Genomic DNA, 72089 nt, shown 5'->3' with positions numbered 1-72089 from the left:
GTACTTATTGTATTTATTGTATTATTGTTATAAATTTATTTTTAGTAATTATGTATTGTTTTTATAATTTATTGATTAATATTTATTAGAGATTAATTATTGATATTACACTATTTATTGACTAATTTAATATATTTTTAATATTTATTGTATTTTTATAATTATTTTATTTTCATTATAAATTTATTTTCAATAACTGTGTATTTTCGCTATAAATTTTCAATAATTATTGGATATTAAACTATTGTTATTTATTAGAGATTAGAGTATTAACTTAACTAAAATTAGGAGTGTTCACGAGTCAGTTTAGTTCAATTGTAGACTGTTTGGTCAACCAAATCAACCTGGTCAGGTTGGGGAGTTGGTCACATGAAACCGACTTACCATTAGTGGAAACCGGCCAAATCAGGTTGTATCTGTTTTGGTCAATTTTTGGATTGATCAGATGGTTTAGAAGATTTAAACTTAACTAATGAAATTTAAATTTAAAAGTTGTAGTGGTATTATTATAAAAATTAAATTTACAACATAAAATATTTTGGAATTTTCTCACTTTCCCAATCGGGTCGAGTTGTTCAGTTTCATCGGTTTGATGAACAAACCTAGCTGGAATTTATTATTTTTGTATTGTAAAAAAATTATTAAAAATAGTATATAAAATATAAATAATTATTAATTATTTAAAAAGTTAAAATATAAAACAATTGTATACTCTTATATATTTCTATTTTTTAGCTTTCCCGTAACAAAGTCCATGCATTACACGGATCTAGACCAGTAAGGAAATAAACTTGCTTTCACCATCACCAATTGATTTTGTCGTAGACCTAAGCTCTTGATCCTAATGATTAATAAGTGGGTCTGTAAGAAATTGCACTTTGCTACTGGAAGTGGTTTCCATATAGGGACCATTGTGATTCTTCCATAGATCTTTCTCCATAACCCTTGGAAAATCCTCTCTTTCCTTAACACGCAATGTTTTAGGAATCAATAACAAAATGTCCTTTTCTTTTAGCATCTCCCTAAAACCCCCTCATCTTCCTCGATAGAGGAGAGTTCCATTTATAGATCAATCTTTATGGGGCACATGATTTTGACTCTAATAACTTTCTTCTCCTCAGATCCGACATACCCACAACATCATTGACAATACAAGAAAACTTGCTTCTTGTGGGATGACTTTGAACAAAAAAAAATGTTGAAATAAGCTTAGTTGGACCTCTTGCAATCTTTTGGAATGTCAGGCAAGCAATGGTTTCAAGTGAAACCTTGGGATAGGGCCGATAGGCGGAAAATGATGAGCAAGGCTTTCTTTTTGATAGGAATGAAAGAGTAAAATGGTAAAAGTACAAGGGAGGTAGCATAGGTAAAAGGCTTTCATTTACGACCCTTCCACCTAGGTTTTGTCTATATCATTAATAAAAATATGTTCGACTCCTCCACTAAGAGTTAAATTTAAGGACAAAGGACCTAGAGACCAAGCAAAATAGGTTTCTTGAAAATCTTGTAACTTTTGGTATCTACTATCAGATCATAGCTCTGATATAAGTTACAAACTCACAATTCCCTAAATTCCTATTTATTAGACATGTAGTACACCTCTTTAAACCAAAACTAGACTATGATACGAAATACCCAAATCCAATAATAAAAATAAGTCAGCATTTCAATCTTCCAATTTGATCAATCATTCTCATTGAAGATTTTATTAATTCTTAAATAATTGAATTTGATCCATCCATGTAGCAATAGAACTAGGTAGTATGCAAGTGTATTGCTAGGGATGTCAATGTGTGTTTATGTGTATGCTCAAATACATTGTGTGTGTGTGTGTGTTTTGAGGATGAATGTTGCAAGGCACTACCTAATCTGCTGCCTAAAGATAAGTAAATGAATGAAAGACTGTCCTTGAGAGAATTGCTTAATTAGTGAGTTTTATCAAATTAGGTGAATAAATCAAGTTCTTAATAGCAACTCGATAGGAAAAGATGGCATGCCTAACTTATCGTAACAGCTAATAGAGTTGTACATCGTTTTTCTGTTTCTTCTTCTAGAATTTGTACCTGCTCAGATAGCCTGAGTTTGTATCCAATGTACGTAGTTAATTGAAAGACTCAGAGAGCCTGAGCTTCAACAGCTATAGTGTACATTGTGTTTTAGCACTTCAAAAAAAAGATCCAGTTAATTGAAAGGCTCAGCTTTCAACCAAAAGAAAAAAAATTAAGTATATAGATACACAGTTAAATTTTTTTCCTAGTATATATTTCTGATGAACAGAGAGCTTTTAATAGCAGAAGTATACATAAAAGTATTTCTCCATCTCACTAGCTAAGATGGGAATATGAATAGGCAAGATAGTTCGAGTTATTCCACCATCCTCAAATTGGACATGGTGATTTTGATTAAAGCTCTCAAAGTTTAATCTAGCTCGATCCACTCAGATATTTGGTATCTCTTTGACGATATCTTGCTGGAAGCATCCTCTTCTGACTCAGTTGATTCGAGTTTTATCAAGAGAGATGCAAATGTGGGTTAGCTCACTTGTTAGCTAGTATGTAGAAGTCCTGTTGGTCGTTGGCTTCGGAATCCTCCGAGTTGGTTTCTTAATGCTTTCGAATCCGTTTCTGCCCCTTCGATCCAGAAGCTTGTATATGAACTTCAGTTTTTCTAATGAATGATTCAGTTTTACCAAAAAAAGAAAAAAAAGAAAAAAATGGGTATATGGATTATAAGAAAATAGGGGAAAATAATAAAATAAACACTAAACACAAGAACAGAATAAATAACAAACTGCTTACGTCTATGAGAATAAAACAAATTCGATGATACGTGACTTAGGATAACTCACCCCTAAAAGATAGCTGTTAGAGGGAGGGAACCCAAGCTCATATATTACCCCACAACAGCATCCCATTCTAAGGATGTGGAATACCTTACATTAGCATTCCATATTACCAACATGGAACAAATGGATCATGACATCCCACCACACTTCCGTAGTTCCGGCGCTCACACAAGCTGGTTTTGCACTAGTCCACCTAGTCCCGACCAAACACTACAATACCGGCATTACCACCTGCTCTGCAGGATTGCAACTGGAGGCCTAGTGTAGCTCTGATACCATTTGATATGTGCCTTAGGAGAATTCACCCCTAAAAGCTAGTTGTTAGAGGGAGGGAACCCAAGCTCATATATACCCCACAACAGCATCCCATTCTACCGATGTGGAATACCTCACATTAGCATCCCATACTACCAATATGGGACAAATGGATCATAACATCCGATCAGAAGTTAAGCATGAGAAATCCTTATTTTCCGGAATCACCCTTCTGTATCTATTAAAAAAGAAGAGAAAATCACCTTTCTGACCTCTAAATAAAGAACCTTACACGAAATCTCAAATAAAAAAAACTTACCCCAAAAGTACAAAAAAAAAGGGTGTTCCTGTATAAAACACCCCAAAATCCTTAACCCAATTCACAAGAAAACCAAAGAGGAAATGAAGTTGGTTTACGAAAGTCTTATACACCTACATACCACTTACCTTTCTCCTCTTTTTATAAACACAAATACATGTTTTCCAAGAAAACCCATAAAACAGAACTGTTTTCGGAAAGAAAACTGAAAACCGTTCCTAAAAGGCAACTATATTTTCCTTTCTCTGGCCTCCTATTCAAGTCATGTCACAAAACTTTCCTTCTCAAGGTCCTCTCTCAAAGTGTAGCTTTCTTGACAACTTTATAAACATTTCGAACCAATGCATCTCTAACTGCTGGTGTTTTAATTTGTTGTTCCCAGAATGAACTCCAAATGATCATCAAAGAGGTGGAGATAAGGAAACCCACGCTATCCCCTAGTCTTTTAATATCCTAGTAGAAGAAGCTCTTAATAGAGTGTTAGAAAAACAGTTCCTTCTTTCCTTCCACAAGACTAAGGAATTAGAGCCTAGAAGAATTAATTGGTAGTCTGTCTTAGGATGAAGAAGGTAAGGAGTCTAATAACAAAAGAGTAGTCTTTGGTTGATTCAATTAGCCGACCCCATATTGCTGGGATAAGACTTAAGATGATGATGATGATGATGATGATAAGGATAATGTACCATGACTGTTTTGATCAGCAAAATCTAGTAGTAATTGATGCTATTTTAGGTGCCATTTGGCAAGTCTTATTATAAAGGTCTTCCAACAGCCTAAATGGCCAAAAGATGTAATGAGCTTTTGGGTCTTGACTTTAAAGATCTAAATTATTTGATAAATATTCTAATCTACCATGGTCTACAGAGCTGTTAAATAAAAGTATCTTAGGTGCAAAGACATGAGATTTTTAGCCATTTAGGATTTCCTGTGATATTTTTATGGTATGGATTTTTTTAACTCCTTATCTTTCATTTCATTGCTTAATGGAGAAAGACCAAATTTTAATCTTTCAAATTTTAAAAATCCTAAAAAAAACATACAAAAAGAATTTCCAAACGCCCCCTAATTAATACCACATATAATGACTTTCAGCTGAACATCTTTTTGTTGATGGTTTTACCTCCACTTCAAAAATCTGCTCCTGGAATTCGGACTCCCACTCAATGAATACCAGGATTTACGTGTGGGAACCAAAAGCTGATGGATGTTTTCTCTATAAAGTCAGCCCGAGAACTCATTACGAGAAGGATAAAGCAGACCACGAATGGTGGAAATGGATATGGCATGGGAGAAATCCTCCTAAAATCTCCAACCTTGAGTGGAAGCGTAAATTGCCTATTGGATAATAATATGAAGAGATGTGACATAAAAGCTTCACATATTTATCTGTAGCAAAAAAGCAAAGCAGATTGAAACGAGCGAACCATCTTCTAGGAGAAAAGATTGACATGGCAGAAAATGCCTGACTTTCTCCATACCAAATCAAAACCTCGAAGAAAGGACTAGGGAATTGTTTGCCAATTAGGCCATGAAGGGAAGCTAACTGATGACGCAACTTGATTGACCGGTCTTTCATTTTCTATAATGTAAGTAGTGGGTATCCGTGACATTCACGATATTGAAGTAGAGAGCCTTTGTGACATTTCTAATTGAAACAAGTCATTCAAAGCAAATTCAAGTATTATGTTTCAAGTTATGTTTAGTTGTCTTGACTACTATTCAAATTGAGACCTTTGTAAAAGTGGCTAATCTTTGTATAAGTAGGGATGTCAATAGGTCAAGTTATTTTACTAACTTCTACTTGGTCAGGTTTATTAGGTGATGTAAAGCGATTTGGTCATTCCTATCTGGAAGGAGTTTTACTCCTAATTGGCAATGGACAATACTTGAGAAGGAGAAGATGAAGGATTCTCAGGGAGCTCGTCCAACGGGAACACTCCGATGCTTAAATTAGAACTCTGAGAGAGAAGTTTAGAGAGTAATGACGAGCTAAGAGTGGGGATGCGCACTACTCAATTACCAAAAATTCAATTATCTTTTTCTTGGGGGTTGGAGCCCTTATATATTAATGTGCTGCAAATCGGGTGTAACCGCCTCTGGCTCTCTGCTACAACCGTTATTCATTAGACTGATTTGATTGGCGCAGGTATCCGTCGAAGGGTACGGTCCTGTCACCTGAGAGACGTTATGTAGAGCTGGCGTCTACGCCGCCTAACGTGAGACGTGGGCACAGTCCTCTGGACTGGCAGGTGCTGCACCGCCGGACAAGAGACGTGGGAGCAGACTGAAAAGCACGGTCTTGTCGGATAAGACGTTACCCAAAGACTCCGGGTTACTCAATAGCGAGCTCCTTTGTAGCGAGCTCCTGTGTAGCGAACTCCTCTATAGCGAGCTGCCTTGCAGCAAGTCGTTCTGTAGCGGGCTGTAGCAAGCTGTTCTACCAGGGTTTCAGCAAACTCATTACGTCGAGTTGTGGCTAGACTGTCATGCCAAGCTGTCACTTACGTCAAGTCATATCCATGTATCCCTTAGTTAGGAGGTCAGGTCAAATCACCCTCCATCAATTGCCCCCCACTCCCTAAGCTATGAGTCTCACTCTGGCGTAGGGAGTTCATGAAGTGATGGGTGGATTTGACCCATATTCAAAACTAGGTTGACTAATTGCATGATGTATACGCACGGATTTCAGGTGACTTCTGGATTTTTGGGCGCCAAAAAATGCGCCAAACCGCATTCAATTTGGGAAGACGTGCAACCATCTTTACTTCAGTTTTGGAGGGTGTGCAGCCGTCGGATCTGCTTTGATCGGGACCGTTGGTTTTTCTGGCACAGCGTCTATAAATAGGAGGGCCCCATGCCTCATTTTCCTTACGCCAACTTGCCTTGCATTCAGTTTTGAGGACGCGCCTTCGCCTTGTTTGCTCGAGCTCTCCTTGTTCTTTGTCACTTTCTCAGCCCACTTTTCTGGTGAGTCCTCTGCTCTGTCCAAACAATGTCTGGGTATCCATACTATGGTGGTTTTTCCTGAGACGGTAACCAGGGTGAGGTCCCCTCGAGCTCGGGGGGAGCTTGGGGATTCCCTGAAGGGCAAGCTCTGGAAGCCCGTGAGGCCTCCGGAAACGCGGCTTCCACTTCTCGGGGTCAGAAGCCTGATAGCTTCGGCCCTTCCTCCATGTCAGAGGAGAGGCTTCATACCCTAGTCTCTTACTATAATCTCCCCAGGGATCTCATCTATAGCCTCCCATCCGGTAATTATCCCTAGGAGCACGGCCACGATGAGATTGTGGTCTTTGAAGAGCAGCTCATGGTTGGTGAGATACTTCATGTCGGCGGCAGGCTGATGGTCAATGTTGGCGTGCTTCTGACACTTGTCACACTTTCTGACGAGCTCGATCGCATCTGCCTTCAACGTTGGCTAGTAGTATCCCTGTCGTAGCGCTTTCTGGGTGAGAGCCCTGCCCCCCAAGTGTCCACCGCACAGGCCCTCATGAGTGTCGTGGAGCACGAGCTCGGCTTCGGAAGGACGCAAGCGGCTCAGATAGGGGAGCGTGTAAGATCTTCGGTATAGTCATTCGTCTATCATGACGTATTTGGCCGCATGCCGCTCTACCCTTCTAGCGGCATTGCGTTCTACGGGGAGGGTCCCGTATAGCAAAAAGCTCGCGAGCAGATCGATCCAGCTCAGCTCTGCTTGAACGACAGGAGCGACCTCCTTTGCCCCCCCGAGAATGCTAGGCCGAGCCAAGTTCTCTATGTACACGGTCCTCATGGTATTATCACTGGTGCTAGCTAACCGGAACAGGGCGTCGGCCTGAGCGTTCTCTGATCTCGGGATTTGCTTGATGAAGTGTGACTGGAAGTTGAGCAGAGCCTCTCTTACTTTGGCTAAGTAGGCGATCATGGTTGGCTCGCGGACTTCTTATTCCCCTATAACTTGGTTGACCATGAGTTGAGAATGACTGTAGACGACGATGTGTTTGGCTTTCACTTTGCTTGCTAGAGCTAGCCCGGCTAGTAACGCTTCGTACTCTACTTCATTGTTGGATGCCGCGAACTCAAAGCGTAGCGCATACTCCAGTTTTACCCCACTCGGCCAATACAGGACGATTCCAGCTCCGTTGCCCTATTGGTTGGACGAGTCATCTACGTGAAAGATCTAGGGCTCCTCATCCCAGCTCGGGTTCGATCTAACTTCGAGAGAAGCCGCACTGGTTGCTACTTCATGGTGCTCGAGCTCATCCGGCTTGGGAACCTCGGGCTCAATCGACCTAGGGACTTCGGTGCTGAAAGTACATTCCGTGACAAAATCGGCTAAGGCTTGGGCCTTGATAGAAGTTCACGGCTTGTACTGGAGGTCGTACTCGCTGAGTTCGATGGCCCACTTCGTCAACCTACCAGAGACCTCGGGCTTGAGTAAGACTTGCCTCAGAGGCTTGTTAGTGAGGATGATAATAGTGTGAGCTTGAAAATACGGGCAAAGCTTCCGAGCTGCAATAACTAGAGCATATGCCAACTTTTCAATCTCTGGATATCTCGTCTCTACTCCCTGCAACACTTTGCTAACATAGTAGATGGGTCGTTGGACCCTATCTACCTCTCTTATTAGTACCGAGCTGACCACCTCGTCACTTGCGAGGTACTTTTTGAGCTCGTCAACCGTGGGGCACATTTTGTAACCAAACCAGTAGTACTAGTTTTTGGAAAACCAGTAATCGAAACCGAACCGAAACCTATCAATTAACTGGTTGACCGGTTCGGTTAACCGTCAGTTTGGTTCATCGGTTTTTCGGTTTTTTAATTTTTACAATATATATTATAAAAATATATATAAATATATAATAAAAATTTATAAATATATATAAAATATTATATTTTAAATAATAAATAATATATCATATATTATAAATATACATATATATTTATATATATAATGCATATATATTAATTTATAATATATAAAAAATATATGTAAAATATATATAATATACGTAAATATATATAAAATATATAGAAATATATGTATACCGGTCGATTCGATTAACCACCAGTTTTTTATATTGATTAACCAAAACCGAACCGGTACCTTCAGTTTTTTAAAAACACTGAACCAACCGATTCGGTTTCAATCAATAGTTTTGACCGGTTCGGTTTTTCGGTTTTTTGGCTCACCCCTAGTTGCTCATGTACTTTTGTCGAATCATTCTCATTGAAATATTATTTCCATCATTTGAATCTAAAAATTCTGGGTACATGTTTGTTTAAACATCAAAAATCCTTTTAATTTAAATAGGCCAAAGCATTATAATAGCATCTAAGTTTCATACTTTGATTGAGTTGTATGCATTGCATACCTTTAAATTTGTCTTTTTCTTTAGTTACAAAAGCCATTCATTTGAAGCAATCATATCTTTCGATGATTCAGATTTGTTTTTTGTAAGTTACTAAATAGGTATTTATGAGATTAATTTTAGAGGCTGTTGTGTTTTTCTTTTATTTTAGTAAAATTACTTTCAAAGAAAAAGTAGCGTGTGATCATCTAAACATTTAAATTTGGACTGTTCTTGAGTAACCTCTAAAATGGTTACGTTCAAAAGAACGATTTGGTTAACTGGTTCTCTAACTACTAGCCGCCATTTGATCTCCTATGGTGTCTTCTACACAAAAGTCTTAAAGGTTTTCTTTTCTTTTTTTTTGTTTCTTTCCAAAGTAATATAACTAATTAGATTTTGATTGGGAATTAAAAAAAAAAAATTCTTGAGTCGATCAAAACTTTGTGAGAATTTATTTCTTCTTCCACTAAGTTGTTATCTATTTGGTTCACATTGAAATTTATAACATTCTTTCGGCTACAAAAATTTGTTACATCTTAATCCTATTTTTTTTAGTGATTGAGAATAGGTTTTTGGTAAGCCATTAAAGAATTCATTAGAGTGATTTAGTGGCTATTTATTTCCTTTGATTTTAAAAAAACCACTATCTCAAATAAATTGGCATTTGATTCTCTTTGGACTATTCTTTTTGGAATAAAATTTAAAGTTCTACATTTCTTTTGAGTGATTCAGTTGAATAGGCTACTAATTAGTAATTACTTGCCTACCTAAATACCCCATTCAATCTCATATTTTGTCTCCTGCAAAAAGGACAAGGATTTCAGTCTATTTTTAACTTTTTTTTTTTGTGCTAATAGATAAAATTTAATTTGGTTTACGGAAACACCTCTTGATTCGTTGAAAAATATAACTTTCTTTATATCACTAAAATTTATTGCAAATGAACCCTACCTTTTAGTGATTTAATTGTTGATAAGATACAAATAGCTATTTATAAAAGTGTTTTAGTGAATTATTTAATCTCCTCTTATTTTGGGAAATTACTCTCCCAATTATAGTGGAACATTTCCTTTTAAATATTGGGCTGCTCTTGGTAACTTTTAGTATTGTTACAGTCATTTTAACGATTGGGTTCCTAATTCTTGCTATCGAATCTCCTCCTTATTATTGTTATTTAGATATTGTTGGCTGAATAATTACAAGAACTAATATCATACTTCAAGTCCAAAAAAGAAAAAACAAAAGAAATTGATATTACTCAAAGTTCTAAATGAGAAAATTCAGGATTTGCATATAAGAATTCATATCTCTCTTTCATTGAGCCATTACATTGGTAGTTGATTCACATTGGCATGATTATACTTAGTTTCCAATCACCAACTTGTTCTCATAATACTCCTAGATTTTAGTGGGTAAAAAAAGGAGGTTATCTCGTCGAGTGACTAATTTGACCTTTTATTGCTCTCCTAAAAGCTCTTGGGGTCATTTTATTTTTAACTGAATTATTTTTGTAAGATATTTTCTGAAATAGTTGCATCTATTTGAATGTTTGGGTAGTCAACGACTACTCCACTACTTACTCTCCTATTTAACCTCCTAGGAAAGAGCCTTAAATTTTTTTAGACTCTCTTATTTACTCTCCTAATTAATAGTTATGTTGGCTGCTTAAAAGAGTGGGTGTACATTTGGATTTGTCTTTTAGTGGAGTCTAACATATCTTTTGCCCTTTTTTCCCCTCAACATAGCATCTTATCTCTATTTAATTGTATACGAATTTAAAGAGTGAATATTCAATTACCATCTAATATGTATATGATCTATCTGTTAGATAACTTTTGTGAATTACATATTAGTGCCTTTGTTAAATTGCTGAAAGGTCATGTATTCTTGTGAAACTTTTTAATTACTACATAATATTTAAACAATTATTAAGTGATCCTCAATTCTAATTGCAATATAGTCCTTGAATTGTTGAAACCTTTTCTGTTTAGTCCTTTCTAGAATATCACTCTGCAATCCTTAAGTTATACATACACATTATACTCTCATAGAATTGTAAAATTGGGAATGGAAAATATACCCCTAAAACTTAGAATAATAAAAATTAAGAGAGAAATTAGTATCTACATTAATTAATAAAGAACAAAGATAGTGAGAGTGAAATAATATTAAAATAAAGAGGATAAATACAAATAAAAGGAAGAAGGAATGGGAATCATGGGAGGATCATCGGCTGTAGCTTGCTAATTAAGCAAAAGTGAGAAATTAAGTGGAACTAACTTTCATATTAGGAAAGGAGAATTAGGAGAATTTTTGGAAAGAGAATAAGTAGAATACATATTAGACAAGGAAATACCTTCACCTCGAAAAGATGAAACATCTCTAGAGACAAATAAAGAATATGAAAAGTTTATGAGAGATAATCGAAGGGAAAGTTCGGCCATGTTAACTTTTATGGGACCCAATATAGAATTAAATTTTTAGGATTATGAAAATGCAAAAGAAATGTTTGGAGTTATCAATGATACATATGGTAAAGTCACTAAAACCTATTTATAATTTTTAATTGAAAAATATTATGCATGTAAGATGGCTGAAGATGATTCAGTAGTTGAACACACATTAATAATATGAATGTAATAGCCAAGGAATTAGCTACTGCTAAAAATCCTGTCTAAGAAAATGCAAGTATCCACCATATTACATAGCCTACTAGAATTGTGGAAATCCATAGTAATAGCATTAAACGTATCAAGGACAACACTAAATATGCAAAATCTCCCTATTCTTTTGGCCGTAGAAGTTGAGAATAAAAAAAACAAAAGAAAATGTCACAAGAAATGATGGTAAAAACAAACAAGAATAAGGTTGAAAATGAAATTGAAGATATCTCTCAACAAAATCAAACATTCAAAGAAAAAATACGAGGGAAAGAATAAATAGAACAAGAATCCAAATAAAAACTTCAAGAAAAGGGTTCAATGTTACCATTGTGGAAAGTTGGGCCATACTAAATACAATTGTAGAGAGATGAAAAATAAGGGAAAAAATAAAGGAGAAAATGAAATAGAGGTTTTCATTTATTAAATCACTCCTTCGTTGGAAATGCATTTAGAGGAAGTCCTAAGTATTGAAATTTACATAATAAATAAAATACCTGCAACTTTATATTGAATGGTAGTAAGTAAAACCTATCACATATAAAATATAGGGTTCAAAGTGTTTATATGTTAAACTCTATTTATAGAAAAAAATGGAGCTAACTAATAAAAGGGTAATGTGTACCCAAAAGATTCCAAGGGTTACAATATGGATAAATTAAGATAAGCATTGTATAGATTAAATTGAGCCTCTAGGAAGTGATCTTGCACTTTTTTACAATATGGATATAAAGATTTATACTAAGAATAGTGGGAGTTCTCATATGATTTTATAAATATATATTAAGAATAGTGGGAATTCTTACATAATAAAAACTAAAGTGTGGTTATCTTCTATATTTGAAAGGAAATATATTATATGTAATGTCAAATTTCTTTTACTAGTCATTATAGGAAAAGGGAAGAATCCTCTCTTTACAATAATCCTACTTGAATAAAATTATTTTGATTAGAACTATGTAATATAATAAGAACTCTATTTAAGAAGGGGACAAAATTATGCAACTCCCAAAGAGGAAAAAGAAATTAAAAAAAAAATAAACAAATACATGTGCTCAAATACATTATATATATTGAAGCAAAAACAAATATGCATTATATATATGATATGTTGATATAATTGAGCATATGCAAAAGATATTTATCAAATTAACTTTGGGAATTGCATTGGAAAGTGATTAAAGGGATACTAAGAATTATTCAATGAGCAAAAAAAAATAGTATAAATTAACTTACCAATGCAATGATTTGAAATTTATAGAATATTGTGATGCAAGTTTTTGCAAGAGACAACCTACTATTAATTATTTTTTCCTCTTGGGAGGAGGAACAATCTCCTGGAAATGAAGTGTGTGTGAAACACAAGAACGGTTTGAGGAGAGTAATTCACCTTAATTAGTTTATTAAGCAGCTTGTATATTTATAGTTACAATAAAAGAGACATGTGAGAAAGAAGGTTACAAGGATAAGTACAATATTGTTACACCATGATAAGGATAAGGATGTTTAAGAGATATCCTTATCATACTGATTTTTAGGAGGTCTATTACCCCCCCTCCGCAAGTTGATGGTGGGGGGACACCACTTGAAGCTTGTCACAGAGATAACTGAAGCAGGAGAATCCAAGGGGTTTGGTTAAGATGTCCACAACCTGGTCCTTTGCAAAGATGTAATGAACAGAGGTGTTCTTGGTAGCAACATGATGGCGCACAAAATGAACATCTATTTCAATATATTTCGTTCTAGCATGGAACATCAGGTTGGCAGCTAAGTATGTAGCGCCAACATTGTCACACCAAAGCACAACATCAATGAGTGGGATACCAAGCTCTAGGAAAAGTGACTTGAGCCTAAGAACTTTGGAGGTAGTTGTGGAAACGCTGCGATATTCAGCTTCTGTATTGGACTTGGACACAGTACTCTGCTTTTTGGAGGCCCATGAGATAAGGTTATCACCCAAGTAAATATAAAACCCAGTTTGAGACTTGTGGTCAGCCTTGTAACCAGTCCAATGAGCATCTAAAAATTAATGCATGGAGAGAGAGGGAAGTGGAAGGGACAATAGCAAGCCTGAAATCAACAGTATGCTTCAAGAGTAGAATATATCTGATTCATAGAGTAGGACTGTGCATGAATTGGCATACCCGATTCATAGAGTAGAATATATCAGGACGAGTGAAGGACAAATATTGGAGGGCACCAACAATTTGTCTATAAAGAGAGACATCAGTAAATGGATCATTCTTGGTAGGGGTTGTAGCGACTATCGGCATGGACAGAGGTTTGGCACCAACAAGCTGAACTTTTTCCAAGAGATCAATTATATATTTTCTTTGACTGAGAAAGAGACCACTGGGTGTGCATACAGCCTCCATGCCAAGGAAATAACTTAGTGGGCCTAGGTGTTTAAGCGCAAATTGAAGCTACAACTTGGATATAATGACATCAATAAGTGAAGGAGAGGAGCCGGTAATTATTATGTAGTCAACATAGATGAGTAGAAAAATTTGCTCACCATGATGATGGAGGATGAACAAGGAGTTGTTAGAGGTACAACACTTGAAGCCAAGTGACAAGAGATGAGAGCTTAGTTTTTGGAACCAAGCCTATGGAGCCTATTTAAGCCCGTAAAGTGACATGCAAAGTAGGCAGACAAGATCAGTCTTCTCTTTGTCAACAAAGCCTGGGGGTTGCATCATGTAAATAGTCTCAGACAAGTCACCGTGTAGTAAGAAATTTTGTATGTCTAACTGTTGTAACGGCCATCCCTTGGAGACAACAAGGCTGAGTATAACATGAATAGTCGTGGGCTTGATGACTGGGCTAAATGTTTCTTGAAAATCGAGACCCTCTCTTTGATGAAAGCCCTTGGCGATAAGCCAGGCTTTGTAGCCTTCAACAATGCCACCCGGTTGATACTTCACATGGAAGACCCATTTACAGCCCAAAATATTTTGATCTTCACTCTTGGGCTGTAAAATCCAGGTGTCATTCTTCATTAAGGCAAGGAACTAGTCCTCCAATGCTCTGTGCCAGTTGGGGTCTTTATTGGCTTGGGTGAAAGTAGTGGGTTTCAACACTATGAGATAAGATGGGGTATTTGGTGGAGGTATGGGCTTGGCGATAGTCATACTCAAGGAGCTTAAGACTGGGTTTGTGGATACCAGATTTGGATTTGGTGGTCATATGATGAGTGTTAAGAGTGGGGGGAGCAGTGGGTGGTAGGGGAGGTGGTTGTAAATTGAAGTTGGGCTCATTATGGGCAGGGAAAGAGGTAGTATCAGGAGGTTCAAGTGCTGGACTAGGTTCAAACGGGAGTGGAGGGCTGGTAGGCGAGTTAAGAGGTAAGTCCTCGTAAAGTGGGAGGAGGTCCTATGGTGGAAGAAGCATTACGAAGGGAGGCACTACAAGGCGATATAGACTGTTGAACGAATGGAAATGAAGTTTCATTGAAGCGAACGTCCTTGGAGATGTAACACCTGTTGGTTGGAACATGCAAGCAAATATATCCTTTGTGTGTGTTACTATAGCCAAGGAACACATAGAAGGCAACATGGAATTTCAATTTATTGGTAACATAGGCCCTGGTGTGAGGAAAGCATTCACACCCGAACACCCACAATCATAGATAATCTAGTGTCTTGTTCAAAAGTGCCTCAAGAGGAGTGTGATTGTTTAGAGCCCGTGTAGGTGTTCGATTCATTAAGTGAACAACAGTGATGAATGCTTCCCACCAATATTCCGGTGAGGACAAGACATTTGATGAATAACACCCAATTGAACTAGTGGGGACTGCAACTTGCAGAATTCACCGCCACCATCAAATTGTAACCACTTAAGAGGATCACCCAATTGACGTTCAACCAAGGTTTTTAAAACTGACCTAGACAACGAACCAGTCAGGGGTCCGATTCCCAGGTCGAATGGTCCAACCGTTCAAACCGAATAGTCAACCTGTTCTGACAAAAAAATTAAAAAACAATCAAAACCGTTGAATGGTTCAAACAGTTCAACCACCCGGGTCAATGGTTTGTTGACCAAATCAACGTTTTTTTTGGCAAAAATCCAATTTTGGAGAAAAACTGGGAACCGGTCACTGGACTGGTTCCTAGTTTTTCCGGTCCAACTGTCCAGTTTAGTCCAATTTTGAAAACCATGCATTCAACCATAGTTTTAAAGTGGACAAAGATAATCAAAGTATCACTCTTGGCATGCATTGGGTAAAGCCATGTGAATTTGGAAAAGACATCTATAAAAGCTATGGAATAATGATAACCATGAACTAAGGATGTGGGTGCAGGGATCCAAACATCTGTTACAACTAATTCAAGAGGAGAAGATACATTATTATCAAATGGCAACCAATGACTCTTTCCATAAACACAGGAAGAAAAGAGATAAGACGCCTTATTGGAGCTAACTAGGAGATGATTATGCTACACAATATAACAAACTATGGAAGAAGATGGATGGAAAAGTCACAAATGCCAGGTATCAATTGAGACATGAGCACCAACTAGAGCGGAATGAGAATAGTTGTCAAAGGAAGATAATATAGTCCATTTTTAGTCACTCCTCAAAGAAGTACTTGATGGGTTTTGGAATCCTTCACCAAAAAACAATCAAGGTGAAACTCAAAATAGCAGGCATTATTCTTAGTGAACTTGGAGACAAAAAGTAAATGATTGTGAATGTCCAGGACATGTAAAATATCCTTGAGTAGCAAAGGATGAGAAGAGAGTAAATAAGAGGTACCAATGTGATGAATGTGCAAACTTGTGCCATCACCGGTGATCTTATTAGAGCCCCGATAATCATCATGGATGTTGAGGCGAGACAAGTCTTGAGTCAGATGGTCAGTCTCGCCTGAATCAGGAAGCCAAGCATCCTCCAAAGAAGGAGATGAGGCAGCATTGCAGGCATGCTTCTGATTGTGCAAGTACTCAATAGAGGCTTTTAATTTACAACAGTTCTTGGTGGCATGACAACAAATCTGACACGGGCCCTTGTTGTTGTTGGGTTTAGGTGCTGAAGAGGGAGGAGCTGATTAGAATTTGTTGTCATGTACAGGTTTAGCATCAGAGGATGCGACATTGGCACTTTGAATGACATCAATGAGGGAGTGGCAGGTGAGCTAAGTCTTCTACTGAAGTAAGAGACCCTAGAGTTCCTCAAAGGAGATATCAGTGGATTGAATAATGAGAGCAGTAACCAAAGAATCATATTCAAAAGAAAGACGTTTGATGGTATGATGAATAAGCTAAGAGTTAGAGAACGGTTTACCGAGAGCGGACAAACGATCGTTGTAACTCTTGATCTCATGAAGGTAATCAGTCATGGGCATGTCCCCTTTTCGCAGTGAGGCAAGGTCATCATGAATGTGAACAAGTAGACTTGGCAGCAAAGGTATTCTCCAGAGTGATCCAGATCTAACTACAAGTGGTGCATCTAACTACGTAAAACAAGACGAAGTCCATTAGAGTGGCAAGAAGCCAACTGACTAGTAAATGGTCTTGTTTCAGCCACGATACTTGATATGGGGTGAGATCACTTGAAGTGGAGTCAGTGCCCAGGTATGGGGTGGTGCCGTCTGCATATCCTAGTATTTCATGACTCAAAAGAGCTCGTTCAACCTGAAGCCTCCACAGATGATAGTTCGGTCTAGCGAGTTCAACCGTTATCAATTAAGAGAGATTGAGGTTGTATGGACTGGGAAGAGAGAGAGAGTAGTCATAGTGGTTGCAAAGGGAGAGGTGGATGTGGATGAGATAGAGGAGGTCGACATTGATCAATACTAGAGAGAAGGACGTGAGTCTTAGGTCTCTGATACCATGAAACACAGGAACAATTTGAGGAGAGTAATTCACCTTAGTAAGTTTATTAAGTAGCTTGTATATTTATAGTTACAATAGAAGAGACGTGTGATAAAGAAGATTACGAGGATAAGTACAATACTGTTACACTAGTGGTAAGGATAGGGATGTTTAAGAGATATCCTTATCGTACTGATTTTTAGGAGGTCTATTAGTGTGTAACAAAACACACAATGAAAATGGAATTTATTGCATGCAAAAAAACTGCAACTAAAGCAATGTGGATCCACAAGTTTAATGAAAATTTCAAGGTGGAAGGTGCACCTACAAGACCAGTCATGGACAAAAATAAAATATTGATCAAGCTGCAATTCAGATCATCAAAATAAAGAGATTGGGCTGACTGAAAAGCATGTGCTACTACATCATTATGTTCTTGATGTATATCAAAAATATGAATTGAATACGTGCCGGCAAAATAGTTTCCAAACCGTTGACCAAGCCCAATTCAATTGATGGACAATTTTAAAATGGCATGTGAGGTCAACAAGACTATTAGGCAGCTAGTAAATCTTGTGCCAATACAGCCAAGTGGGAGATGTTGGACCGACTGGCATTTGGCCCTCAATATCATCCTCGATGTATAGGACTATTTGTAGGCCAATAGGAATAACCACACGATCGATAGAGTATTTGCTCTATATGGACTAACATGCACACACAATCAATACCTTTTTTCTAATTATTATTATTATTTATTTTCTTATAAAATAAAATTTGTTTCGACTTATCTCTTTTAAACTTGGTCCACCAAAGTAGTTATTGGTTGAGAAAACATCTCAACAAGTAGGGACAAGTGTCTCATCCCAATGGAGGCTAATCCCAACTGTTTAGAGAGATTTGTGGACAGTTCCTATCCACCGGAACAAACCCAACAGTCATAAAAGGGTCTATAAATAGAACCCAAAATAGTGAGAAGTATATTTGAGCTACTTGGAACATATTTCCTTCTCAGCATAACACTCTCTCTTAATCTCTCTTATTTGGATTATTATCAATTTTTAGTTGTGGTAGAACATTACCTCCACTTTAAGTTGTTGAAGAAGTTTGGGCCACCTGTTCAAACTTGGCACACGTTCCTGAAATATCACCAACACCACCACACAAGTCTTTCACCTTTCACTTCTCTTGTTGTGTGCTTGTTTCAGGCCACAAGACCCCCAAACCCTTTTATCTCCTACTAAAGCAGAGTGGCCAAGGTCATCCAGGTTGCAGAACTAGAAAGGTGGTGTTTACACTGTTACGGCTCTCAGCCTCTCACTATCATAATGCCTGTTACCGTCAGTTGCCTGCCATGAGATTCACTTTGTTAAGAACTACTGACCGCACCATTGGTTGATCCTAAAGTCGATCTGAAAGGATAATCCATCGTCCCTTGTTTTTACGAAGAAATAATCCATACATCCACTGTTCCATTAACTAACACCCATAGTAACTAGTGACCTGGGGATGTGGAAAGAATCAGTGGGTGGGAGATCTGGAGTAAATTCGACAACCCAATTTCACCTCATTGCTACATTAACCAAATAACCACCCACAAATAACAAAATGTAAACGTAGAGTAAACTCAAAGACAGCATCCGAGAGTAACAGAGCAATCGCTTCGTCAAGCGTTCCGTCAGTCTAGGGCAATAATTCAATTGGTGGATGGTGGACTTTAGACTAGAACTAGAAGCCATATGGAATGAAATCATCTATCATTCAACTTCAGTTTTATAGAGGCTACAAAATTCATATTCTTTGGGGCAGAGAGAACTGCATCGTTTCAAAACTGGCCATATACAGATACATTTAATTTAATGTAACCATGTCACTACAAGTTGGAAAGGAAAATGTGGAAATACTGAATTGAATGACCTTCATTCATGAATAAAAAATCCAGGGTACACAAAAAAAGCACATCGAAATTCCGTATGGGATATGCACAGCATTTATATTATTATATGGCCATTACGAAGGCATCTAATCAATCTAAAGCAACAAGTCTGCAAAACTGTTAAAACAATCATTTACCTAGCAAGTTTTTTTAGGAATTGAACATGTGTTTTTTCCTTATCTACATACCAATTCATCTCATAATCAGCTGTACATGCTACAGAGAAGTTTAGTGACACGCACGTCAATGGGGATCATTCACAATTGTTGGTCAAGATATGGGTCCCTTGGAGATCTTTCTCCAGCTCCCAAATATCCTGTCACACTCTCTGAAACAACGGAAACCCAACCATTCAACCATGAGGTGCTACGAGTCAGCCATCCAGTCTGAGCTTCGTTGTTTTCTTCGAGCCTGCTCTTTTGTTCTTCCTCCAGCAGGATATCAATCCACCTCTTCGCCATGAACTCTTTGACAGCTTCGACTCCTCCGGCCACAACCTCCATCGGAGGAAGGACAAGTGGATTTTGGTCCAAGTTTAGCTTGGTTAGCTTGTCCAGTCGACCAATGGTGTCTGGAAGGGCATGGATTTGATTGTTGCTCAGGTCAAGTTCCCTAAGATTCGTCAGATCACCAAGTGTGTCAGGAAGCTCTATCAAGTCACTAAAATTGCTACTCAGATTTAGGACCTCCAGATTTGTCAACTTCCCAATAGCATGTGGCAGGCCACGGAGCTCATTGAAGTGGACATCCAAATGACGCAAAGTCGTCATCTCACAAATGGAAGTCGGTAGGGAACGGATCTTATTGAGGTGGCATGAGAGCCTTCTTAGATTAACTAGTTCATACCCAATGTTTGTTGGTAAATATGTCAGATCGTTGAAGCTTGCATCCAGTTCTTCCAGTGATCTGCACCGAAATTCTCCTCAAATGAGAGACATGGTTTAAAAGCTTTTCATAATAATGTTCAAAATGACAGAGCATGTCTGCAAAAAACACAGAAAACAATGAACTACCTGCAATGGCAAATGCTATCAGGTAGTGCCTTCAACTTATTTCCTGATACATCTAGGATCTTCAAATTAAGTAACAAACCAATGGAATCTGGCAAGGACTCCAAAAGGTTGGAAGAAAGATTAAGCTCCTCCAGATTTTCAAGCCCAGCTATTGAATCAGGAATAACCTGGTTCCTCGGACAAATATCCCAGATAAGAGAAAAAAAAAACAAGGGAAAACAAGTTAGTTGCTCCAAACATGTAATAATCACAAAATATGAAAACGTGCATACTCTGAGCTTAAAAGAAAAATGTAATTTTATAGCATTGAGGTGGTAGATTACTTCCTTACTCTTCATCTCTGAAGTACAATAGAACTGTCTTGAGCTCAAAAAGTAAATTTCTTTGACATTGAAACTAGAGTACTGAGATCCAGTAGAAGTGGTACTAAAGAAGTCAAATAAGTAGTTTTGCTGAAATAAAACTGAAAACTAAACAAGATAGTAATATCTTCATTTCCTTTATAGCAAATAAGAATAGTAAGCAGCATGATGCAAAGTAGTTGTTTGCTCTAAAATATTGAGTTTTATGCAGGTCCAGCCTTCTTCATGTCTCGAGAACTATTTTTAATATACAGTGAGAAGACATTTTACCTGCAAATGGGAGGCAGATCTTGGATGGTTCTTTGGTAGCAAACGAATGTATTGACTCGAGGATCAAAGCTGATTTACCAGGTATTATTTGCAAACTAGACATGGAAAAAGCTTATGATACATCCAACGGAGGTTTGTGCAATATCTCATAAGAAGAATGGGTTTCATGTCAAATGGAGAAAGTGGATCTCTCCATCCAGGTAAATGGTATTCCCAGAGGCTTTTTTGCTGTACAGAGAGGATTGAGGCAAGGTGATCCCATCTCCCCTTTCCTCTTCATCATTGTAGTGGAAACTCTTAGCAAACTAGTAAGTAGAGCTCCAGATCACAAAAGTTTTAAGGTTGCAACAAACAGTGAAACTTGCCTTTCTTGAGATGTTTGCTGATTTGTTTTGAAGCTGCTTCAGGCTCAAAGATCAACCTCCAAAAAAGTTATTTGATTCCTGTCAGTGAGGTCCCAAACATTGAAAGCCTTGCAGAAGTCTTAGGATGCAGGGTCAGATTCCTCCCTTCCAAGTTTGTAGAGCTGCCTTTGGGAGCAAACTACATATCAAAAGAGATCTGGGATCTGGTGGTTGAGAGGATCCAGAAAAACCTAGCAGGTTGGAAAAAGCCTTATCTTTCAAAGTGTAGGAAGATACAAATTCAGAGTGTTCTTTCAATTTTGCCTAGATATTTTATGTCATTCTTTATGGCTCCTGCTTCAGTTCTAGCTTCCTTGGAAAAGGTTCAAAGAGATTTTCTTTGGGATGGGAGAGAGGAAGAGAAGAAGTTTCATTTGATTGCCTGGACAAGTCTGTAAGCCGAAAAAGTGGTTTAGGTGTAAGACCATTGAACCAGATCAACAGAGCTCTTCTTTCAAAGTGGCCATGGAGGTTTGCTCTTGAAAAGCAGGTTTTCTGGAGATCTATTATAAGTTGTAAGTATAGGAAACTGATTTGGGGTGTGAAACAAATCTTGTAAAGAAGTCCTATGGCACAAGTTTGTGGAAAGGAATCATGCAAAACAGGGAGGAGTTTGAGAAAGTCCTCTTCTGGGAAGATAGGTGGTGCAGCACTCTACCCCTAAGCCAAGCTTTCCCAGGTATCTATGCCTTGGAAGGCAATAAATCTGCCCTACGGTTGGAAGAGAATAAATTAGCTTGTTATGAAACTTTGGGTGGGCAACAGGTTTGGATCCCTCGATTGTGCCTCCCTTCTTCAGAACCTTAACTCTACCTGATGTTCAATATTTCCCTGTAAAAGAGGTCTGTAGTAAGACTATCCCCCCTAGGATTAGAAGTTTTTGTTGGAACTTCCTAGAAAGAATCAATTCATGTGAATTGTTTCAAAGAAAGAGACCTGAAAGTTGTTTATCCCCTCACTAGTGTGTTCTCCGTAATGCCGATGGTGAGAATTGCCATCACTTATTAATCTTCTACACTTTCGTTAAAGGTATTTGGAAATGGTTTCTCTCTTTGTTTGGGTGTAGGTGGTCCCCCCTGCCGAATGTGCAAAGCTTGTTTGACTCTACAACTTTCAGTTGGCCAAAGAACAGGGAAAGGATAATGTGGAGATGTGTGAGGGCTGCTATAATTTGGACCATAAGAAAGGAACTCAAGATTATTTTCAGATAAGGAGAGAAGCAGAGAAGCTATCATAGAAGTGGTTTTCAACAGGGTGGTACACCGGATCAAGTCCTTGGAACTTTTTAAAGATTTTCCAATGGAAGTTTTCTTAAGAAGATGGAAGGAAGTTACTTCTTCAGTCTTGGTCAAGGATGCCTTAATTCCTGTTTGGACCCCCCCCCCCCAACTAGTGGGTTTGCTAAGCTGAATTTTGACAGAAGCAGTGCTAGAAATCCAGGACCATCAAAAATTGGGCGTGTTTTTAGGGATGAGGAAGGAAATATAATTGCTTTCTTTTCAATTCCAATTTGAAAGGGAAATTCCCTACGGGCTGAGATATTGGCAGCTTTAGAAGGGGTAAAAAGGGCAAAGGATATGAACATTAGAAAGTTGTTTATTGAGCAAAATTCCAAGTTGGTGGTGGGCTGGCTAAAGGAAGAGAGTGGTTTTTGGAATTACAACAAAGAAAGGAAAAGGTTCAAGTGGTTAACATAAGACATTGCTTTTGAGGAAAAAAGTTAACTATAAAGGAGAGGTACACGAGGCATTGTACACGACAGATAAAACTCTCAGAAAATTACGAAGGCATAGAGCTATCACTAAAGAGAAAATCCCTGTGACCACCAGATTTAGCTAGACTATCAGCTTCAGAGTTTAGCTCCCTCGGAACACAGACCACCTGGGCACTTAAAGAAGCAAGAATGTCTCTCGCTTCAGCTAGGTAGTGAGCTAAGGCCCACGGCCCACTGTCAGGACTAGAAAGCCAGTGTTGGCTGAATCTCCTTTAATGGTAAGTTTTCGTAAGCCCATGTCTTTTGCAATCCTGATGCCGGTTAGAGCTGCCAAGACTTCTACCTTTGTTGAGGAGGCAATTCCAATCGGCCCACTAAAAGCCCAATTGATACCATTTTTATTTCGAATTACACCTCGAATGCCCACTGTACCTGGGTTTCCAAAAGCATTCCCATCAAAATACAAGGTCGTCTCGCCATCCACATCAGATCTGAAGCTACGGGTAGTGTTGAGCTGTATTTGTTTAGAGTGAAGGAAATTTACAATGTTTCTTTGGAGGTCATCAAAGGGGACACCTCTGAAATGGGATGAGCTGGAAGTCCATAGGAAGCATCTGTAACATATTAGAGAAATCAGCTCCTCAAAGTTTTTTGTTCTGTTGGTAAATACCCTATTGTTTCTCTCTTCCCAAATGCTCCAGAAAATAGCATGAGCAACAGATTGCAATAAGATTTTCCCTCTTTTGCTTAATCCTCTTCCTGACCATTGCCTTAAGCAATCAGCCACATTTTCAGGGAAAACCCAGCTGTATTCAAACAAAGATAAAAGAAGTTCCAGCATTTTCTAGTTTCCTCACAGTGGAGCAGAATACGGTTGGTGGATTCCCCATCTTAAAGCAGAAGCAACAGCCATGTGGAGATAAATAAGACCTGCCATGGTTCTTTTCCTGAAGGAGGTCATAAGTGTTGATTTTCTTTAAGCTGGCTTCCCACACAAAAAGACATACCCTGGTAGGGATATGAGCACACCAGATTCTCTTGTAGGGGTATTGATCATTAGTTTGTTCTTCCCTAACTAAAGCTTTGAAGCAAGATTTGGTTGAAAACTTACCTGATGGGTGAAAGGTTCAAACACAAAGGTCAGGGAAATTTTGTGTGTGGTAGACCTCTCTGAGGGTGTCCAAGAAGCTAGAGATTTCACTAATTTCTGGGTCCCTTAGAGGTCTCCTAAGGGTTAGATTCCAATTTAAGTAAGGAGGGGAGGGGGGTAAAACCTGGGATATGAAAGCTTCTTGGTTTAAGGTAAGGCTGAATAGGCGAGGGAAGGAGTTGGCTATAGTAGAGTTACCTCACCACAGGTCAGTCCAAAACTTAATTCTATCACCCTTTCCCACTTTGTATCTGATAAAGGATATGAAAAAATTGTAAGTCCAGATTATACCTTTCCAAAGGTGGGTGTCTTTGATACGATTCAAGTGAAGCTTGCTATTCCAACCGTTGGCGTCCTTCCCATATTTGCTAGTGATTACAGCAGCCCAAAGTGCATTTGGCTCTAGAGGGAATCGCCACAACCATTTACTGAGAAGAGCTGTGTTTCTTTCTTTCAAATGACCTACTCCCAAACCTCCATTCTCCTTTGGTTTGCCAACCTGAGACCACTTCACAAGGTGTGAGCCCCTTTCCCCCCCTCCTTCCCAAATAAAGTTTCTCTGAAGTTTTTCTAACTGAATGGCTATCTTGTTGGGCATGCGGAAGATGGAAAGGTAGTAGGTGGGGAGGTTTGCCAAGGATGCTCTAACTAGAGTAAGGTTAACACAAGACATTTAAGTAAAGGTGCTTTGGGTCAAAAGAAGTGTCAATTTCTTTCCTGATGATCTCACAAAGCAAGGGGTGAATGGGGCCTCTATGTTTTGTGCTCAAGCTTTTTACCTTGTTATGGTAGTGATTGAATTTCTATGGGAGAGTTAAGAGAGTTTATCTCTCCCTGGGGCTGGATCTGGAAGTTGTTTAACCATTGTTGTTTATATGGGTTGACAACAGAGAATGTGAATCATACTCTCATCCACTGCAAATTCTCTGCCACAGTTTGGGCCCATTGTTTCATCCTGTTTGGGGTTTCTTGGGCTGTATCTCAAGATATGGAATCACAGATCTAATCCTGGCATTTGGAAGGCCTATCAAAGAGGGGAAAGATCCTTTGGGGCATGGTGCCTGGAGCAATCTGCTAGTCGGTTTGGAAAGAAAGAAATTACAAGGCTTTTACTAATCAAGCTCTGCCAGTTGAGAGGATTTGTGGCAAAGTGGAGGGGTTTCTGGTGAAGTGGGCTACCATCCAGTCTTCAGAGGCTTTAACTTTAGTCACTTCTACAGCGGCTGGGATAGAATCATTTGGGATGAAAACTGTCTTTTGACCTGTTTATCTGTTGTTTCTTTGCGCTATTTGTGTGATTAATCTCAGTGCTGTTGTACCAAGGGAATGTCTCCCTTAGCCTGTACTTTACATCTTGATAAAAATTTCATTTTCACCTTTCAAACAAAAAAAAAAAACAGTGAGAAGACATTTTGACTGCAAATCAATATCTTAATTTATCAGTGACATGCATCATCATATGCCTCTCCCTTGTGTGGAAGCAAGTTTTGCACCTAGCAGAGGAATTGCCAACGTCTTTGTTTCTTGTGATAGATATCCTACTGAAATGCATAAACCTACTTTTCTTTGTTTGGGCTACCATCCTTCTCTCTCCAGTATTGAGGTGAAGGGAAGAGTAGTAAACTCAAAGGAGGAAATTGAAAGCTGATTCGTGGACCATTTCAAGTCAATCCTTGCCTCCTTTCATTACTTTTCTTTGTTTGGGCTACCATCCTTCTCTCTCCAGTATTGAGGTGGAGGGAAGAGTAGTAAACTCAAAGGAGGAAATTGAAAGCTGATTCGTGGACCATTTCAAGTCAATCATTGCCTCCTTTCATGAAAGCAATTCAGAATTGGGAGAATTACAGTGGGACAAAGTGACAAAATCCGAAGCTACCCTCCTAGAAAGAGCTTTTAGTGTAGAGGAGGTACACGAAGCAATTTTCTCGATGGGTAGATCTAAAGCTCCAGGGCCGGATGGATTTCCAATGGCTTTCTATCAGGATTGTTGGGAAATCTTGAAAAATGAGTTAATGGATGTATTTGTGGAATTCTATCAAAAAGGGAAGTTATCGCCTGGAGCAAATGCAACTTTTATTGCTTTAGTGCCAAAAAAAAAAGAGGCCAAAACCCTAGGGATTACAGACCGTTAAGTCTTGTGAGTAGCTTGTATAAGATCATTGCTAAAGTCCTGGCTGGTAGGTTGAAGAATGTCTTGCCCTTTGTTATCTCTCAGAACCATAGAGCTTCTGTAGAAGGGAGACAAATTGTGGATCAAATCTTAGTAGCAAATGAATGTGTGGTAGCTAAGAAAAAACAAGGCAGCAAAGGCTTGATGTGTAAATTGGACCTAGAAAAAGCTTATGATATGGTGGATTGGTCCTTCCTGCTAAATCTCATGGAAAAGATGGGTTTAGGTGAAAGATGGAGAGTGTAGATTAAAGGATGTATTAGCTCAGCACATTTTTCTATCTTGATGAATAGGGTAGCAAAAGATTTCTTCCAGGCTAAAAGAGGACTCAGACAGGGTGATCCCTTATCCCCATTCTTATTCACTTTTGTGGCTAAGGTCTTGAGTAGACAAATCATCAAGGCTGACCAAGATAACCAGTTTAAACGTTAGAGTATTGGTAAATCAGAAGTGGTGGTTTCTCACTTGTAATTTGTTGATGATATAATCATTTTTTGTGAAAGTTGTAATGAATCCAGTTTAAGGAATCTGAAAGTTTGGTGGACAAGTTTCAACAAGCCTCCAAACTGAAAGTGAATTGGGGAAAAAGCTGTATAGCTGGAATAAACATTGAGGAGGGGGACATCCAAGCCATGGCAAATTTGCTAGGCTGTGAAGTGAAAAGATGGCCTCTAGAATACTTAAGTATTGCCCTTGGGGGGGAATCTGAAAGCTGAAAGCTTTTGGAAGCCAGTGTTAGAGAGGTTCACAAAAAAGTTAGCAATGTGGAAGAGAAATTATATTTCCTTGGGGGGAAGAATCACCTTAATAAAATCTACCCTAGCAAACCTACCCACTTATTTCCACTCCACCTTTAAGATCCCAATGAAAATAGCTAGGAAGTCGGAGAAGATTATGAGGGATTTTTTGTGGGAACCTAACGATAAAAAGAAGGATCATTCAGTGAAGTGGGAGCAAGTTTGTTACCCTAAGGAGTAGAGTGGCCTAGGTATAGGGAACATATTAAAGAAAAATAAGACCCTTCTAGGGAAATGGTTGTGGAGATTCCCTTGTGAAGATAGGTTGTGGCACAAGGTCATTAAAAACATTCACGGTGAAGCAGATAACGGTTGGGATGCAAAACTAGATTCCAATGCAGCTCCAAATTCCCCCTAGAAGGCAATCTTTGAGGTACTACCAACATTTCTTCAATTTATCTAGTTTGATGTTGGATGTCGCAATAAAGTTTTATTCTGGGAAGACCTTTGGGGGTTGGGGATTTGCCTCTTATGGTTAAATTCCCAGACCTCTACTCCTTATCAAACCATAAAAACAAACCTGTTGCTAGGTTTGGTTTGCTTTCAGATTTGGGTATCTCTTGGGATTTTGGCTTCAGAAGAGGGTTGAGGGAAAATGAATGTGAGTCCCTAGTGCTTTTGATCTCAACACTTGAGAAGGTCTACTTAGACCAATCTATAGTTGATAGTAGAGTATGGTCCGCAACTCCTGATCGTTTATTTTCTTGTGCATCCTTCTTTGGTTTGCTCACTCACTCTGATCCTTTGGGGGTGAACTTCCTAGTGAGAGAAATCTGGTGTAAACCGATCCCTCCAAAAGTACAAGCTTTCTATTGGGTAGTGTTCCTAGGGAAGGTAAACACCTATGATGTGCTACAAAAAAGGAGGCCAAACAAATGCCTCTCTCCTCATGTGTGTGTCCTTTGTATGGATTATGGTGAAACCCTACCACACTTACTTTTATCCTGCTCTTTTGTTTCTGGTATTTGGAATGTTGTTGTTCTCTCTTTAGATGCAGATGGGCTCCCCCACAAGATGTGGTAAGTCTATTCAGCCCCTTTTTCTTGAGGCAACAAAAGAAAAGAGAAAAGTGCTTATGGAAGGCAGCAAAAGCTACTAAAGTATGGACTATATGGGAGGAAAGAAACCTAAGACTTTTCTCTGAAAAAAGTAAATCAAAGGAGGAAGTTATTGAAGCCATAAAGAACTGCACAATGGGTGATGACCATGGAGCTATTCAAAAATTTCTCCATGAATGAGATTCTAAGTTGGACTAAAGTAGCACAAACTGATGCACCCAAAGTAGTTGTGAGAGTGGAATGGAAGCCACCTGCACTGAACAAATTAAAACTAAACTTTGATGAGAGTTCCTTTGGTAACCCAGGAAGGGGGGGGCATAAGGGGTGTGATTAGAAATCATCTGGGTGTGGTGGTGGCACTCTTCTCAAGACTAATAGGTATTGGTGACTCAATACAGGCTGAATCTCTAGCCCTACTTCAAGGTCTAAAGATGGCTGAGCAGATAGGAACAACAGATTTAGAAATAGGAGACTCACTGTTGGTCATTTCTTGGGCTAAAAACATCACATTAGTACCTCGGAAGCTCAAATTTATCTTCAGAGAAATTGACATACTTGCAAGGAGGCTCAACTCTCAGTTTGGTTGGGTTAAACAGAATGCAAATGGGATGGCAGATAACCTAGTAAAACAGGGGGCAAATAGATCTACCTTGTACTGGGCAGAACTGTAGCTGATTGTATGTGGTTGCAGATTAGGTTAATGCATTTCTGCAACCTATAACTATTGTAACTGATTGTAACTTTTCTCTGTTATTAATTAAAATCAAAATTTTTGCTGATCAAAAAAAAAAAATCTCCTGTTTCCAAAGCACTGTCTGAACCACTAAATTTCAATTGAATTATCATGCAGAATAGTGTTATTCCCTTGAGTTATTGGGGTCATGTCTCAGGTTAGCAGGGAACTAGCTCCATAGTTATTCATGATCTTATTCACAGATTATCATAATACCAGGATTCCCCAGCTAGGGTTGCAGAACGTACATAATGAACAATCTCAACTCAACTGAACTGTACTTATCCTTACTCCAACCAAATGGGGTTGACTACATGAATTATATATCTTGTGTCACCATTTCACTCTATCAAGGGACATCAATTGCTAAAATGTGCGCCCTCAAACGATTTCTTACTACCTCCAACCATGTTCTTATTGGTCTACCCCTAGATTATCTAGACCCTTCAACTTGCAGCATAATACTTCTTAGTGGTGCAATAGGTGGTCTTCTATACACATAAATAAACCATCTTAGGCCTCATTTGATAACACTTTTCAGAGGTCTGGTTGCTTTTCAGACACCAGATTCGTTTGGTATTGCGTCTGAAAATCGATCCGAAATCTTTTTCAGATCTGAAATTTTATGTTAATAGCCTAGCACTTATGCATTCAGACGTAGTTGAGAGGTGCGTAAAAGACATAAGTGCTCTCAAAAAAATTTTAATATTACATGTTTTTGTTCTTCATTTAACTTGAATCGAACCTTCACTATGACTTACGAAGCTCCACCGCAGGTCCACCACCACCGCCACTGCACTCTCTCTCTCTCTCTTGTATTTCCACCACCGCTGCTGCAACTTGCAGCGGCAGCAGTTCCATCTCTCTCGCTCTCACTCTCTCTCTCCCCTGTCTTCCCGTCGCCACCGCTGCAGCAGCGGTGGCGGTTCCGCCGCTCTCTCTCGCTCTCGCTCTCTCACTCTCTCTTCTCGCTCTCTCGCACTCACTCTCACTCTCTCTCTCTCTCTCACTCTCACTCTCTCTCTCCCTCCTATCTTCTCGCCACTGCCATCGCTGCTGCAAGTTGCAGCGGTGGCGATTCTGCCGCTCTCTCTCTCTCTCTCTCTCTCTCGCCACCGCTGCAACTTACAACAGTGGCGGTTCCGCCGCTCTCTCTCGCTCTCGCTCTCACTCTCTCTCTTGCTCTCACTCTCACTCTCTCTTCTCGCTCTCTCTCTCTCTCCCTCCTATCTTCTTGCCACCGCCACTGCAAGTTGCAGCGGTGGCGGTTCCACCGCTCTCTCTCACTCTCACTATCTCATCTCGCTCTCTCACTCTCTCTCTCTCCCTCCTCGCCACCCTCACCACCCCTGCAAGTTGTAGCGGTGGCGGTTCCGCCGCTCTCTCTCGCTCTCTCTCTTCTCTCTCTCTCTCCTATCTTCTCGCCACCGCCACCTATTAACTATTAATTATTAAACATTAATTATTTTTTATTTTTATTAATTATTAATATTTAATAATTATTTTTTATTAAACATTACTAATATTAATTATTTTTATTAAATAATCATTTTTAATTATTTCACTAATTTTTAAAAATTATTTTATTTTTATTTGTGTAAATTATTAATTATTAATTATTAATTATTTTAATATTTTTATAGTTATTTATTATTTTTTTAATTTTAATTGTTTCATTTATTAATTAGTAAATACTAATTTATTATTTTTTATTTGTATTGTTTCAATGTTATTTTGAGGTTGAAAATTATTTTTTATGAAATAATGCAAATTGAACTTAACATTTACAAATAATATGTTCTAAAGGTAAAATAGTAAAATCAGTAATTTCATATGGTAAAAGGTTGATCTAACAGAAACAAACTTATGAATTCAGAGCCTCTAAAAAGTAGAAAAGCATCTATGCCTCTTTTCAGATTTCAGACACTTTTAATATCTTTTTAACTTTTCAGATCTTAATTTTCAAATTTATCAAACGCCACCTTAGCCTACTTCCCATCATTTTGTCACCTAGCAAGACTATTTTGGGATTCCCATGAATACACTCATTTGTAACCTCATCCTTTGTGATTGTGATTTTACTATTCATCTGTCTCGACATCTACAAATCTACCAAACATATATTTTTTTTCTTGAAAAGGGTAAAGTATCATTAAAAGACAAACAGCATACAGGGAGTATACACTGAAGGTGCTAAAGAAGGCACCAAAAACACTACAAAACCCAGATCCGCTACATGTAAGAGCCAGATTTGGCACAAAACTATAAACCAAATCAAGAATCCCAAAACACAAACATCGGCAGACAAAACTCAAGCATGAACGCCAAACTAAGCCTCCTGGAATAGGCAAAACAGGCATCACGCAGATCGACCCAGGGTTGCTGAATTGCCCCTCCCCCTAGTACTGCGAGATCCTTTGGGGGTGGATTAGAAACCACCATGTCGTAGAAGCCTGATAGTTGTCTTGATTTCCTATCACCATGTCGTACAAATCTACCAAACATATACTTTGACCATACATAATGAACAAACTCCTATTTTAAAATAAAGATGCCTAAATATGGACACAATTAGTTCCCAAAAAAAAATTATGGAAACTATCAGGCATTAGCTTCAATTCAATGGGAAATATTTAGCAAGAAAGAAGAATAGCAACCAGAAATTTTCCGTGTACAAGAGAGAGAACAAAGATTAACCTCTAGCTGATTGGTTGAAAGGTTGAGCACAACTAAGCCGTGAAGTTTTCCGAAAGCCTCCGGAAGAAACCTTAGTTGGCGCCCGGGAAGCTCCACTCTCTCCAATCCCTTCCCGAGCGCCTCTTGCAAGATCCCAACAACTTCTTCATTTACTTCTTCATCGGCCGTGGGCACAGAGTCTTCCGGGTGCCCCTCTGCCGCGGCGGCGGAATCATAAATCCTGACCAGCCTTTCCTCGGCATCCTTCAACAGTTTCTCGTAGGCCTCGTGCATGCCGTCCAATTGCACCACTGCTTTGTAAATGTTCTTCTCCTTCTCTGCCGCCTGTCGACATTCCTTCTCCTTCTCCGCCTGCTGAGAGCGCCATTGCAGTCGATCGACGCCATCAGGACGAGGTGCTAAGACGATATCTTCAAGCTGCTTGGACAGCCTCGCTTCAATCTCGGCGATCTTGGCTCGGGCTGTATCAACGGCCTCGTGATCGGGACGGTCCCCGAGGGTTTGGAGGATAGATCGAGCTTGCGCAACGTCGGAGACAGCAAGGGTCATGGAAGCGAGGACCTTCGGGTGATTCAAATGGGGCATCTTCTCTGTCAACGGCCCAGCCACTTTGCTGGAGCTTGAGTCATCGGACGGAATAGGTGGTTGTTCGACGTCGTACTGAAGCGAGTCGGAACCGGCGAGGGTTTTAGTACCCAGCTGGGGAAGGTTAGAATTGATTCGGGACATGACATAGGAGAGAATTGGGAATTTTTTAGGGTTTGGATCCATCGTGAGAGAGAGAGAGAGAATGAGAGATTGAAGACAGAGAACTCAAATTGAAAATGATTAGAGCAGATCCAAGGACTTGATGTCACTGCACTCTGGACCGACTGGAGTAATCAAGCAACAGCGGACATTATCATCGCCCTAGTTTAGCACTATGGGTGCAAATGGATCGGATCTTGTCGGATTGGATCGGATAATATAATCTCGCATCGAATTCTGATCGGATATTTATTTTTTATTAATAAATATATCAGCAGAGGGGCCCAGCGAACCGTCGAGCTGTTGATCCGTTGATCTGGTCCTTGGTCAAAAATTATTGAATCCGTTAATAATTCATTGACTTAAGCGGTCGAACCGTCAATTTGTTGACTTGTTTAATGATTTTTGGCCATTTTTTAATATTTTTAATTGGGAATCATTCAGGCAATCGGATTTATTTTATCCTAATCTCGGTTCATGGCCAAAAGTCATTGAATCAGTCAACAACCCATCGACCCAAGCAATTGAACCATTGACCCATTTAATGGTTTTTGGTCATTTTTTTATTTTTTTAATTTTTGTTGTCAGAACGAGCCATCCATTCGAACCGAACAGTCAAACCGTCAACCCAAAAACCGATGGCTAGAACGGTTCCGTTTTCAAGTCATATGAGTCACACACTTGAATGACATAACATGTATGGTATTGCTTAATGGACATCACACACTCAACTTTTTGCTTGTACTTTTTTTTTGTCAAAATGGGTCATTCATTTTTTTATTTTTTTAATTGGGAACCATCTAGGCAACCAGTTCCGTTTTACCCTAATCCCAATCCCTGGCCAAAAACCATTGATCGGTCAATAACCCATTGACCCGAGTAGTCGAACCGTTAACCCATTGACCCATTCAATGGTTTTTGGCCATTTTTTTATTTTTTAATTTTTGTTGTCAAAACGGCCCATCCATTCAAAACGGACGGTCAAATCAACCCGAAAATTAGTGGCCAGAAATCCTGACAACCCCGAAAGCCTCATCTGATTAGAACATGGACATCTAGCTATAAATAGGTAATCTCCGCCTAAGGTAAGGGACTTTTGGACTTTGAATACATCTGCTCTACTTCTTCTGCTTTGACCAACACCATTCTTTCCTGCTCGACTTGACCACCTACCCTTCCATTCAATTGACTTGAAAGTCAAAGCGCCTACCCGAGGAATAACTCCTCGGGCCTCTAACCTTCCCTCTTAGTTGTAGATTCCAATGCGTGGCATCATCCTTCCCCCTCAGCTTCGTCCAGTTGGTAGGATTATCTGACTGTGTTCTCAGTTCAGGGTACCTTGGTTCAGACAACATCATAAAGGCGCCGTTTGTGGGAAGCGCACAAAAAGCCATTTCCCAAACCTCCTACACACTCAAAACAGCCATGCCTAGAAATACATAATGACCTCTCTAGAGCCCATTCCCCATCACGGGGTTCCTGCTCTCACCGCAGCTCTCCACCTTAAAAGACCTTATAGCGGACCACGGTCGATCCTACATAATTCCTAGCTATGTAACAGAAGGTTGACCGCATCTTTGCAATGATGGAGACACTGGGACATCTAGCTCAAGCCCCTCAGACTGTCCACCCTATCACGCAGGCACTTACTATGGCTGATCTGCACACTGAGGACCCCAAAAAGCACCACACAGACAAGCACAAGGTTCAGTTCGACCATGAAAGGCAGCAGTCACCTAGAAGACCAAACTCCCTAGTCCAGTCTTGTGCACATGAGATTCACAGCAAGTCACACCACTCTACCTTAGTACCAGTGAAAGAACGGCTCGGCCAGCGTCCACCACAACCACTGATCTCGATAGCCAAGTCCAATTCGATTCGAGATCAACCTACAATTCCAAAGGGAGAGAAGTCTGTGGACGTGACCCCAGTTGAGAGACACTAAGATCAGGAAATTGAGAGGACAGCTAGCTGAACTGGAAGTATGACCCCAATCTTCATTCAAGAGATTGTGGACGAGCTTCCACCAGCTGGTTGGTGACCCCCTCAGTTCGAGAAGTACGACGAAGCCTCGGATCTCAATGACCATGTCAAAGGATTCAAGGCCATGAAGATGGTGCACGACTCTTCTGAAGGTCTCATGTGAAAGGCTTCTGTCACCACCCTTCGTGGAGTTGCCAAAACTTTGTATGCCTCCCTTCCTCCGTGGTCTATATCCTCCTAGGAGCAGTTGGAGACACAATTTTTAGCATAGTTCACCACTAGTCAGTGACACTAGAAGACGTCAACCAGCCTCATGTAGGTGTGGCAGAGGAAGGGAGAAACCTTAAGAGATTACTTGGTGAGGTTTAATGCCGAGGCCCTATAGGTCTGAGTCTTGGAACAATTTGTAGCAGTGACAACTATCATAAGCGGCTTGCACTCCTCTGCGTTCAGCTTCTCACTACAAAAGAATCCCTCCCCCAAAACTAATGGCGCTCATGAAGCATGCACAAAAGTACATGAACGCGGAAGAAGCTTAGGCACTATAGAGGAGCGAGGAAGAGTAGTAAAACTAGAAAAGAAGAGACCATGACAGTGCAGGTCGGATCATGAGAGCAAAGCAAGACTGGCGACCTGACCAAAGACCAAGGACCCCGTCGTTGACATATAGGAACTTCACTCCCCTGAATAAACCACGGTTCGAGATACTGATGCAAATCCTCGACCACAGCTTTGTCAGGTTGCCCAAGAAGATAAATTCCCAGAATAACAAGAGAAGCCAAGACAAAAACTACGACTTCTATCGAGACCACGACCACGAGATTGAAAACAGTTACAACCTGCGCCACCACTTAGAGGACCTCGTCAGGCACAGATAGCTTGGTGGGTTTGTGGATATCAAGGAGCACAAGCTAAAGGAGGAAGTGCATTGCCCCAATGCACCACCAACCTGAGCTCCCCCAGCAGGAGTCATTATTGTCATCTCAAGTGGAATGGCTTCTGAGCTCGGCCCACAAGGCCTATTCCAAGCTACATCAAGTTAAAGACAAGGAATAGAAAAGACGGTGGCAAGATGATCCAATCACCTTAACTAACAATGATCACAAGGGTGTCAAAACAAATATTGGTAAACACAGGAAGCTCAATCGATATCCTCTTTGAAGAAGCCTTTGAGCAACTCGACATCAGCAGGGATCGTCTTACACCGGTCAACACTCCCTTGGTGGATTTCTTTGGGGACTCCTTCATGCCCCAGGGGAAGATCGCCCTACCACTATTGATAGGGGACAGTAACATCACCACCACGACAATGGTCGACTTCATTGTTGTCCGTATCCTTTCCCCTTACAACGTCATCCTCGGTCGGCCAACACTAAATGCTCTATGGGCCTCAGTTTCTCCACACCACCTATAAGTGGAGTTCTCAACCCCATACAGAGTAAGCGTTGCTCGTGGAAACCAAAAGACCACGAGGCAATGCTACCTAACGGCTTGTTGAGGAAGACCACACATCGCCGAGACTCTCAGCACGGAGAGCATGGACCTGAGGAATGAATTGCGGACACAACATGGCCAGTCCATGGAATACCTCATCTAGGTGCCCCTCTCCAGTGAATACCTCAAGAAGACGGTCTAGGTTGGGTCCCTCCTGGAAGACCATCTTCAAGATTATAGTATAGCTCCTCAAGGATAACGCCGACATGTTTGCCTAGTTAGCGGCAAACATTGGGATTGACCCTAGGGTCATCACCCATTTCCTAAATAAAGACCCATGCTACCGACCTGTGAGGTAGAAGAAGAGAAGTTTTGCCTAAAAATAGTGGCAATTAATCAACAAAGGAGGTGCAAAAATTTCTTGATGCCGAATTCATTCAAGAAGTCAAGTACTCGAACTGGTTGGTGAAGAATTTTCACAACCGTTAGATAGATCTCGAAGATTTATCCTGCCAAGGCTGACATTGATGTGCCACCAAGTGGGTTGGGGTGGCTTGTCTCAGTTGCCAGGGTGAGACCTGAGGCACATATAGTGTGGGATTTCTTGAAACCCTGAACCAGACCAAATTCCAATATTGCCCTGGATCTTGGAGATAGATGGGCAAAACTGGAATGTTACACTTGACCCCTAGACTCGATTATGGTACTGCACTAGGTGTTTGATTGGGCTATCTTCGATGTGCCAATCTATGATTTCCTTAGAGGGGGTCAAAACTTGGGTATATTGGGGTAGTCGGAGAATTCACCTGAATGGGTGATAATAGTGACAGGACCAACCCCTTTGTCAAACAAAGTAAATGATCGAGGAATGCACTCTCTCTGATGGAAACCTAAACTACCGATAGTTGATTTCAAATTGTTGAGATTTGTTTTTGCAAAATATATTTATATAGATATATACATGAAGGGGATGAGAGATCCATTCCATGGACGCCCGAAGATTGCGGAATAAGGAGCGAATTTCAAAAATTTTTCTCTCCCTTCAACTAGGAATCACATTCCCTATTTAGAAAATCATATTTTCAAGGATCATTCTTGAACCTTAAACTGAACCAGATCTAAACCAAAAGGAGTAGGAGAGAACTATACCTGATACGGATAAGTAATATCTCCCAACGAAGGTGTTCATGCCCAATGAAGGATCCAAAGACTGCTCCCACTGAAGATGGCGCAGTGCAGGATGGAGCAGAATCAGTAGTGTTCTTCCCCAAGAACTCTGTCCTTCGCAAGAATCAGTAGAATGGTACGTGAGCACAGCTTCCTATCAATCCTTTCTCAAAGAACTGATGTCAAGATCCAATCTTGACTTCTCCCACAACTGGAGATCGAACTGGCAAACAGGGCGGCAAGAATAGGGAGGCGGCAAGAGAGTATTCGCAGGGTGCAGAATTCTCTCTTCTTGATTTCAACACTAAAGAAAATCTGATGATGTGTCTCTTAAGCTGCCGCCCCCTTCTTTTGTTAACCTAAAAGATCAACTCCTAATCCAATTAGGAGTAGTTTATCCAAATCATATTTGGATAAGACTTCTCTTTAGGTGATAGGGATAAACTCTTATCTTATCTGCAGATTAGATTAGCTTTCTCCTAATCTCATTAGGAGGTTTCTGGATCTGAATCATATTCAGATCTAGACTCTCTGAGTGGATAAGATTAAGACCCTATCCTATCTGCTAATCCATCTCAGAATTCGCCCATTTAATTAACTAAATGAATAGCCCAGTTCGAAATGGGCTTTAGGCCCATTAAGATTATGTGCTCACTTAACCTTCCTAACTGTTGCCCAGTTGGGCTTCCTTGTATGGCGTGGGACCCAAGCATTGATCTACACATCAGCCACATGGGTTCGGCCTAGCCTTTGTTATAAGGCCTGGCCGAATACACTGTTAAAGATAGTGCACCCCCTGAAACCCATCGAATGGGCTCTATGGGCCCAACACTTACCCTAAGTGGTCCCTGGGCCAAGCCACCTTGTAACACCCAGGGACTATGGGCAGATGCAAGATTAGCCCATTAGGTCTTATCCTCAATGGTCTTACACTCAACCTCTCAGCCCATAATGATCACACACAGCCCGACAAGAGAGGACCTCTCCCTCAACTGCAAGGAACAGTGTTGTACTCTCCGCTTATATGGATCCCGGGAATTAAAACCTTCTTGCAAACATTTTAGAAATCATAATATATATACTTTTATATCTCATATAAAATATACTTTGCAAAACAAATCTCAACGGTTGAAATCGGCTGCCAACAGTCTTGGTTTCCATCAGTGAGAGTGCATCCCCGATCATTGCCTTTGTCCGACAAAGGGGCTGATCCTGTCACTATGATCACCCACTCAGATGAATTCTCGGACAGTCCCAACATACCCAGGTTTTGACCCCCGCTAGGGATATCACTGATTGGTACATCAAAGACAGCCCAATCCGACACCTAGTGCAGTATCATAATCGAGTCTAAGGGGTCGGGTGTAACTTTCCAATTTTGCCCATCAATCTCCAAGGTCTAGGGCAATACTGGAAATCTGGTCCAGTTCATAGATTCAATTAATCCTATACTGTGTGTGCTTAGGGTCTCACCCTGTTAGATGAGACAGGCCACCCCAACCGACTTGGTGGCACCACAGTGTCAGCCTTGTCAAGATAGGTCTCCCCAGACCGACCCACTGGCTGTGAACATTCTAAACTAACATGAGTCTCATTAAGTGTCCAGTTTAAGGGTATTACACAGAAACATACCAAGGGAACATGAATCAAATATGCACTTTTATTTATTTACAATAAACTCATAAAGTACATCATTCTGATTGAAGCTAAGGGCATACAAAACTGTCTAACAGCTCCCACTTGCACTTAGGTCCAATCAGGTACTAGCCAGAGTCCCATGCTTTCCACGTGTTTCTTAAACACTTTCTGTGATAGCGGCTTTGTCAATGGGTCTGCTACATTTTCCGCTGACGCTACTTTCTGAATCAGGACGTCCCCTCTACCAACAATCTCCCGCAGTACGTGGTACTTCCTCTCGATGTGCTTCGACTTCCAGTGGGCTCGTGGCTCCTTAGCCTGAGCAATGGCTCCATTGTTGTCACACAACAATGGGATGGGTGATGTGCTGGACGGAACTACTCCCAACTCGTGAATGAACTTCTTCATCCACACAGCTTCTTTGGCAGCCTCACTTGCGGCAATGTACTCGGCCTCGGTCGTGGAGTCTGCAGTGGACCCCTGTTTGCTGCTTTTTCAGCAAACAGCACACGATCCTATCGTGAAAACATATCCAGATGTAGACTTTCTATCATTTGGGTCTGACTGGAAATCGGTATCTGTATACCATTGGATCTGTAGTGAGCTACCGTCGAATATTAGACAAAACTCTTTTGTCCTTCAAAGGTACTTAAGTATGTTTTTCACAGTAGTCCAATGCTCCTATCCTAGGTTGGCCTGAAATCTGCTTACTACACTCACTGCTTGAGCTATGTCAGGACGAGTGCACAGCATGGCATACATGATGCTCCCTACGGCTGAGGCATAAGGAATGTCTTTCATGCCATCAATTTCCTCATAAGTCTTGGGAGACATCTTTTTGGAGAGAGTGACTCCATGCCTGAAAAGAACATTTCCTTTCTTAGAGTTTCCATGCTGTATCTCTTGACTATTTTGTCAACGTAAGCAAATTGGGATAATCCTATTATCCGCTTCGATCTATCTCTATAGAGTCGAAGACCTAATATATAGGAGGCTTCTCCAAGATCTTTCATAGAGAATTGCTATGATAGCCATACTTTCACCGTAGTTAACATTCCTACATCATTCCCAATGAGTAGAATGTCATCTACATATAGAACCAAGAAGGTAACATTATCTCCACTGTACTTCCTATAGACACAGGGTTCATCCGGATTCTGCTTGAAGTCAAACGATTTGACAGCAAAGTTAAAACGGATGTTCCAACTTCTAGAAGCTTGCTTAAGTCCATAAATGGATCTGTTAAGTTTACATACAATGTTTTCCTGTCCTGCAGCAATGGAGCCTTGCGGCTGCTGCATATAGATATCTTCAGTAAGATCTCCATTGAGGAATGCAGTTTTGACATCCATCTGCCAAATCTCATAATCATGGTATGCTGCTACAGCTAGCAGGATCCTAATGGATTTAAGCATGGCCACAGGCGAAAAGGTTTCCTCATAATCGATGCCCTCTTTCTGAGTGTACCCTTTCACCACCAGATGAGCTTTGAAGGTCTCAACCTTACCATCGGGGCCCTTCTTCCTCTTGTAAATCCATTTGCAACCGATTGCTTTTACCCCGGAGGGCGGATCTACTAGAGTCCAGACTCTATTGGTCTCCATTGAGTCCATCTCTGCTCTCATGGCCTCCACCCACTTCTGGGAATCTATGTCCAATATAGCTTCCGCGTAAGTCACGGGATCCTCCTCACTAGTCAAGGTTTCCACCAGGTAACTATCCTGGTCATAACCATAACGGACTGGTGGCCTGGATACCTGAGTGGATCTTCTAGGTTGGTCACTACCTGGAACTTGTGGGACATCTCCCACTGCTCCTGAGCTCTCCTCATCAAGAATAATTTCCTGATGATGGGTGTCCAGGATATAATCAGTTTCCAAGAATTGCATATTTCGACTGTAGAACACTTTCTGCTCACTTGGGCCATAGAATAGATAACCTACAGAGCCTTTTGGGTAGCCTACAAATAGGCAACGGCTGGTCTTGGATTCTAACTTGTCTACACTCGTTCTTTTAACGTGTGCTGGACAACCCCAAATCTTCAAGTGTCTGACACTTGGTTTCTTTCCGGTCCAAAGTTCATATGGAGTATTCGGAACCGATTTGGTTGGAACCCGATTCAGCACATAAATCGCAGTCTCTAATGCGTAACCCAAAAGGATGTGGGTAACTCTGAGTGTATGAGAAGCGACTGGACCATATCCAATAAGGTCCTATTCCTCCTCTCTGAAACACCGTTAAGTTGTGGTGTAGCAGGAGGAGCTAATTGTGATACTATCCCATTATCCTTTAAGTAGTCCCTGAATTCGTTAGAGAGATACTCGCCACCTCGATCTGATCGAAGGGCTTTAATTTCTCTCCCTAACTGTTTCTCGACCTCTTGTCTAAACTCTTTGAACTTTTCAAAGGATTCAGACTTGTGTCTCATTAGGTACACGTAACCATATTGTGAAAAATCATCTGTGAAGGTGATGAAATACACGTGTTGATTTCGTGTCCTAACACTCAGGGGACCACATACATCAGTATGTATTAGGTCAAATGTGCCTATACATCTTTCAGGCTTACCGTTAAATGGCCGATTCGTCATCTTGCCTTGTAGGCAAGGCTCACAAGTGGGAAGATCTTCTACAGTTAGAAAATCCAGAGGACCATCCTTTACCAACCTTGTGATTCGGTCAACACCGATGTGGCCAAGTCGGTAATGCCACAAACACGTGGGATTAGCTGTATCACGGGCTCTCTTCCTGGGGATTTCAGCCGACGTAGTTTCGGTTATGTTAGTTTCTAGAGAAGGATGTAGAACATATAGACCGTTATCCAGTTCCCCGTATGCGATGAATCTGTTGTTTCTTTTAATAGTAATCGTATTACTAAAGAAGACAGAATAACCATCTGCACACAGTTTTGGGACAGAAATCAAATTTCTCCTTAAATTGTGTACATAAAGACAATCTTTCAGTACAATTATTCCTTCTCTAAAAAATAACTCCATGGTTCCTATGGCCGCGGCTGCAACAGTTGCAGCAGTCCCCAAGTAAAGTGTGATTTCTCCTTCACTCAGCCTTCTGCTTACCTTAAACCCTTGCAGTGAGTTACACGCATGAGTTGAAGCCCCGGAGTCAATACACCAGGACGCAAAAGCTACCAACAAATTGGTTTCTATAACACAAGTTTCGAAGTTACCTTTCTTGGATTCTAGGTAGGCAGGACAATTTCTTTTCCAATGGCCGGTCTTCTTGCAGAAGTGACAGACATCCGATGCTTTGTCTTTCTTCTGCTTCTTGCTCTTAGTGGCTTTCTTCTAAGGCTTCTTTGCCTTCCTCTTTCTCTTGCCTATCTTGCCAACTTCAACAAGCATAGCTATGGGCTCATCCTTTCTAATCAGTTCTTCAACTCTTTGCAACATATTGCCGAGCTCTTGCAAGCTGACATTTAGCTTGTTCATGTTATAGTTCATGATGAACGGATTAAAGGAAGGAGGCAAAGAATTAAGGATAGCATCTTTCTGAGTTGCAAGGTCCAGCCCGGATCCAAGAGCCTCCAGTTCGTTGATATAACCCATCATCCGAAGACAATGGTCGTGAACTGTTGACCCTTGGACATTTGTGCGGTCATGAACTGTTTCAAGACCTTTTGTCGAGTAGAACGATTCTGCTCTTCATACATCGTCCTGAGACTGTCCAATGTCCTTGGCAAGTTCGATCTGATCGAACTGCCTCTGTATCGTGTTGTCCAAGGAGGCAATGATGTAACACCGGGCAAGGGAGTTTTTCTCCTCCCATTCTTGATAATCTATCCTTTGGGCCTCAGAAGCCCTATCACCCAGACGCTCCGGGGCAGGATTCTTTGCCATTTTGTCCAGCTTTTCAGAAGCTAGGACCAGCATAAGGTTCCTGTACTAGTCAACATAGTTTGGGCCCTTCAACTTGTTGTCATCAAGCAGTTTTGCAAATGATCCGTTTGCCATTTTCTGATAAAAGAGCAAACCTCAGTCCACAACCTAATTTGATTCATGTTCATTTCATAGATATGGATTTTAATCTACGTTCCATTTCCATTTATTCGTCTTTGAGATTTTCCTCATTTCTCAGTGACGGAGACTACAGGTTGTCTCTGGAAATGTGGTAAATCACATAGGGTGCATGGAGCCAACTGTTTCAGCTGCATAACCCCACCACCTTTCTGTGAAGGATCATATCCACTTATCATATGAGTTTTCCCTTTGGCCTCTATCAGACAAGGTTCAGAGCCATTTTCAGGTAAACCTTTCTATCCAGTGAGTGCTTACCTATCATATTCGTGAACGCCAAGGTACCGTGAGAGAGCTCCCATTTTCTGGTGAAGCCTCTCCCACATCGGTCTATGATGCCCCTATCATCTTATGAAACACTCAGACAAGCCCAACAGCAAATGGATGGCCCATTTTCTGGTGTGTTTCCTCATTACTGAAGGATCCATCCTCATGCTAATGATGGAAGGCCTTTAGAGAGTTCATCATATGAATCTCTGTATCACATGCACTCATATTAGCTGGAGGGAACAATTAATTACGCCCTAGTTCTTATTTTAGGTCAAACCAAAGTGGCTCCCACTGACTTTCATAAAGTCAGATTTCGGTGGGCCTAAATCGGCTAGGGTTCCGCACGTAACCTCTTGATGAGGTGTGGGGCCCACCACTGAGGGAGGTCATCCAATGACCAAAAGGGACACCATGGCAATGATGTGCATTCAGTCATGGTGTGCGCAAGAGCCACTGTCGATTGAGCGTGGGCCAAGTACTTAATGTACGTAGCACATCACACATCCATACAATACATGCAGGGATAAATTGATCCAATCAATTAACCATCTGTAAGGCCCATTTGAAGTCCATTTCAAATCCATAATATTAACCATTAATATTATCTAGGTATATGGGCCGAATGGTTCAACCCATATAGCTTTAAAAGTCAAGTGGGCTTTTAGCAGTTTTAACGTTTTAAAACTGGGCCTTTATAGGTTGGACCGAATTAACCATTTAATTAAACACCAATCCTTAGGCCCATTAGTGGGAAAATTAGGGCTGACTTTCAGCCTTGATTAAACCCTAGGTTCGGTACAAACTATTTGAACCAATCTTGGTTCGAATGGGTCTAGGGTTTGATCTTTAATTAAATCTTTAATTCAAAAAAATAATCTGAAATTAAATACTGATAAAAGAAAAACAAGAATCAGTAATCAGGGCTGTTCGCACAATCCATCCTGCAAAACAGAGGTTAGATCACAAAATGCAGTTTCACAAACTGCAAATCGCAGATAGCGATTCTTTCATTTGCGAAATCTCCTTCTTTGCGAAATCTCCTTTTCTGCGCCGCCAGTTTCGATCCAAAATAAAATAAATAGAAATCCTATTTCTATTAATAATTACATCAGATCGAATACCTATACATTGAGTCTAGAAAATAAAAACAAATTATTTACAGACCAAAATTAATTCATGAACTGCAAAATCGCAGGTTCCCTGCGCAAACCAGGAATTCGATCTCTTCTTGTACGAACAACCCATAAATCAAGAAAATCATAAAGAACAATTCTGAATAATAATCAGATTTATGTAAAATTAATTTCAGATTATTCGCCCATTAAGTTTGGGAACAAATTTCCCAAAACCCATATCTACGCAAATCGGGTAGAACACCTTCTGCCCATTTGCGCAGGTTCAGATCTGAAACAAACTGGTTCAAGATTTGAACCTGGCTCTGATACCACTGAAGGGGATGAGAGATTCATCCCATGGACGCCCGAAGATTATAGAATTAGGGGCGAATTTCAAAAATTTTTCTCTCCCTTCAACTGGGAATCACATTCCCTATTTAGAAAATCATATTTTCAAGGATCATTCTTGAACCTTAAACTGAACTAGATCTGAACCAAAAGGAGTAGGAGAAAATTATACATGATATGGAGAAGTAATATCTCCCAACGAAGATGTTCATGCCCAAGGAAGGATCCAAAGACTGCTCCCACTGAAAATGGCGCAGTGCAGGATGGAGCAGAATCAGCAGTGTTCTTCCCCAAGAACTCTGTCCTTCACAAGAATCAGTAGAATGGTATGTGAGCACAGCTTCCTATCAATCCTTTCTCAAAGAACTGATGTCAAGATCCAATCTTGACTTCTCCCACAACTGGAGATCGAATTGGAAAACAGGGCGGCAAGAATAGGGAGGCGGCAAGAGAGTATTCGTAGGGTGCAAAATCCTCTCTTCTTGATTTCAGCACTAAAGAAAATCTGATGATGTGTCTCTTAGGCTGCCGCCCCCTTCTTTTGTTAACCTAAAAGATCAGCTCTTAATTCAATTAGGAGCAGTTTATCCAAATCATATTTGGATAAGACTTCTCTTTAGGTGATAGGGATAAACCCTTATCTTATCTGCAGATTAGATTAGCTTTCTCTTAATCTCATTAGGAGGTTTCTGGATCTGAATCATATTCAGATCTGGACTCTCTGAGTGGATAGAATTAAGACCCTATCCTATCTGCTAATCCTATTTCTATTAATAATTACATCAGATCGAATACCTATACATTGAGTCTAGAAAATAAAAAAAAATTATTTACAGACCAAAATTAATTCATGAACTGCAAAATCGCAGGTTCCCTGCGCAAACCAAGAATTCGATCTCCTCTTGTACGAACAACCCATAAATCAAGAAAATCATAAAGAACAATTCTAAATAATAATCTGATTTATGTAAAATTAATTTCAGATTATTTGCCCATTAAGTTTGGGAACAAATTTCCCAAAACCCATATCTGCGCAAATCGGGTAGAACACCTTTTGCCCATTTGCGCAGGTTCAGATCTGAAACAAACTGGTTCAAGATTTGAACCATGGCTCTGATACCACTGAAGAGATGAGAGATCCATCCTATGGACCCCCAAAGATTGCGGAATAAGGGGCGAATTTCAAAAAAATTTTCTCTCCCTTCAACTGGGAATCGCATTCCCTGTTTAGAAAATCATATTTTCAAGGATCATTCTTGAACCTTAAACTGAATCAGATCTGAACCAAAAAGAGTGGGGGAGAATTATACCTGATACGGAGAAGTAGTATCTCCCAACGGTGGTGTTCACGCCCAAGGAAGGATACAAAAACTGCTCCCACTGAAAATGGCGCAGTGCAGGATGGAGCAGAATTAGCAGTGTTCATCTCCAAGAAATCTGTCCTTCGCAAGAATCAACAGGATGGTACGTGAGCACAGCTTCCTTTCAATCCTTTCTCAAAGGACTGATGTCAAGATCCAATCTTGACTTCTCCCACAACTGGAGATCGAACTAGCAAACAGGGCGGCAAGAACAGGGAGGCGGGAAGAGAGTATTCGCAGGGTGCAGAATTCTCTCTTCTTGATTTCAGCACTAAAGATAATTTGATGTTGTGTGTATTCTAAAGGCTGCCGCCCCCTCCTTCTTTTGTTAACCTAAAAGATCAGCTCCTAATCCAATTAGGAGAAGCTTATCCAAATCATATTTGGATAAGACTTCTCTTTAGGTGATAGGGATAAACCCTTATCTTATCTGCAGATTAGATTAGTTTTCTCCTAATCTCATTAGGAGGTTTCTAAATCTGAATCACATTCAGATCTGGACTGTCTGAGTGCAAGGAACAGTGTTGTACTCTCCGCTTATATGGATCCCGGGAATTAAAACCTTCTTGCAAACATTTTAGAAATCATAATATATATACTTTTATATCTCATATAAAATATACTTTGCAAAACAAATCTCAACGGTTGAAATCGGCTGCCAACAGTCTTGGTTTCCATCAGTGAGAGTGCATCCCCGATCATTGCCTTTGTCCGACAAAGGGGCTGATCCTGTCACTATGATCACCCACTCAGATGAATTCTCGGACAGTCCCAACATACCCAGGTTTTGACCCCCGCTAGGGATATCACTGATTGGTACATCAAAGACAGCCCAATCCGACACCTAGTGCAGTATCATAATCGAGTCTAAGGGGTCGGGTGTAACTTTCCAATTTTGCCCATCAATCTCCAAGGTCCAGGGCAATACTAGAAATCTGGTCCAGTTCATAGATTCAATTAATCCTACACTGTGTGTGCTTAGGGTCTCACCCTGTTAGCTGAGACAGGCCACCCCAACCGACTTGGTGGCACCACAGTGTCAGCCTTGTCAAGATAGGTCTCCCCAGACCGACCCACTGGCTGTGAACATTCTAAACTAACATGAGTCTCATTAAGTGTCCAGTTTAAGGGTATTACACAGAAACATACCAAGGGAACATGAATCAAATATGCACTTTTATTCATTTACAATAAACTCATAAAGTACATCATTCTGATTGAAGCTAAGGGCATACAAAACTGTCTAACAATACATATATATTATGGTTTCACAGAATGTTTGCAAAATGATTTTAATTCCCAAGATCCATGTGAATTGAGAGTGCAACACTATACCTTGTAGCCGAGGGAGAGGTCCTCTCTTGTCAAGCAGTGTATGATCATTAAGGGCTGAGAGGTTATGTGTAAGACCATTTAGGGATAATAAATCTGATGAACTAATCTCACATCTATCCACGGTTCTTGGGCCTTCATAAGATGGTTGGACCCAAGGACCATTTAGTGTAAATGTTGGGCCCATTAAGAGCCCATACTGATGGACCCAGGGGTTCACTGTATTTAGCAATGAATTCAGCAAGGCCTTGTAAAAAATGCTAGGCTGAACCCATGTGGCTTGTGGAGATCAATGATAGGGTCCCACACCATACAAAGAGAGCCAAACTAGCTAGCATTTATAGAGAAAGTGAGCTATGTGACTAAATGGGCCTAAAGCTCATTTCAAACTAGGCTTAAGTGAGTTAATTAAAAAGGGGCGAATTCTGGTTTATAATCTGATTAGGATTAGCTAAAGGATAAGATAAGTCATATCCATTTAAGAGTCCAGATCAAAATATCAGATTTGGACCAAGAAACTCTTTACTAATTGGATTAGGAAGCTAATCCAAAGAAGGCTATAAATACGGGGCGAATTCACCAATTTCATACACTCAGCAATCTGTAAATTCTTCTCTAGTTCTTGCTTCCCCTACCTAGTTTGATTTCCACCTTTGGATCTAATCAAGAATAGTTATTGATATTGTTTCTTGCTAGAAGAAATAATCTAAAGTCATGCTCACCAGCCTCTTGCGTGATTCTTGCTGAAGAATTAGGGTTCTTGCTTAAGAACCACCTTATTGATCCTGCCTCACTATAAGCTGTGTCATTTTCAGTGGAGGCAGGTTTTGCTCACCTCTTTGGGTGTGAAGACCTACGTTGCGAGTTACTGTTATTCCATATTAGGTACATCCCTACTTGCTTTCTTTTGGTTTCAGATCTGGTTCGGTTTGTTTCAAGAAGAAACCTTGAAAATGCAGTTTTCTAAATTAGGGAATAGGATTCCTGGAAGGGAGAAAGAAAATTTTTGAAGATTTGCCCAACCTCCCTGCAAGATCCGGCCATCCATATGATGGATCTCCCTTCCCTTTGCATAACCCTTCAACTTGAAAATGGTGTTGTTCCTCTCCTTGACACCGTGCTGCAACTTGGACAACTTCGCCTTTAGCTTGGCAGTCTCCACTTTCAGCTACTCATACTCGACCTCCCACAATTCACAAGGGCATCACAGTGGACGAAGGCAATCGATGAGACAGACGATCTAGTAGACAGACTACAAAAAGTCAAGCCATCAATACAAGAAGAGAAAAGCAATTAACAACAATAGAAGAAGCATAACTCACTGCCATGGCCTAGTTCATGGCCACACTCTCCAAGAAGCCGTTGGTATGACTATTGGACTCCGGCCTAATGTCAGAGAGCATCAGATCTCGAGTGAGTTGCTTGGACACCCCTTCTGTCTCATGGGTGTCCTCTGGCTGAACAGTCCATTGTCGCACATACATCCTTGTCAAACTCTCTACCGCGGCATACTCCGGAACATCCCCCCTCGGCGGTGACGAACAACCGAATTAAGCTATGGCTTCTTCATAGTCAATGGTGCACTCGGGATGCATCGTCAAACACTCGGGACACCAGTTTAATAATTTATATTTTTCCAATCCTCAAAACTAAATAAAAAACGTGGTTTAGTGGTGAGGAAGGGGTTGAATCCTTAGGGAAGCAAGGTTAAAAATTATTATTTTATTCTGGACAAATAAGAAAAAGAAAACAGATTTGGGATTTGTAGAAAATAAGAAAATAAAATTTATTAAAGCTGAAATTAAATATTCAGAATTAAAAAAGACAAGAAACAAAATTTAAAAATGAAATTAACAAGAAAATAAAAAAATATGCTGAAATTCGGATCCAGTGGCGGTAGATTTCCAGGAAGACAAATTGCAAGTTGTTCCTCCTCCGTTCAGCCCTCGAACCCCTCGAGACACCTTAACCTTGAATTGGATGAATTCAGATCTGCAAAAGACAAAGAAAAACAGAAACTAAATCAAACCAAAATTGAAAATTGCATAAATTAAATTGCTAGAAAAACTGAATAACAAAAAGAAAGAAGATAAAACGAAATAAAAATGGTGGATCAGCTCCATAGTTGTAGGTTGGACGAACTGCTTATAGGAACCCCTCCTGACAAGAACTGGTCCTCCTTCCTTTAACCCTTGAACCCCTCAAGAAGCCTTGGCCTTGTGAACTGGAATAACCAATCCCTTCTCCAGGGCCTTTGGGGTCATTTTTATAGAGAAGGGTGGACAAAACTGGGATTAGAGAGAAAGAGAGGGGTAGCTAGTGGGTTTATGCAGAAAAATGGGTGCCCCTAGGGTTTAGAATGAAGGGTTAGGATTTAAGCTCATAGGATTGAATGGTGGAGATTTGGGCGCCTAGGGTTGAAAGGTGGAGATTAGAAGGAGTGGGTGGTGCCCTAGGGTGAGAATGCTAAAGGGATGGCACCCTAAGATGGAGGGTGGAGATTGCAAGGTGAAGATCTAAGGGTATGAAAGGTTGCTAAGGCTTGGATGGTTGAGATTAGATGTTAGGAAGGAGTGAAAGGTGAAGATTTAGCAGTTAGGGGCGGTTAGGGTTTGTTAGAGGTGAAAAAAATGAGTGCGGAGGCGCCCTAGGGTTTGCTAAGGAGAGGGGAGTATGCTAATACAGTAGGAGGGGTGCCTTTTCGGGTTTATCAGATAAGAGGTTCCCTCTTGTGCTCAATTTTTAATAGAAACACCCCCCACTCAGTTGGAATTCTCACTAGCTTCCCAAAATCTCTAGAAAACTCTGTAAATTTCCTAGTTTCTACCTAGAATTTGCATAGGGACCCTCAAAGGTCACAATATTGAATTTAAACGAAAAAAGGGTATAGATTAGTCAGTCTAAGGTCTAAAGTACACCTAAAATGATGCCCTTAAGGCATAAAAAAAGAGAGTTATTACACCCCCCAACTTAACCATTGCTAGTCCCTTAGCAATGCAGCCTTAAAACTACATTGAGTAAAGAGATCATTCCCATTGCAAGATCATCCCTGCTAAAATTAGCTAAGTATCCTGGTTCCAGAACTCTCAAACTTTGTATAGATCAGTATTGGGTTTAAGGGGTAAAACCATCATGCTTTGAACATTACAAAAATTTGGCTTTAAAATCTTATATATCGTTCCATTTGCAAACTGTCTTGATAAGTTGAGATTGATTTTTAAAATCAGGTGGGTATTCTTCTTATCATTTTTTATAGTGGATTTCTACCCCTGAACTTGGTATGCACACACATTTTTATTGCTACCTTCCACCGTTTGATGCGAATCTCGACACTTGACTTAGGTGAAGAGACCCGGTTACTAAGTGTTAGGTAAGTGTCTTTGGAATTCCCTTTCCTATTTGACGCGAATCTCGACACTTAACTTAGGTGAAGAGACCCGGTTACTAAGTCTAGGGTGTCCATTAACCTTTTATTCTCTCTTTTTTTTTTCATTGTGTGTAAAATTCAACACAGTTCGAGGTAGTCCATTATCTCTATTAATTTGAAGAATTTTTTGTCTGATTTCTCAATCATTCTCTTCTTATCTTTACAGGGGAAAACTTGTGAGTATTTTCAATTTCTAAACGATTTCGACAACATTCAAACAAGACCAATTTAACTCCTATCACTTGCTACCAATCTCTACAAAATTCAATACTTTTATTAATTTCCTCAACTTTTTTTGTTCGGGAATCTCTTTTAATGGAAAAAAATAAATTTTCAGTGAAATTTTAATTCTACATATTTAAAGAATTAGCTTCTCAATTTTTTTTTTTTAATTTTTCTCTCAATTTTTCAAAATTTTCTCTCTTTCCTCACCCCCAACTTAAATGCCATTGTCCCCAATGCCATGACTAGAATGATGCAAAAGGAACTTGGGCCAAAGGTAATAATCAAGAGGTAAGGATCAATAGAGGTTCAAGATTTGGCAACTGAATTCTAAAACTTATTCAAAAGAAAAGACAAATAAAATAAACTTCGTTGGGTTGCCTCCCAACTTGTGCTAAGTTTAACGTCTTCAGCTAGACACATTCACTCACTTCTCACATTTATACTTCTAGACTTGCTTTCTTCTTTACACAAACAATGCTCAGATTGGGCTAACCAAAGGGTAGACAGGGCATCTACAAGGTTGTCGACTACATCTATTTTAAACTCATCTTCCCCTAGGTTTGGATACTTAGTGGCACTAAATACATTTAATCGAACTTTTTGATCCCCAAATGAAATTTCAGTTTCTCCTGATTTACAATTTATGTTTGCATTGGCAGTTGCTAGAAACAGACGTCCTAAGATTATTGGGTTATGGTTCAATTCCTTGGTTGGGGTCATGTCTAGGATGATAAAATCCACTAGGAAGTAACAATCCTCTACTTTGACAATGACATCCTCAATAACACCTCGAGGAGTCTTGATTGACCGATCGAAAGTGATTCTAGAGATGACACAACTTATTAGAGGAGCACCAGGGTCTTTCATTTTCTGAGGGAGTTGGTTTTGGAGAACCACACTAACATCTGCGGAGAGCATCACTTTTTGTGGGGCCGATCATGGCTCCCTCTTTTGAGTACATAGCTCTTTCAAGAACTTGGCGTAGGCTGGGACATGTTGGATCGCATCAAGGAGAGGGATGTTAATATGGACTTGCTTGAATAACTCCCTGATCTCCTCGTTGCGAGTCTCTTTCATATTTTGCAAGGGCTCAGTTGTGAGTGCGTTTGGAAAGGGAACTACAAGTCAGTTCACTATAGGTTCTTCTTCTAAATTTTCCTTTCCTTTTTTCCCCCCAACTTATGGTCTTCTTGCTCTTTTTCTTCTTCACTTATGTTTTCAAATTTCTTTTTCTCATACGGATCATCTAAAATCCTCCCACTCCTTAAGGTCGTAATAACCTTGGCATTTTTAAACTGAGGGTTCTTAGGAGGTGGTTCAATCTGATATGGAGGAAAATAAGGTGGTTGATTTTTAGGACTCACAACCGATTGACTCGGTAGTTGTCCTACTTCTCTCCTCGCCTTGGCTTTAGCTAGCTGCCCTATTTGGCTCTCTAATCCAGTGGTGGACTGTTACTGAATTAGAATCAGCTGCTGAAGCCGTATGAATTTGTCATCAACTGTACTAGTCTAAGGAGGTTGTGGGTAAACTTGATAAGGTTGGATCGACTGATTCCTAGGGTAAATTTGCTGGAATTGGCTTTACACTTGTTGCCTCTGAAATTGCTGAGCCATGGAGTTAGATGGATGGTACTGCTGAGACTATGTGTTAGGTTGATTTGTCCTCCAATACATGTTAGGGTGATTTCTCCACCCAGGGTTGTAAGTATTTGAAAATGGGTCATTATTAGGCCTCGAGAAACTCTGGGCTGCCTGAACCTGTTATTGGATAAATAGTGGAAACTAGGCCGCTGCTGGACAATCATCAACTTGGTGAGCTGTGCTGGCACAAATGGAACATGTTGGGTAGGATGACAAGGTTAGGTATGGGCTAATTTGTTGACGAAATGCAAGGACTTGATTAAGTCTTTGGGCCATCCCATTAATCTTATCTAGTTGTTGAGACACATGGTTCCAATCTATCCATGGCTTAGGTTGGAAGTAGTTTCTCATTCTACAAACTCTGGCCATTAAATTCATTTTATTTTGTTTTAATTTTTTTTATTAAGCACAAACAAGTAAAACACACGACCTAGGGGCTAAACTAAGGTTTCCTAAACTAGTGGTTCAACCAATGTGAATCTTCTTAGGTTCACTTGGAATTACACCACTTCCTTTGGTTAGCTAGGTAAGAGGTGGGGATGTGGGAGGCTCTCCTTGCTCTCGCAAGGACTTAATTAAGTAACCACAAAACCCGCTTAGGCTTATCTAGTTAACCTCTTTCCTTAGACACCAATTGTCGGTTATGGAAAGTAATTGTAAGCTTCCCTAAAATTCAACACACTTTTGAACCAAATGTGTGGGGCCTCCTAAAGGATCTTGCTATCCAAATTTTAAATTAAGGTTTAGGGTGAACTGCACGTGAAAGGGTGGTGGGTTTTGGGCCATGAAAGGGTGAGGAAATCCCCACCTTATCTTATTTAAATTGGATTGCCCTTAAATGGATTAACGGAAAAACACAATAAACAAAATAAATGCAACTAACTACAATGCATGAACAATTATCTCTAATATGCAATTCAACAATAAAATAATAAAACAAATTAATTTAGCAAAAAGAGCAATTAAAAAAAGTGAAAAACCGTAACACATTAACAACTAACAAGATGATTTCATCAATTAAATAATCCTATATGATGCATGCTCTTGAACATATCAAACAATAAATGTTGGAATGCAAATGCAAAAAAATTTTAAAATATTAATTTTTTTAAAATTTGAAATTTAAATTTTGAAATTTGAACTCAAATTAAAAAATTTGAATAATTTCCTAATTAACAATTAATTACTCAATTAAATAACTAATTTGATCTAAAGATGAAACATAATAAAAAAATCCTAAAAAAATATAGCCAAATCTATTAAGAAATAATAATAAAAATAAATAACCAAAGATTCGAAAACACTAAACTACCAAGATAAATTTGAAAATAAAAAGAAAAATCAGAAATAAGTTGGGACGACGAAATCTGTATCACTACCCAATATTTTTCTTTTTTTTTTGTACACAGTTCGGTAGTGTGCACAACTGCTTGTGCACGACATCTAAATAACTTATCCAGTGGCGGCAGTTGCAAGTTGGATGAATTGCTTATAGGAACCTCTCCTGACAAGAACTAGGCATCGTCCCTCCTATAACCCTTGAACCCCTCAACAAGCCTTGGCATTGTGAACTGGGCTAACCAACCCCTTCTCCAGGGCCCTTGGTGTCCTTTTTATAGAGAAGGGTGGACAAAACTAGGATTATGGAGAAAGACAGGGGTGGCTAGTGGGTTTATGCAGAAAAATGGGCACCCCTAGGATTTAGGAATGGAGGGTTAGGATTTAAGCTCCTAGGATTGAATCGTGGTGATTTGGGCCCTAGGGCTGAAAGGTGGAGATTAAAAGGAGTGGGTGGCACCCTAGGGTGAGAATTCTAAAGAGATGTTAGGGAGGAGTGGAAGGTGATGATTTAGAAGTTAGGGGTGGCTAGGGTTTGTTAGAAGTGAAAAGATTGAGTGGGGAGGCACCCTAAGGTTTGCTAAGGAGAGGAGAGTATGCTAATATAGTAGGAGGGGCGCCTTTCTGGGTTTAGTAGATATGAGGTGTTCTCTTGTGCTCAATTTTTCATAGAAACACCCCCTCTCTCAGTTGGAATCCTCACCAGCTTTCCAAAATCTGTAGAAAACTCTGTAAATTTCTTAGTTTTTACCCAAAATTTGCACAGGGACCCTCAGAGGTCACAACATTGAATTTAACTGGAAAAAGGGTACAAATTAGTTAGTCTAAGGTCTAAAGTACCCCTAAAATGATGCCCTTAAGGCATCAAAATACAGAGTTATTAGTCAACAATGACAACTTCCTCTAGGAGCCTCAGCTTCTTCCCTTGCCCAAGTATGTGCTCCACCGAGCGCCCTCTAGGAGCCTCGGAGCCTTAGCTGCCTGTGCTCTCCTGTTTACCATGATCCTCAGATGCCGAGTCATCTCCTCAGCACCACCCATGTCTGTTCCTACACATTCCACCACAAAGTCAGTACAAAGTAAAGATGAGACTGGTAATGCTTGGCCGTGATGCTCATCAGCCCGACTCGGAACAACATCGAGAATGACATGTACTCTTGCATGTCAGTCCTCTCTACCCGCCTTATGGTTGTCGACTCCTCCCTAGATAGCTCAGCCTCGGTTGAATCCTTCAACTTGGTCCTCAAGACACATAGCTCGGTGGGAACAACTTGTCCCCAGAGTAGCGCATGAAGAAAAATCTCTCCTTCCAGTCCTTCCCTGCTGGTTCTTCTTCAGGTGTAGGAAATAAGTAAACATTGACAGGTGATGTCTATATCATGGAATGAGCAATAGCAAAGAAGGCCAACTACATACCTACAAGAGTTGGGCATCAGCTGGACCAGATGGATAGGGTGCCACCTCAACACCACGGCAATACCCTCACTCAAAGGAAACCTCAGCTAGACTATCAAGCTGTGCTCGTAGATACAAAACTCACCAAGCAGAGATGAGGTAGCCAGCTCACCAACGCTTAGGAACTTCAGCTCATACATCACGAGGATTCAATACAAGGCCCATATTCGAGCCAAGTCCCTTGAGTCAGACTACAAGGAGTGAACGCAAAGTGACTGCCAAGCTGTGCAGGGGAGCTAGGCCCCTCATTTGACACAACATCCAATTCGGCATCATCGGCCTTGGTTCCCTAGACCATGGTTGAGTCTGACTACAAGGAGTGAACGCAAAGTGACTGCCAAGCTGTGCAGGGGAGCTAGGCCCCTCATTTGACACAACATCCAATTCGGCATCATCGGCCTTGGTTCCCTAGACCATGGCCTCCTCTACTGCTTCAATCTCACTCCCATGCCTGTCAACCTCAACCACATGGCCATCGGTCTCACGGACCATGAGCACGACAGCCTCAGCATGAGACCTCTACTTAGACTAACTACTCGATGAATCAGAAGAAGAAGATGAACAGGAAGAAAAAGAAGATGAGGAAGATGAAGACATCTTACCAGAAAAAATGAAGGGACTACACCGCGGAATAACCGAAGCACCAACCGAGGACTATTTCTAGCCAAACTCCAAGGAGTAGACTCTTTGCAAATGATAAAGTGAAATGGCTCTTCACCCCTCTTTTTATAAACCCAACCAATGGTCCAAATCAAGTCAAATCAATGGTGTCGATTCGACACCGCACTCCACACGTGCGTGACCTCGGGGAGACAAAATGATGCATCTGCCGACCCATCTCGGAAACAAAATGAGCATCGAACCGGCTGATTTGCCTAATAAACCAGCTTAACCGCGACCGAGCACAGAGCTCTTCCATGCTTAACTGCAGTCGAGCACTACACTCCTCGACTTTAGAACTGGGGGTGTGGTGTTTGGGTTATGGTTGAGCTGGCCAAGGGTTCCACGTGGCAACCTTCGTAGCCATCCTCTCTCTAGCCACATCGGCACCATGTATGATGGATAACCACGTCCCAAAGGGAGTGCCCTACATGGATGAGGAATTTAACTCCACTAGGGAGAAGACATCCCGAAGACCTTGGTAGATGACCTCTACTTCTTTTGCTTGGACCAACATTATTCTTACCTACTCAGCTTGACCACCTACCCTTCCATTCAACTGACTTGAGCATCGGAGTACCTACCTAGGGAATAACTCCTCGAGCCTCTAACCTTCCCTCTTATTTGTAGATTCCAATGCATGACATCATCCTTCACCTCAGCTTTGTCTAGTTAGCAGGATTATCTGACTACATTCTTAGTTTGAGACACCTCAGATCGGACAACATCAGCATCCACTGACATTAGAGCGGCACTTGCAGCTTGTAGGGATTTTTGGGCAAGACCCTTCCTTGGAGCGACACTTGCAGCTTTATACCATCAGATCATGATTAGGGAAATTCCCTTTAGGACCAAGTGATGATGCTTTTCTTCATTCCGACAGCCTGTTGTTGATAATATTTCTTCACCAATAGAAGTTAAAAGACATTAAAGAGAAGACTAAAATGGAGTGGTCTATTATCTATTTGTTAATGGGGTTTCAATGAATCTATATCTCAACATCAAACTCTTCTTCTTCTTCTGTATCTCCACTGGGCCATAGTCTAGAAGCTCACTGACATTCATGAAATCAACCATAAAATCTATTGGTAATGATAAGAAATCAACCAGCATTCGTGAAGTCAAATGTAAAATCTCCCAACAATAGAAAAAAACCAACCAATGGTCATCTAAAATCATTAAGCATAATATGTAATCTGTATCTCAACATCAAATTTTTCTTCTTCTTATTATTATTCTCTTCCTCCTCTCCTTCTTATTTTCCCTTTTTATTCTCTCATTTTTGTTGACTATTGTGACCAAAATATTGCCACTAAAACTTTTTCGACAATTGGCAAATTGCCACTAAAATATGTATCACTAAAAGTTCTAGTGGCAATTTTAGTGACTACCAATAAAACACAAAAAACCACCACTAGTAATCAGAGTTTAGTGGCCGTCTAAAGGATAAACTGGCTATTGCTATAAACCTATAGTGGAAGTCACTATTTGTACGTTCCATTATAACCTTAAAATTGTCAAACTAACCTATAATTTAATTATAATTGGCTACAAATCTCAATTATTAAATAAACTTATAATATTATGTTAGACAGTGTATGCCCTTAGCTCCAATCAGATTGATGTACATTATGACATTTATTGTAAATGAATAAAGTACATATTTGATTCATGTTATTGTGGTGTGTTTCTGTGTAATACCTTTAAACTAGACACATATGAGACTTGTGTTAGTTTAGAATGTTCACAACCAGTGGATTGATCTGGGGAAATCCATCCTAATAAGGCTGATACTAATGTGCCGCCAAGTTGGTTCGGGTGGCCTGTCTCAGTTGCCAGGTGAGACCCGAGGTACATACAGTGTAGGTTTAACTTGAAACCTTGAACTGGACCAGAATTCCAGTATTGCCCCGGACCTTAGTGATTAGTGGGCAAAATTGGAATGTTACACCTGACCCCTAGACTCAATTATGATACTTCATTAGGTGTCGAATTGGACTGTCTTTGATATGCCAATAAGTGAGATCTTTAGAGGGTGTCAAAACCAAGGTATGTTGGGGCAGTCCGAGAATTCATCTGAGTGAGTGATCATAGTGACAGGATCAACCCATTTGTCGGACAAAGGTAATGATCGGGGATGCACTCTCTCTGATGGAAACCAAACTGCCGCCAGTTGATTTCAATCGTTGAAATTTGTTTTGCAAAATATATTTATATAAAGATATACATATATATATATATATATATATATATATATTACAGTTTCTAAATGTTTGCAAAAGGTTTTAATTCTCGGGATCCATGTGAGTAGAGAGTGCAACACTGTTCCTTGCAGTCGAGGGAGAGGTCCTCTCTTGTCGGGCAGTGTTTGATCATTATGGACTGAAAGGTTAAGTGTAAGACCATTGAGGGTTATACCTGATGGGCTAATCTTGCATTTGCCTACAGTCCCTGGGTTTTTATAAGGTGGCTTGGCACAGGAACCACTTAGTGTAAGTGTTGGGCCCATTAGGAGCCCATTTGATGGGCTCAAGGGGTTCATTGTCTTTTTAGTGAATTCGGCCAGGCCTTGTAACAGAGGTTAGGCTAAACCCATGTGGCTGATGTGTAGATCAATGTTTGGGTCCCATGCCATACAGGGAAACCCAATTGGGCAGCAGTTTGGGAGGTTAGTGAGCACATGGACTTAATGGGCTTAAAGCCCAATTCGAATTGGTATAATTAGATTATTTAAAGAGGGGCGGATCTGGGATTTGGATCAGCAGATAGGATAGGGTCTTATCCCTATCCACTTAGAGAGTCCAGATCCAAATACAGATTTGGATTTGGAAACTCCTAATAAGATTAGGAGGGTTGATCTAATCTGCAGATAAGATAAGGATCTATCCTTATTTCTTAAAGAGAGTCTAGATTAAAATAAGGAAACTCCTAAAGGAATTAGGAGTTGATCTCTTTAAGGCTATAAAAGGAGGAGGGGGTGAACCATTATACACAACACACAGAGATCAGATCTCAGATCACAGAAAGAGAGAAGACAACTACAGTAAGACTGCGCCATCTTCTTCTCTTGCGCCCTCCTGCTGCTACCACCATTGCCAGTTTGATCTCCATTCTTATAGGAGCGATCAAGAAGCGTTCTTGATATCAGTTTTTGGAGAAAAACTGATTGGAAGTCGTGCTCACATACCCTCCATCGAATTCTTGCTGAAGGATTCGGTTCTTGGGAAGAACATTGCTGATTCTGCTTCATCCTGCACTGTGCCATTTTTAGTGGGAGCAATCTTTGGACCTTTCCTTGGGTATGAACAGCTTCATTGGAGGATATTATTTCTTCGTATCAGGTATCTCCCTCTTCTACCTATTGGTTTCAGATCTAGTTCGGCTCTTGGTTCAAGATTGATCATTGAAAAAACAGTTTTTTTAAAATAGGGAATGTGATTCCCAGATGGGAGAGAGAGAAATTTTTTAAATTTTGCCCTACCTACCTGCAAGGTTCGGCTATCTATATGATGGATCTCTCATCCCTTTAGTGGTTTCAGAGCCAGGTTAAAATCTTGAACCAAAATAGATCAGATCTGAACCTGCGCAAATGGGCAGAAGGCGTTCTACCCGATTTGCGCAAATTGTGGTTTTTCTGGGAAATTGTTTCCCAGATCATGGGCGAATGATCTGAAATTAATTCTTTATAAATCTGAATTGCATTTAGAATTGTTCTTTATGATTTTCTTGATTTATGGGTTGTTCGTACAAAGGAGATCGAATTCTTTTATGGCATAGGAAATCTGCGATTTTGCAGTTCTATTAATTTTTGTCTATAATTATTTTTTTTTTAATTTCTAGATTGAATGTATAGAAATTCGATCTGATGTAATATTAGTAGAAAAATTAGGATTTTCTATTTATTTTATTTCAAGAGCGAAGTTGGATGTGTTGGAGAAGGAGATTTCGCAGATGGGAAAATCGCTATCTGTGATTTGTAGTTTATGAAATTGCAAACTGTGATCTGACGACTGTTTTGCAGGTTGGAGTTGTGCGAACAGCCCTGTTACTGATTCTTTTTTTTCTTTAATCAGTAAATTTAAATTCAGACCATTTTCTTGAATTAAATCTTGAAATTAAAATCGAATCCTAGACCCATCCGAACCAGATTGGACCAAGCTGGTTGGACCGAATCTGTGGTTCGATGGGGGCTATTCTCAGCCCTATTTTTCCCACTCATGGGTTAGGGATTGATGTTTAATTGAGTGATCTAATTCGGCTCACACCTGTAAGGCCCAGTTTTAAAGAGTTAAAACTGCTATTCAGCCCATATACCTAGATAATAGTAATCAGTAATATTATGGATAATTATGGGCTTTAATAATGGGCTTTACAGATATTAATTGATTGGATTAATTCTATCCCTGCATGTGATGTATGGATGTGTGATGTGCAATGTTCATGGGCCATAAGTACTTGGCCCATGCAGATACGATAGTGGCTCTTGCGCACACCATGGCTGAATGCACATCATTGCCATGGTGTCCCTTTTGGGTCATTGGATGACCTCCCTCAATGGTGGGCCCCACACCCCTGAAAAGGATTCGTGCGGAACCCTCGTCGTTTAGGGCCCACAAAAATCTGGCTTTATGAAAATCAGTGGGAGCCACTTTGGTTTGACCTAAATTAAACTAGGGCGTAACTTTTGTTCCCTCCTAAAATATGAGTGCATGTGAAAGGGAGATTCATATGATGAACTCTCTAAAGGCCTTTCGTCATTAGCATGAAGATGGGTCTTTCAAGTAATGAGGAAACACACCATAAAATTGGGCTATCCATTTGCTGCTGGACCTGTTGGAATGTTTCATAAGATGATAGGGGCGTCATAGACCGATGTGGGAGGGGCCTATCCTAAAATGGAAGACTCTCTCACGGTACCTTGGCGTTCATGAATATGATGGGTGAACACTCACTGGACAGAAAAGTTTAACCTAAAATGGCAATGAACCTTGTTTGATAGAGGCCAAAGAGAAAGTTCATATGATGAGTGGATATGATCATTTACAGAAAGGTGGTGGGGTTATGCATCTAAAATAGTTGGCTCCATGCACCCTATGTGGTTTCCCACATTTCCAAAGACATAATTCGCAGTCTCTATCACCAAGATAGGAGGGAAATCTCGGAGATGAACAAATGGAAATGGAACATAGATTAAAAGTCACATCTATGTAGATAACATGAATCAAATCAGGTTGTGGACTAATGTTTGCTTTTCACCAAAAATGACAAACGGACAATTTGCAAAGCTGTTGGATGACAACAAACTTAAAGGCCCAAACTATGCCGACTGGTATCGTAACCTTATGCTAGTCCTAACTTCTGAGAAGTTGGACAAGGTGGCTATAAACCCTGCCCCGGAGCATCTGGGAGGTAGGGCTTCTGAGGCCCGTAGGAGGGACTATCAGGAATGAGAGGAGAAAAACTCCCTGGCCCCGTGTTACATCATTGCCTCCCTCGACAATCCGATACAAAGGCAGTTCGATCAGATCGAGCTAGCCAAGGACATATTGGATAGTCTAAAGACAATGTATGAAGAGCAGAATCGTTCTACTCGCCAGAAGGTCTTGAAACAATTTATGACCGCACAGATGTCAAAGGGACAACAAGTTCATGACCATTGTCTTCGGATGATGGGTTATATCGATGAACTTCAGGCTCTTGGATCCGGGCTGGACCATGTGACCCAAATAGATGCCATCTTGAATCCTTTGCCTCCTTCCTTCAATCCCTCATGAATTACAACATGAATAAGCTGAATGTCAGCGTTCAGGAACTCCGCAATATGTTGTAGAGGGCCAAAGAATTGATAAAGAAGGATGAGCCTCTAGCCATGCTTGTTGAACCTGGCAAGTCAGGCAAGAATAAGAGGAGGGCAAATAAAAGGCCCCAGAAGAAAGCCACCAAGTCCAAGAAGCAGAAGATTAATGTTCACTACATCAACTTTTTTCTTCAAAAAGAAACTGAAATACAATAATCTTGACCAGTTGGAAGGTATGTCAATGCCATAACAAGTCAAGGTGCCTTCAAGTATCACCATTCAATTTTCCACTTGCATCATGTATGCTTCCAGGTGGTTAACTAACTCTTCATATTTGACGTTGGCACTAGTAGCCTCATTCCTAGCTTGATGGAGTTGGCGACAAGTTTCATTGGTTCTCTTGAAGTGCCACTTCGAATTTCTAAAAGGGATGGTAGAATCCATCGTATGGACGCCAAAATAGTTGCAGAATGGGTGGGCGAATTTCAAAAATTTTCTACCTACCTTTCAACTGAAAATCGCATTCCCTAATTTTTGAATCAAGACTTAAGGATCCTACTTGAACCAGAACCGAACCAGATCTGAACCAAAAGTGAAGGAAGTAATTATACCAAGATCTGCTCCTGTAAGAGAGATCTAGAGAAAAAATATCTCCCAAAGTTGGTGTTCACGCCCAAAGAAAGAACTAAGATCTGCTCCTGCTGAAGATGACACAACAATTGTGGAACAGAACCAGCAGGGTGCATCCTACACACTGAATCCTTCACAAGAATCCTTTGGATGACAATGAGCACCAAACCGAATCAGCCTTTCAAGAAAAACTGATATCAAGAATTGTTCTTGATCTTTCTCTTACAGAGAAAATGAACTGTGACAAATGGCGGCGGCTACAACAGGAGGAAACTGGAGAAGAAGGTGGTGAATTGCTTTTCTTCTCTAGGGTTTTTGAGATTTTATCTCACAAAACTGCAGGGTGTGTGTTCTGTGTCCCTAGGGTTCAAATTCTTGTTATTTGAATAGGGTTTCCTCCGGTTGCTTAATGATTAAGAAAAGATTTCCTGATCATATCAGGAGTTGCCCTTATCCAAATCTGTATTTGGATTAGGACTCTTCTTAATCCTACATACAGATTAGATAAGCTTTTGGGCTCATCCTAATCTCATATCAGCCCCTTAATAATGATTGATCAAATCAGCCCAGTTCGAAATGGGCTTTAGGCCCAATAAGGTTATGTGCTCAAATGTCTTCCAAACTGCTACCTAGTTGGGCTTCTTTGTATGGCGTGGCTACCTAGTTACAAAGCCTGGCCGAATTCACTAGAAAGCCCAGTGAACCCCTTGAGCCCATCACATGGACCCTATGGGCCCAACACTTACACTAAGTGGTCCCTGGGCCAAGCCACCTTATAAAAACCCAGGGATTGTGGGCAGGTGCAAGATTAGCCCATCAGGTATCATCCTAAATGGCCTTACACTTAACCTCTTAGCCCATAATGCTCAAGCACTGCCCGACAAGAGATGACCTCTCCCTCGGTTGCAGGGAACAGTGCTGCACTCTCCACTTATATGGATCCCGAGAATTAAAACCATTTGCAAACATTTTAAAACCATAATTAAATATATATCATATATATAAATTTTGCAAAACAAAATTCCAACGATTGAAATCAACTGCCGGTAATTTGGTTTCCATCAGAGAGAGTGCATCCCCGATCATTACCTTTGTCCGACAAAGGGGCTGATCCCATCACTATGATCACCCACTCAGATGAATTCTCAGATTGTCCCAACATACCCAGGTTTTGACCCCCGCTAAGGATCTCACTGATTGGCATATCAAAGACAACCCAATCTGACACCTAGTGTAGTACCATAATCGGGTCTAGGGGTCAGGTGTAACTTTCCAGTTTTGCCCATCAATCTCCAAGGTCCAGGGCAATACTAGAAATCTAGTCCAGTTCAAGAGTTCAAGTAATCCTACATTGCATGTGCCTTAGGTCTCACCTTGGCGGTTGAGACAAGCCACCTCAACAGTTGACAACACACTAGTGTCAGCCTTGGCAGGATAAATCTCCCCAGACTTATCCAACGGATGTGAACATTTAAAACCAACACAAGTCTCATTAAGTGTCCAGTTTTAGGGTCTTACACAGAAGTATACCACACAACATGAATCAAACATGTACTTCATTTATTTACATTAAATGTCAAAAGTACATCAAAACTGATTGAAGCTAAGGGCATACAAAAACTATCTAACAATTTCTCCATTTTTTCAAGATGGCTTTCTTGGGCTTCACTCAACTTTTTCCTTTGATTTTCCATTCTCTCTTTTAATTCCATAATTTCCTTCCTTAAATCTGACTCTTCTATTTTGATTTGTCGTTTTTGCTTGATGTGCTCTCTTATTTGCTTCCTTATAGAATCATTATGCCTCCTATCCTTACCTCCTGCTCCTCATTTATCCTGTTTTGCTCATGAAGTTCTAGTGTTGCTTTCAGATATGGATCATCTAGAGGTCATTTGAGAGATTCTTTTGATATAGTACCTCTGGATGGAGGCCTTACTAGGGTGAGGAGTTTTGGTGGTGGCACCAAAGGTGATGGAAAACTTTGACTGCACACCCAATCCCTCTATGTATGATCACACATCGGCTTGGAGGCTGGCAACAAGGTCAAGAATTTTTTTTTATTGGAAGCCTAGTGCTCACTGAACCTCCATTCCAAGTTCTCGCAATATTTGAACCATGTTCCCTTTAATGTTATCAATGGTTGGAATGAACTGTAAGAAGCCTAGTTGCCTTAGGACTCGTACTGGGACATATGGTGCCAATCCAAATAAACCTGCTAGAACCATGCTTTCTCTTCCTTCTGTGGCTAAATAGGGTTGCTTACAACCTTCTTGGACAAACAACCCAATGTTCCAATTGATCTTTCCTTCGATGGCCCTTTGCAATAACGCCAAGTTTTGTTTCTCTATCAAGGTTGCTACTTGTGGATTAGTGCTCAATATTTCTTTTACATTTTACGTGAGTTGCGATAAAAATTTTCCGGTGTGGATGACCAAATGTGGCAGATGTTGTATCAACCATAGTTGTAAGATTTGGAGGGAGCCATGGAACGACCATGCTCTACATGTCTGCAACATGGTTAAGCCCCGCAAAATTTTTGCTAAGATCATGGGGACCAAGGTGACCAATGATGCTTCTTTGATCTGATCCGATCCAACACTGTGACTAGTCTCGCATAAATCCTTTTACAGTCAAGTGGAAATAGGAGATGACCTACGACAACCATGAACAAGGCATTTTTTTGTCCTTCCCTATCCTTCTCTGGTTTATCTGATTTGAAGACTTGAGTGTTGTAGTTTTGGAGAAACTAAACTATGATGCATTCTTCATCTGCCATCTATAATTAAGGCTTTTTGCATGCTAAGAATTGGCATAGGTCTGCTTTATACCCCTACTTGGGAACCAGTAAGGCAATCCCATCTTCAATGGACATTCACAAGAGACAAGCTACTTCTTCTAATGTTTGACACATCTTAATTTCCCTAAAGGAGAAGACCATTCTTTTTGGATCCCAACACTCAAAGGCTGCCTTAACCAATGGCCATTCCAACAACACCAATGATAAGTTCATAACATTTTCCCAGCAGGGTGTCCCTCCAATGGCTCTAATGTTATCTACTTTTTTGAGATTCCAATCTTTAAGGGGGACACAACATCCTGGATATTCAAAATAGACTTGGTCCATTTTCTGTCAAAAAAAAAAGAAGAGGGTTAGTAGGCCATTATTATAACACCCTTAGTTTATTTTAAATAAAAGAACATGAATGCTAATGAAGTATCATTTAATACTGATTAAAGAATAATTAGTCCTTTAGCCATATTTGTACTTACTGGATACCTTTAGATTTTGGAGCCACAGAGGTTATGCAAAGGAGTAGAGTATCTTTTGGTATTGGTTAAAGGGATGTCAGGCCCTTTACCATACGTATACCTACTAGACATCCTAGAATTTAGAAGCCACGGGGCATGGCCGAAGTGTGCCAATTTATCTTGGGTCAGTCAAAAAATGAAGTATCTTTTGATATTGGTCAAGAGAAGGTTAGACCTTTTGCCATATGCATACCTACTAAGTACTCCAAGAAATAAGGAGGGTTGCAATGGTCTTTTGATGCTACTTTTCAAGAATTGAACTCTTGGAGTTGTGCATTTACTTGGCCTTAAGATGGGCATAGGATGAAGAATAGTAAAAATCAAAATGACCTTTTGATGCTACTTTTCAAGAGTTAGGCTCATAGAGTCATGCATTTAATTAGCTTTGAGATGGGTACAAGATGAAGCACATAAGGGGTCAAAATTGGCCTTTTAATGCTACTTCCCAAGAGCTAATCTCATAAGGGCATGCATCTACTTAGCCCTGAGAAAAACAACCTTGAGGTGGCAAGATAGGATTCTTTAAGTATTTCAAATGAGAGCTTTAGATTTGGAGAATTTACTGGATTTTGATCTTGATTTCAGATTTGATTGAGTTTGTTCTTTATTTCTACTACCACTAGACTTTGATCTTGGATGTAACATTGATAGCTTAAAGGGTACTTTGATGTTTTTAGATTAGGTTTTTATTTTAAGGGATGTAGGTTTATTTTGACCTTACATCCAAGGATGGAAACCAAATGGTGCAACACTCTTAGTGTCCTAGTCTTATGCTAAGGATCTTTTATCCTACTTCTATCTAAGGCTCCTATATATGGGTATTCTAAGTGCAATGCATGAAGTTGTTGGGGGAGTTTTAGACTCTGAGGTTCCAAAAAGGCTGATAGCCTTCAAACCTCCATCCATGGACAAATGGGCTTCTTTGGTTGGTGGCTAGTTTGAAGGTTTTTGGTGGATCCTTTAAGGACCAAAATCCAAGAGCACACACTTACTGTCCTTTCTTTAATAGGTGAAATGGGACTCTAATTCTATTTACATGAGAGTGTGTGTGACTGTGAGTGTTCAAGCATGCAATAAAATGAATAGAAAAGCAACAAAAAAGAAGGAGAGAATGCAGCCACATGTTCAAGTTTACAAGCAACCCTACAAGTTTCCAGGTGGCTACATTTGGGGATTTAATAGAAGCTAAGTTCTTGTGGCACACTTTTGACTAAAACAAAGAAAAGGAAAGAGCAAAACAAGGAACAAATGCAAGGCTAATTACACTTAGTTATAAAGAAAGCAAAAACTAAAACAAAGAGAGATTACCAAAGGAAAAGAGAGGGGATGGGAGAAAAAAACCAAAAAAAAGGAAAAAAACAAGGGGCTTGTATGCGATTTAGGTGCTATAAGACTGAAATACGGTGTAATGGATAGGTTCTGAGGTGCGATGGATAGGTTCTAAGGTGCGATGAGTAAGTTCTAAGGTGAGGTGCGCAGGTTGTAAGGTGAGATGAGCATGTTCTAAGGTGCGATGAGCAGGTTCTTGGTGCGATGAATAGGTTCTGATTTTTGATGAGTAGGTAGAAGGTGCAGTAATCAGGTTCTAAGTTGCAATGAGACTGAACTGAGTTGCGAATTTGGGCTTTTGGTTTGCGATTTTTGAACTTTTTGGTTGCAATGGAATTATAAGAAAGGTGTTAGGCACCCCTCTCTTCAAGCTACTATAGCAGCCCACTACAGAAGTAATTCATGCTCAATGTGCTCAGATTATTTGGGGTGTTCATCATGGGAAGTGTACCTGGCTAGTGGCTCCTCAAGAAGGAGGAAATAGAAAGCAGAATCTGTTTGGATTCAATTGATTCGATTGATAAGTAAATAACCTGCATAAGAACAGTATGCAGTAACTCGTGTATTCTTTGGTTAAGAACTTGTCAAGATGGTTGGAATTTGGTTCTATCTTTTGTTTGTTTTTTTTTGTGTTAGTATTGAATAATTAAATTCTAAAAGATTATATTGACAAACTCTTAATATGGAATGAAGTGTTGCATTTCAATCTGGTTTGGACTGTAAATCTGTAATTTTTAAATAACACCCGTATAAAGCTTCATTTAATTTGGACCGGATTGGGTCCAATCCGGTCCATTTGCATTTCAATTGGACTGGATTGGATCCGGTTAGTATGGGGTTTGGACCAGACTTGGTCCGGTCCATTTGTAAATAGACCAATATTGGACTGGATTGGGTTGGACCAAATCCAGTCCAACTGACAGCCCTACTTCCACCATATGTCCACTCTTGTTTGTAGTAGCCTCCATTCCATAAACAACCACCATAAAATGTAGATATTGCTCGTTTCTGGGTAAACAAGAACAACCGCCATAAACAACAAATATTAAATAAAAGAAAGATAACCCCAAAAATCAATAGAATGTAAAAGCAACATATATACAGACCATGTCCTCATGCTGCATTTGAAGTCTAACTTTGTCAATGAAGAGATGCCCGACAAAGGCAGATCGTTTTCTTTGAAATACAGGATTTGCTCTGCTACCAATAAGAGATCTACAAATAAAGCAAAGCTACAAAATCAGACTCCTGAAATATGAGAAATTACAAAAAAGGCAAACGGTTTTAGTACCATGTCTGCGACTTATTATGTTCTTTTCATACAACCCATCATATAATACATATTTCTTATGTTTTATTTAGGGCTTTACTATCAAAATATAAAAGATTCAAAGGGATTTGAGGAGAGAAAGAAAAGGACAAAAGAAGAGGGCTCATACATTTTCTTTTTGCTCTTTTTGTTTCTGAAATTATCTTTTCTTTCACTAAACAGAACATGGGAAGAATATTAGATTTTTTTTGTTAAAATTTTCTGTCATTACTCTCTCTCTCTCTCTCTCTCTCCATCTTAATTCTTTTATTAGTAGAAAACTACAGCCTTGTTTGGGTGCTAATAGTTTTTTACATCCAGATTCTCTACTAATTGCTTTAACCATGGAACCTAGTTGCAGAATCCCCTGCTAGATGATGAATTTCAGCTAATACTCTTCTGCTCTTGCACCACTACATCCAACCCCATGCAACTAAACAATGGATCAGGATTTCATGGATTCTTTAAACCATCACTAATACTTATATGTATGCATGTCTTCATGGGTTTATAAGGTAGTAAGCTAGGATGGGAATTAGAAAAAGTTCAAGTTTACCTTATTCGTCAGAGATGGATCAACTAGAAAACTCTGTGGCCGTACTTTTTAGGCTAGCCTGAAATCGAAAATAATAAGAGAACACAGGGGTGTTCACTCCATTCTTCCCAAAATCTGACAAAACTTTCATTACTTGATTTATTGATTTGTTAAAGTACATTACCTCTGGAGACGAGATAGGGGGTAGGCGCGCTAATTGGTATAAGAATGTTGATGGAGCCAAACAACAAAAAAGACAAATAGAATAACAATTGAAAAAAAATCAAAACTTCTCTAAAGAGATTTCAAGAAATGGATTTTACCATTGAAAATGAGAGAACCAACCAAGCAAACACTCCCTCAAGGATTCTGCCTTCAGCCCCAACCTTATCAGTCACACGCGACTCCAAGACTTCTCACTCCCTCATGTCTACCCTCATTCTAACTTCCTACCTAATCAATTTTAAATCTGCCGCTTCTACTTGTCGCTGTCAAGGATGCCATCCGATGAAATATGCTACTAACCTCCATCGCCACCCTGCACTTCATCTACCAATTCCTGCGATGAGGAAGCATGGGTTTGGGTTTGGGCCCTGATTAAAACCGAGGCTCACCGGAACACCGATGCTAAACTCACACTCACCAGACTCTCGCTCGCTTCATCTCCTTCAACCTTAGCAATAAGGTCTGCTCCTCCACCCTCCTCTCCACTCTCCTCTATGATCTCTTCCTTAGCTTCTTCTCCATCGATCCCTCTCTCCGTTCTGCCACCGTTGCTGACCGGCCTCCTTGCTGACCATTGAAAATGTGGGAACGGTTTAAGGCCTTAGGCGAGTGAATTCGCACGCGGAATAATATTTGAGTACACGGGAGAGTTTTTTATCAACTAAATTGGTGGTGTATTTTTGCTTGGTGCTTTCTATACTTTTTAAATAAAATATTTAAATGTGCACAGTGGGCAGAGAGTAAAGCGCAACTTTTAAAATTACCGGCAGTCGCCATTTAACCCCCTTTAAAACTGCCGCTATTTATCAGTTTTCTTGTAGTGGGCGTTGGGGTTGGTGTCCTTATATAAGTTAGCTTCCGTGGGTTTTACGAAACTGTTCCGAAATCTCCATTCTGTGCTGTTCCGTATTAGAAGGTGGACTTCGTGCTAGTTGATAAGATTTATGAGTCTGTCCGATCCAAGCGGGATAAAAACAAAGCTCCCTGGTTAGTTTCTAGAAATTGGTTACGTGTCACCTTGGCAGGTCAGGCCATCCTGAGTTGCTCAGTCTTCGGTCTTGACTGAAGTGCCCAAGATACCCAAGCTGGTCTATCTTGCTGAGGTGACAAAAAGTGCTAAATCGTCGTCTAATCAGCAAGCCGCTTCCACATGTCCGGGTATTGATAGGTCGAGCCAAATTACCGTTTATATCAACCAAATATATCTTATGGGATTCTTGGGCCAGCTCCATATACGACTAGGTCAAGACAATGCACAGAGGTGATAACCAAAGTGGCATAACGTTCTGGCATCATGGATTTACCCGTAAGAAAATTGGTCCCAATCCATTTACTGAGCAGCCATGTTGGGTCCCTTCTCCAAAGACCTGTAAAACTAGTACTCTGGTTCGAAATCCAAACTCATTACGATCATTGAAATCATTTCTTGTTTTTGATTTCTGTTCTGCCAAGGTAGTGTTGAGAAAACAAAACTACTTGTATCTGAGTATATCCAGTCATGCTTGTGATGATAATCTTCTGGGCTTTTAATGAGTCTTGATTACAACAGAATTCTTAGAATAAGTGTGCAGAAATTTAAGTGAACTAGGATATGTACATTATGGATAGAAAAGGCTGATGTCTAGAGAGAGAGAATTTGATTGTGCGTAAATAGTAGCAAGTGACTCAACTTGCACCACCACATACCTGTACTGACTATTTGGCATGCACTTATGGTTTATTTGGTTGCTGAGAGAGGATAGGATGAGAAAGATTGGGATGGAAAGAGAAATGGCCGAAGCTATCTTGTCATTCATCGCATAAATCAACAACAAAATGGCCATAGATAGATTAATATTTATCAAAAACATCCATCACCAAATATCTATAAAAAATTGAACAAATATCTTAACCTTATGGTAGATCTATAGATTAAACACACATTCATCTTTTTCTGTAAGAAAATAGTTGGGATCTCTTACCTTGGCACGATTTAGCAAGAAGGTTTGAACTCTACAAGTAAAAAATCGCAACACAATATTAGATCTACAAGATACAAGTCTACATCTATAAAAAAAGTCAAGCTAAAATGCTAGAAACAATGGCTTTTGGCTGACGAATGGCCATTTCTTCCCACCGGCATGAGGAGACCAACAACTCCAAAAATGATATGAAAATAGTCTTCGGTCGTCGGTGTTCATGGTTATGGTCATACCTTAGCCGGAGATCGATGGAAACGATGCCAGTGACTTGACCATTGTAGACGCAAGTATGCAGTGAGGGTCAGTTGCTCAAGGTTGAGAGGAAGGGCCTGATATTTTTTTCTCCTAGTTTTATTTTCTCATCGGGATCACACCATTTCAGCTTCATCCCACTTCATTGTTTATGGGAACTCGCATCCCATGGTTTCCCATCCCATTCATTAGAACAAATGTCGGAAAAAAGAAATCTAATGAGAATATTCTCATTTTCTCATTCTCATCGCAGGAACCTAATACACCATTAAAATGATATTTGGCAGGATTTACCCCATGGTAAATTCATGCATTTTTGAGCTTTTATTTAAAAATATAATTTACTTGAATTATTCAAGAATAAAATGGAGAAAATTCCGTAGAAAACATAGGCTACACTATTTCAATGGCATCATAGTCCTAGAAGAGGAAGGATTGAATTCTGAATTATTAGATCATAGGCACTTTCCCTAAAAGAAATCCCTATAAGAATTGGTTTCTGTGTGAACGTATTAGCCCCAGATTGAAATATAACCACTTTATTGAGTCGGTGTTTTTATCTTTGATATTGAATATAATTGGAAAATAGAGAATATATTCCTCTCTTTTGAAAAGAAAGTATATAATTGATGAGCGCCTACTCAGAAAATTCTACATTTCCTTCTCCATATCTCTTCTCCTTTGGCACCTCCTCTGCCAACTAAAGCAACCTAATCAAAAGCAATCTCTAAAGGTGATAGATTCCAATTCTGTTGGGCTATCGATTCAACCTCGAGTGCTTTTCTTTTGACAGTTTGTAACGATAATATACTTTGCTGAACAGGAAGCGAGAAAGACTCTTGGGCCATTAGGTATGATTTTCTGGAAGTTTTCACAGTCAAAAGATAATGTGAGCTTTTACATTAAGATTTTAACAGTTTAAAAATTGTTTGGTTAAGGTCCTGAGTTTGTGCAAAAATAAATTGAAAAAAGGCGAAAAACTCTATTTAGAGATTCTTAAAAATAACCTGAAATAGACTTCCCACATTTTTTTGGGTTAT

At 40.1% G+C, this 72089-nt stretch overlaps 1 protein-coding gene and 1 long non-coding RNA gene across 5 annotated transcripts; both read right to left on the bottom strand.

The window, feature by feature from the left end:
* Nucleotides 1-19177: 19177 nt before the first annotated feature.
* On the bottom strand, nt 19178-32459 carry LOC104612001 (plant intracellular Ras-group-related LRR protein 1-like). Its single transcript, XM_010279303.3, has 3 exons — nt 31527-32459; nt 20172-20338; nt 19178-20064 (listed from the first exon to the last, which is right to left on the bottom strand). Exons 1-3 carry the CDS (start codon nt 32295-32297, stop codon nt 19416-19418), a joined length of 1587 nt encoding a protein of 528 aa, XP_010277605.1. The 5' UTR covers nt 32298-32459; the 3' UTR covers nt 19178-19415.
* Nucleotides 32460-63742: 31283 nt separating this feature from the next.
* LOC104612000 (uncharacterized) lies at nt 63743-71423 on the bottom strand. Of its 4 annotated transcripts, none has more exons than XR_016082241.1 (4): nt 68796-71423; nt 68633-68690; nt 67874-67982; nt 63743-65256 (listed from the first exon to the last, which is right to left on the bottom strand). It is a non-coding gene; the product is annotated as an uncharacterized LOC104612000 (long non-coding RNA). The 4 variants fall into 4 exon arrangements; XR_016082240.1 differs by having other exon boundaries at nt 68633-70828; nt 71031-71423; XR_016082239.1 differs by having other exon boundaries at nt 68633-71423.
* Nucleotides 71424-72089: the final 666 nt, after the last annotated feature.

The sequence above is a fragment of the Nelumbo nucifera genome, chromosome 2 (genome assembly GCF_055504915.1).
Source record: "Nelumbo nucifera cultivar China Antique chromosome 2, China Antique-T2T, whole genome shotgun sequence".
Lineage (NCBI taxonomy): Eukaryota > Viridiplantae > Streptophyta > Magnoliopsida > Proteales > Nelumbonaceae > Nelumbo > Nelumbo nucifera.
Note: the sequence above shows the minus strand (reverse complement) of the source record. Positions and strands in the feature narration are given on the sequence as shown.

What these genes read in the sequence shown, in the direction of transcription:
- LOC104612001 (XM_010279303.3), bottom strand. Translation starts at nt 32,297, where the DNA reads ATGGATCCAAACCCTAAAAAATTCCCAATTCTCTCCTATGTCATGTCC. An exon ending in TTTCAACCAATCAGCTAGAG is followed by an intron (nt 20,339 to 31,526) that starts GTTAATCTTTGT and finishes CCGAGGAACCAG; the next exon opens with GTTATTCCTGATTCAATAGC. An exon ending in GATAGCATTTGCCATTGCAG is followed by an intron (nt 20,065 to 20,171) that starts GTAGTTCATTGT and finishes ATTTCGGTGCAG; the next exon opens with ATCACTGGAAGAACTGGATG.